The 72,089-nt window shown below is 37.2% G+C and overlaps 3 protein-coding genes across 4 annotated transcripts in view; 2 read left to right on the top strand and 1 right to left on the bottom strand.

The window, feature by feature from the left end:
- The window catches only part of slc6a9 (solute carrier family 6 member 9), a 73,038-nt gene extending 66,814 nt beyond the window's left edge, over positions 1-6,224 (top strand). For both annotated transcript variants that reach the window (XM_028592895.1, XM_028592894.1), the window contains exons 13-15: positions 1,050-1,150; positions 2,504-2,674; positions 5,757-6,224. In XM_028592895.1, the coding sequence (XP_028448696.1) occupies positions 1,050-1,150; positions 2,504-2,674; positions 5,757-5,999 (515 nt within the window). In that variant the 3' untranslated portion in view covers positions 6,000-6,224. The remainder of the gene's footprint in view (positions 1-1,049; positions 1,151-2,503; positions 2,675-5,756) is intronic.
- Positions 6,225-25,069: 18,845 nt separating this feature from the next.
- On the top strand, positions 25,070-37,640 carry lrrc24 (leucine rich repeat containing 24). Its single transcript, XM_028594340.1, has 5 exons — positions 25,070-25,125; positions 33,755-33,949; positions 34,829-35,107; positions 35,431-35,599; positions 36,397-37,640. Exons 2-5 carry the CDS (start codon positions 33,788-33,790, stop codon positions 37,638-37,640), a joined length of 1,854 nt encoding a protein of 617 aa, XP_028450141.1. The 5' UTR covers positions 25,070-25,125; positions 33,755-33,787.
- A 26,423-nt stretch (positions 37,641-64,063) lies between these two features.
- Positions 64,064-70,732, bottom strand: pigr (polymeric immunoglobulin receptor). The gene is given in 9 exon segments (XM_028593228.1): positions 64,064-67,164; positions 67,280-67,329; positions 67,486-67,574; positions 67,746-67,836; positions 69,066-69,292; positions 69,504-69,585; positions 69,711-69,801; positions 69,803-70,056; positions 70,611-70,732. Coding segments are annotated over 9 exon segments (1,008 nt in total). The 5' UTR covers positions 70,660-70,732; the 3' UTR covers positions 64,064-67,089.
- Between the last annotated feature and the right edge of the window lie 1,357 nt (positions 70,733-72,089).

Genomic DNA, 72,089 nt, shown 5'->3' with positions numbered 1-72,089 from the left:
AACACAAAATTACATCCCTGAGTCAAAAGCCAGTTCAAACAAGTGAGTCTTCAACTGTTTTTTATAAGCATCAACAGAGACCACAGATAGCTGCCTTTGGACGTTTTCATTATGAGCTGCTTTACCAGAAAAATCTTTTCTTCTCTTACTTACTTTCTGAGCTGCACATCAATACACCTACAGTGGCAGACTAAGATAGTTAGGGGCCCCCCTTTCACACATTTTGACGCTGCAGGAAACTGCAGACAAAAACACACATAACACATAGATAAAACAGCAATGTCTTTTTATTCAGGCACATATACAGGATTCATATTAAAATGATGTAGGGTGTTGTTGCTGAGTGTATATTAAAAGACAATATTAATGGGCTTTTTTTTTTAGCTTTGTTATTATACAAGCTCTGCGTCAGTTTCTCTTCAGTTCAGTCTGGAGTGAATTCAAATCAGAACAAGTTGGCGACAGACCCACAATCTAATATCCAATATAAAAAGAATGCCAGTGATGCACCAAAACGGCACAATGGAATTTTATAGCGAGGCTTCATAAAATAACACTTATGTTTGATTTCTGTAAATCCTGATGGCCATACAGATTGCATGCCCTATGTGGAAAGTAGTAAGAATCTTCCCCGTCACCTTAACCAACAGGCAGCCACACATCTGGGAGACACTTCTGAGCAGACACATGATTTCTTGCCTTCCAACTTTTAGATTAATCAATCTCTAAATTAAAAATGGCTTTGTGGCATGGTAATAACTGAGGGGTTCTCCCATAACATCATTGGATATGGGAGACTTAGTTTTGCACAAATCAATCTGTCTGAAGTGAATAACCTTTTTTTAAATCTAGCCAACCTGGGGCCCCCTGTATATGTTGGGCTCCTCAGCTGCATCCTAGGTCAAAAACTTAAGTAGAAATAAACATGGAAACAGTCGGTCACAAAAATCTCTTATCTGTTATTATTAAAATGCAAAATAACCGATCAGACTTTAAACTTTGATTCAGTAGTTTGGACTTTCCTGGATAACTGTTTGTGTTGATTGCAGGCTACAGGAACTACTTTAAAGACGTTGAGATGATGCTGGGCTTCCCTCCTCCTCTCTTCTTCAAAGTCTGCTGGAGATTCATCTCCCCCCTCATTATCTCTGTAAGTGACACACACACACACATGCAAACACACCTGCTGATCTGTGTCATAAGTGATTGAACCTGTAATCAAAATGTAACAATGGCACATAAATCTTCTTGCCTCCTGAAACATTAACGCGAAAAACGAAGATGTGGATGTAGAGATCTGAAAGCGTTCAGTGTAAGGTTCTAAAACTTTCCTGTGTTTCTTACACATTGTGAGGGGCCTGACCTACATTTCAGCTGCCATCAACACTAATCTGTTTGGCTACTGTTGGCTTTGTTTCCAATTCAAACCTCTAAAAGCAAATCTTTCTGACTGGAAAATGGACACATGCAGCTGCTATCAATGGTATTTCCCAAGCAGGCACATTAGTCCACTAAGCTGCTGGGCCAACCAAGAAATTCATTGTTGTGGATTACTGGTCAGATTTCAGGCACTTTTGTTCTCTCTTTCACTTCACTACGCAGATGAATGCCCTGCTCTATAGGGCCTTGGCTAAAACTGCGACTAAACTTACTGCTGTTGGCGACAGTCATGATTTATAATCGTAATTATCTGCAACGTTTAAATAAAAACAAAAGTGTGTTGTGCTGATGTCTATAGTGGTTTCACCTGTACTGCGTTAATGCAGGTTTCTTGTGGAAAACTGATCTGCTGTACATGAAGTTGTGTTTTTTATTTTGACCATAGCAACAGAAGCCATTTGTTTGGACTAATTGTAACCAGGATGTAACCATCTCAGCTTCTCAGAACCATCTGAGAAGCTATCATTGGAAACCGTTTGAAAAAACAAACAAAATACCTGGCAGGTGATTGAATGAACCGTCTGTCTATCGCGTCCACCATTGTTGTTTTAACCGAAAAGTCGCGGCCGTCGCACCTAAACCACACCCGTAGCTGCCAGCAGCTCCTCACCGGACACTGATTTGTTCTATAAGCTGGTAGTTCAGACACAAATGCATTACTCGAAGCCTGGCAAGATGGATTTTCATGTGATATGTGATCCCGCTATTCTTGCTTGATCTTGTGATATAGCGAGAATCAAGCTACTGTGCATGTAAACCAGGATGGGGAAACCTTAATGATTTAACACTAATTATTGTGCTATATCTTAATTTTTTTTTCCATGAATATTGTTAAATTGATAAAATAGAATGCAACATCATGTTCATTTTTTGTCTTAATGACTATATATTTCCATAGTATATTGGATGTGAATAACGCATATTGAAGAACAACATTTCAACATATATTTCTAGTTCCCTCTTTGTGTTTTTAAATAAAGTTTAATTTTCACTATCTTTTTTTAACACCTGCTCTTAATCATAAAGGCCTTACTCATTCACCCTCTCTCTTCTGTCCGTGTAGTTCATCCTGATCTTCACAGTGATCCAGTACAAGCCCATCAAATACAATAACTACGTGTATCCCGGCTGGTCTCTGGCTATCGGCTTCTCCATGGCTCTGTCCTCAGTGGTTTGCATACCCATCTATGCCCTCTACAAGATCTCAAGGTCCCCAGGAGCCACCTTCAGAGAGGTACAAAGTATTTTTATTTATTTTAGTTTATAGTCCGTGAGTATAGTCTGTCTGGGTTTCTGCTTTCCTGATGTCAGTGGGGAGCTCCTTGTGGAGCCAGGGCAGCAAACAGCCGTGGCTTTGTTGAGTGGTAGCTGGGCCCCCTTCGTAGTGAGGAAGTAGCAAGGCGATTAGCAGTAGCAGAGTGTAGTGCACGCTGGGCTGCTGCATTCAGGATGAGCTGCAGAGGTCGGATGGCACATGCAGGCACACCAGCCAGGAGCCAGACGACAAGAGTTTGGACCAGAACCTGCGCCTCCTCCTGGGTGAGGAATGGATGTACTGTATCCTCCTGATGTTGTGGAGAATAAACCTACAGGAGCAACTAACATCTCTACAACACAGAGATGTGCGAAAAACAGCTGGTCATCCAGTACCACACCCAGGTTCCTTGCAGTCCGAGTCAGGGACACCGCAGAGTTCTCAATAGTGATGGACAGGTCACGGATGGGAGCGGCCTTCCCCGGAAGGAAGAGCAGCTCAGTCTTGTCAGTGTTGAGCTATGGCTACATGTCAGCAAACTATGTAATCAAAACATTGATTGTTAATTTACTTATTTAACTCATCTTTACATTTTTGTGATTATATGTATATTTCCTATATTGAAGAAGTCCTGTTTCTTGCATTACTTGGTAACATGTAGTCTAGCTAAACACCATCCACTGATAGTAGGAAAGGATTTCACAAGTATGACTGATTGTAGCTAGAAAACAGGAGTTTGAAATTCTTGACCAATAATTTTTCATCGCACACATAAGGAGAGAGTTCCCCAATAATTTGCCCATGAATTGAGAACACACATGAATAGAATGCATTCCATCAAAAATTTAAAGGGGTGATAGAATGATTATATAGGGTATTTTACACTGTTCCTTAAGGTCTCCTAATGGGGTATGTAACATTGGTTGGGCTGAAAATTGCCCGAATGTATTTTATTAGGCCCTTAACTACCCTGTGAATATGGCTCTATTTGGAACAAGAGCTTTTCTTCCAAATATGGTATGCTCATGAATATTCAGAATGAGCTACGCGCTGATTGGTTTGAGCAAACTACATGGAAACACATGGGAGACTCGACAGCAGGTCTCACTGCAAAGTTATACATTGTTTGTCGGGCTATTCCTAGAGATGGCCCGATACCACTTTTTTGCTTCCCGATACCAATTCCGATACCTGAACTTTCGTATCGGCCGATACCGAGTACCGATCCGATACCAGTGTGTCATATATTTCATTATGTTTTAACTCCTGTATAGTACTATCCCTGTATGGATGTGATATGATTTCTATCTTTGTTGTCGGTCTGGCTCAGGTTAAACTCTTTGTGAAACATGAACAAACACAAACAATGAATGTCGTAGAACTTTCTTTTATTCTCCAGTTTGACAGTCAGTTATAACGGAAAAAGAACATAAATAAACTACTTTAATGTAGATTTTCTTTAGGGCTTTATTACATGGTATCGGATCGGTGCATAAACTCCAGTACTTCCCGATACCGATATCAGCGTTTAAGGCAGTATCGGAGCCGATACCGATACTGGTATCGGTATCGGAACATCTCTAGCTATTACGTTATTAAATTCACTTCTGAGACTTTTTTAAGCGAGAAATCAACTATATAAAGCTCAAATATGGGACGTTTTACGAAAATTGATGGCTTATTGCAAATTTGGTAAGACTGTGTGTCGGAGTTCAGCTGCCGGTGCTGCCTGTGTTGCTGCCTCACTGCACGGCCTGCCTTTCTTCCACAGACCCCGGCCTGCAGCTCCCCTCTTCCTGCTAGCTAAATGGCCCGTGTGTGAGAGTGATAGCGCGGTCAGCTTGTTACACCAGCAATCTCTTACCACAGTTCCAGTTACTCTAAGCTGGCTGTCAGCTGCCGGCATAACTAGAGTAGCCATATTTACAGTTTGAATTTCATCAGATAGTTCATCAGATGAAGCTAACAGATAGTTAGCTTCATTTTCAGCGTAATTTGTTTATATTTGTTTGAATTTCGTCACGCCACTTATACAACATCTCCCTAAATGTCTTATAAAGCTAACAACGGTGTCCGATTTCAAGTTAATGAATTTTTGTGAATTTCAGAGGAATTCTAAGAGGAGCTAGCTCTCATTGATAGAGCTACATCCAGCCGCAGGCTCTATCAATGAGACTCGCGGACAAGCGGCGTTTATTTCCCCAATCGTTTGTTTAAATAACTCAACACATTATAATTACACACATTAAAAGATTAACTGGAACCTGTGGTAACAGATTGCTGGCGTAACAAGCTCGCTGACCGTGCTCACACACACACACACACACACACACACACACACACACACACACACACCGGGCATTTAGCTAGCAGGAAGAGGGGAGCTGCAGGCCCTGGAGCTCTGTCAGAGCACCGGCGTTTAGTAGTCCATTATCCAAAAACCGGTGACTTTGCACGGGTACGGAGTGCTGTGGGCTGCCAGTCGTGACGGAGCTCCAAGTACCTCACAGCAGGTCGGGGTGTGTGAAGGAAAGCTGAAAATTGGGTGCATACTGAAAATGTTGGAAGTGTCTGAAGTGTAAGAGCCAAAAGCAAGTTTGTTAAACTAATATGAAGAATGTATTTCAAGTCAAAAAAGTTTTGTTTGAAGCCCTGTGGGCAGTTGAATTCTATATACAGTGTGTATATATATATATATATATATATATATATATATATATATATATATATATATATATATAAAGGCTGAATGTAGTTGAACAGTTGACAAGTAAGAGCTGAAAGCAGTCAAAGTGTCAGTTGATGTTGAGAGGCGGAAATCAGTTGAATGTCAGTCAATGAATGCAGCTTTAACTATTGACATTTTTCATCAAGTGTTTTTGGAGCTGCTATTTGTAGTTACATTTACATCATGAATGCGTGAACTGGTAATTTTAACATTGTTCTTCCAGCATAGTCCTGAGTTGATTTGATTCAGACCCGCTCATAAATCGCCCCTAAAGTTTCCCGTCATATTGAGGCTGCTCTAAATGGCGTGTCCCACTTTCTCTTTCCATCTCAGCGGTTGAAGTTCGCTTGCATGGCAGATCCAAAGTGGGGCCCCGCCCTGCAGGAGCACCGGACAGGCCGCTACGCCCCCATGGCCTCCGAAGACACTGTGGAGGCTCGTCCCCTCAAGGAGAAGGAGGAGCTAAAGGACGAGGAGAAGGACGAGGAGAAGGAGAGGAAGGATGAGATTAGCCTCACCATCCAGGGAAGCAACGGCTCCACCAACACACACAACAACCCCAACCCCAGCGCATAGACGGCACCCCGCTCTTTCAGCCCCACCATCTTTTTCTTCTCTTCCTCCCTTCTCCTCCATCCTCACCCCACTTTCCCACAGTCCTCTGTGGGGGAGATCCCATTTGCTGGAGACCTTTACATATTGTAAGGGCTTATTATATCTATCCTAACCTCTTCTATCTATCTGTGTGTTGTCTCTCGATAAAACGAAGAAGAAAAAAACGAAAGGAAGAAAAAATTGGGTCATCATCCAAAAGGGGTGTGTGTGTGTGTGTGTGTGTGTGTGTGTGTGTGTGTGTGTGTGTGTGTGTGTGTGTGTGTGTGTGTGTGTGTGTGTGTGTGTGTGTGTGTGTGTGTGTTGTTAATTTGTTACAGATAATTTAATAATGCAGTTTGTTTATCCTTTCATTTTTTGTAAAACTTGTATATGTCATCTTCATATGCAGTTAGAGATACAGTAGATTTTGAAGCTGCATGTGTTTGTTTTCTGCATGCAGCAACATTGAGAGACACACACACACTGTTCTCCTTTATTCTGTTAGCTGGGGCGGTTTTGGATTGGTGACTTTCTAGCAGCAGTGATTTGACATCTGGAGACTTGTGATGCGATACACAGTGGTGCTGTAATAAAGAGGAGCAGGGTGAACTGTGCCTGAGCTGGCCATTTACAGTTTGATGATGCTGGAAGAGGCGGATACACTCATTCACACCCATACACTCACATTATTGTACATTTTACAGCACACAGTGACCTCAACTATAGTTGATCTCAGCTTAAGACTAAGCCTGTTGTTATTTTATGCTGCTTCTTTAAAAGAAAGTTCTACAGAGCACACATATTTAACACCTGAGATGGCGACTGACACTTAGGGCTGATTTTCGGTGGAAAATTTCTCCATTTGTAATTTTTTTTTTTTCACTAAAGCTGCTTAAACTTTGAAAACTCAGCAGAGAAATATCAGTGAACTTAAACCGTTCTATGCTCTCTGCCTCACACATACTTTTGTATTCCCACACACACGGACACACACACGGACACACACAGACACACACACACACACACACACGCAAAAGCATTTGCTTCCGGTTCTTTAACTGAAGAGATCCATTTCTCAGGGTCCAAGCGAAATTAAACTCTGTGGTTTCCTTGCCTGTGGAAACCTTGTCTTGACTAAAGGTGGCCTGTTAAGATTAAAGGGACCGAAACCACCTAACTTTCCCCGCTGTCAACACCTACACATACCTGTACACACAAAACAAGTGGATGCAACTCTGTATATTGAAGTGCCATCTCTCCTTAAGTCTTCCAGGCATTCTTTTTTGAGTGAAATGCATCTTGGGATGTAGTCTATGAAGGAGGATCTGGGCTAGAGGACGTAGCTAGTGAGAGGATCGTATTGTGTCGTAGTCTGTGTCTCCCGTGGGTCGTAGCAATCTGCCCCATTAATTAAGGCATGTTACCAAAATCATTACCTGAGTTACCTGAGTCCTGCACATGTTTTTGGTAACATAAATACTGTATATCTCAGAAAGACTGGTATGGTGTCAGTCTCTTACAGTCAGTGGGACCTTTAATGTATTTACAGGCATTTATTTTAAAAGCTCTGAGCCAAGCTGTGCTGTGACTGGTGGAGAGGCAGAATGCAAAAGAGATGCAGCTTGTTTCCAGAAGAATACAGAATACACAGAATACAAATCTTAAATGAATTATGTAGATTTAAATGTAGCTGTATAGTATCGTTCTTTCTGTAGAATTCTCCTTTTTACCTCTCATTATTGTAAAGTAACTTAGTAAATAAATATAAAGACAGCATATGTTTATTTTGTACAAAAAAATAAAAACTACTGAATCATAATTAACCATGTTTACCATTCCTCATATGTGACTTGATTTGTTGTTGTTGTTGTTGTTTGTTAGAGCGTGTGGGATAGGACAGAGAGGGGTCTCTTTAGCATGCAGGGTTGGGTTTCCCAAAAGTGTCTGATTGGAAAGCATCCAGGACTATTTGTAATAGTGTGGTCACAGAGGTTTATGGAGGTCTTAATACAGAACAAATATACAATTTTATTTTTTGTTTTTTGTCATCTAGACAGCTGTGTGAAGATCACTTTGTTGGGCACATGTTCAGGAGGAAGCGAGATGCTTTTAGCCTCACAGGCAGGAAGGATTTTTTTGGGATTGCATCTGGTCTGGCTGTAATGTTTCTTCACGTGGTAGTTTTTCTACGTTTTGTGAGCTGTCAAATCATCAATTATATCAAAAACGTTTGGAGAACTAGAAGGCTATGATACCCCAATGAGCATGGAACATATTCCGATAATATACAAAATTGTATACAGCATATGTGGAGAACCTTAAAGGAATAGTTTAATATTTTGTGAAATACTCTTATGCGCTACAAGATTAGCTGAGAAGATTGATACCGCTTGCACGTGTGTACGATAAATGTGAAGCTGGAGACGGCACCTGGTTAGCTTAGCTTAGCATAAAAAGAGGAGACGGGGGAAACGGCTAGCCTGACATTTCTAAGTTAACAAAATCTGCCTTCAGCATTTCTGACGCTCAAAAATTAACGTGTTTTTATCTGTCTTTGATACCCTATCTGACAATTTTCTGAAGTGTTGAAAGCACAACTGCACATTCTTTTCACCACTGATGCCCCAAAATGCATGTCCTTAGAAGAGGAGAGTGATTTTTAACAGTGCAGTTGCTCCACTAAGACGGGGTGATGCTGACACTCAGGTTAGTAAAGGCACAACAGAGGTGTAACTGTGAATTAAATACAAAAAGCCCAATAGACACTACAAAATGTTAAATGTCAAAACAAGCAACAATGATAGAGGTCACTGCTGAGCACAGAAGCTTAAATATAGTGAACATAATCATGATAAGCACAGTGAGTGTTCTAAATCAAGCACACATTTCTACCCAGGTTTCTAACAGGCTTTTTATTTTTATTTAATTAAATTTTTTTTTACAGTAAAGAAACATACTAGCTATTGATGTAGATGGAGAATTGTAGCTTTGGTTGGTAGGTAGCGGTCTGTTTTTACCTTCTGGTTTAGGTTTATTCCTAAATCATTTTTATAGCATCATTCCTAATACCAATGTATTATGTAAAAGTGTTTACTTTTAATTAAATTACTGCAAAACCAGGTGCTCAAGAAGCAATACATTTTCTCCATTTACTAATCTAAATAAATTGCGTTGCTTCTTTTGAGTAGAAACTCTGATCCAAGGAGCGTTACACTTTCTAAATGAGGTTTTGTTTGCTGAAAAGGGTGAATATGAAGTTGTTATTCTCTGTATTGGAACAGCTTGTAACACAGACCATTTCCTGTTTGTGGTTGCCTGTCTTGTGCGTTCATGCTGTAGTAAGTGAAGTTTAGCCACCATGTTACCATGCTATCTCTCTATATATCCCAACCCTCGCCATCTCCCCACAACTCTTCCTCCCATTGTACAGTATTGTAAAAAAAAAAATATAATCGGACTGTGTGTATGTGTGCATTGATCTTTGCTTTTATTTCAAGGGTGGGTAAGTGTGTTTTTGCGGGTCAGGGGAGGGCGGGTATTGTTTCATTTTGTTTTTGATTTGTCATTTTTCTTGTAGTGTAATGTAGACGACGTCAGGTGTATTGTGTACTGTGTGTGTAGTGGATTAGCTCTTACTGCTGAGCCTGCATGTAGAGCAGGCGTAGTGTCAGTATTGATGTCAATGTACCTCTAACCTATCAGAACTAGCAAAGTCTTATTCTGCTTATAATATAGTCTATCTTTTAAGAGAGAAAAAACATTTTGTACTAAAAGAAGAGAAAGAAAAATACTTATAGTATTATCAGATTTTACTCATTTACCCTATGATAAATGACACTACTTTTTTTGGTTTGTTTTTTAAGTTGTATTCATTGAACAATTAAGATAATGCCAGTTAGGTTTAAAAAGCATTTCCAAACAAAAAGCTTTGGATCGAAACTTGAACTACAAAAGAATGGTTGTTGTTTTTTTTCTTCCGGTGAGCTCTGGTGTAGATGGCGGCTGCAGTTACATGACAGAATGACAGATGTATGACAGTAACACATGAACCTAAAGCTATATTTTACACAGTACAGTGCCAACAGTCGTACATCGCTGTTTACCTTTAATATTCTGTGGCCCTTAACACAAACAGTTTGGCTTTTTTGTCTAGTTGTTACAAAATGTTTTTTTAAAAACACCAAAAGTACACCGCCACCAAGATTCAATTAGCATCAGGACCCATTAACTCACATTTTCATTCTTGTGCTGCTCTGATGCATTATATTGGAACATAACATTGTTTCATGTGGACAATTTAGACAGTTATATCCCATATATGTATCCGGCAAGGGTCCAGTTACCATTACGTTTTGATTCATTTCTCTTGTTGGTAAACCTGCAATTACGTGGCTACCAAAAGACTAAGACCAATTTAGTCTTCCAGAAAATCTTAAAAAAACAAAATTGAGAATAGTTAATAATTGGCCCATGTCTTCATATACTAATATGCTGTTGCCTACTACCACCGAAGTGGCTGTAGAGAAAGTCACTTATGTTGAAGAACTTGAACTACGTGAAGTTTCAGACCATTTTTGTACACAAAATTCACCGCACAACTGCTCTACTGTACTAAAAAACAAAACTGTGATTTTACCTTGTTTCTGTGGTTCTCTGTAAATTGCAGAACATTACCTCTTGCATTTCTTACTACTGCTCACGTAAGCATAATCTTATGTTTCAGCACTTTAAAGACATCTTTTTTTTGTAAAAGCAACAGGTAAAAAAAACTTATAATTAGAATAATGATTCACACTTTCATTTTGAAAAAAGAAAACATATTTGGTAAATAATGTCTTATTTTCAGTGGTCTGGCTGAAAGAAACTGTCCAAGTGTCAGTGGACATAAAGTACGCTGTGTTGTTGCTATGCCAATGTAAATTGTTTTCATGGGAGGAGTGGAGAGGAAAAGCACAAGTGAGAAAAGAGAACACAGTTCTTCTGGTATCCTCAATCATATCTATCTGTCTATCTATCTAACCATGTCTGTTCTTCTTGTTCTTCAACCTTTAGGGCCAAAATCCATTGCAATGTCTTAGTCCTGTCAGCTGTATATCGTAAACTGTTGAATTACAAAATGGTAAATAAAATCTATTTTAAAGATCAGTGCGCTGCAGTGTTCACGTGTTTTTCGTGATGTTCTTTATGCTTTCATACCACTCACAATGCATAACATGTTATATAATACATTTGATAATATATTACATTTACACAGTTGGAATGTCACAACTATGATTTTTATATACATATATATATATATACACACACACACACACACACACACAGTATCTCACAAAAGTGAGTACACTCCTCACATCTTAGTAAACATTTCATTATATCTTTTAATGGGACAACACTGAAGAAATTACACTTTGCTACAATGTAAAGTATTAAGTGTACAGCTTGTATAACAGTGTACATGTGCTGTCCCCTCAAAATAACTCAACACACAGCCATTAATGTCTAAACCGCTAGCAACAAAAGTGAGTACACCCCTATGTTAAATTCCCATAGAGTCGGGCAGATTTTTATTTTTAAAGGCCAGTTATTTCATGGATCCAGGATACTATGCATCCTGATGAAGTTCCCTTAGCCTTTGGAATTAAAATAGCCCCACATCATCACATACCCTTCACCATACCTAGAGATTGGCATGGGGTACTTTCCATAAAATCATCTCTCAATGCAAATCAAACCAGCTATTAGGCTAACCAACATAAAACCATGCCAATCTCTAGGTTCCCATTAATCCCATTAAAAGATATAATGAAATATTTACTAAAATGTGAGGGGTGTATTCACTTTTGTGAGATACTGTATATATATATATATATAGCTCTTTACTACTCATGCTATTGTTACACCAAGTTTTAGCCTGTCAGAGAATTTGGTTTTATCAGATAAGTAAGAAGTAACTAAACATGCAACACTTCCCCAGTAGACATGTTGTTGTTGTTTCCTGCTTGTGGTCCTGTTCATCCTGCTCTCAGTCAGGTCGACACTCGAAGTCCTGACTAAGTATTATAAAAGCTTTAAATATGACATGGCTGACACCTACGCGCTTCAGTTAAATGCCTCCATCAGGGTGTTGAAGTGAAATACAGACACTCATGTTAAATGGCACAAGGCATGCCACAAATGAGTTACAGGTGTGTCGATGGAAGCTAAGAGGAAGGCAGGGCTACAGGCATCACACAGGGGTGGAGGTAATAAATTACATTCCTACTCTCATTGCTGGGTTTTTTTGTACTTGTACTTTTTGTATATATTTTTTAATAATCTGCAATTTTACTTTTAGGCTACTTGAGTACTTTTTATTACCTGCCTAGAAATGTAATTGTTTGTGTGTGTGTGTGTGTGTGTGTGTGTGTGTGTGTGTGTGTGTGTGTGTGTGTGTGTGTGTGTGTGTGAGTGTGTGTGTGCGTGCATGCGTGTCGTGCGTGTGTGTTGTGTGCGTGACCCACTGGAGTCATCCTGACAGGTTTGGAACCACTACTCTAAACAATATGACAGACAACTAAAAAGGTGTACATTTTTAATGTACATTATTAACTTATCTCAACATGGTGCAGCACATCATTGGCACTTGTCTGCCCTACAGTATATACTGTATGTAAGTCAATGCTGAACTAGACAACACAAGGCAGCTACCATGTCATGTTATGACTTTCCCACTAGATGGGGCTGGAGAGGCAATTACCTGAAATGAAAAATCCATGAGCCGGTTTCTTGTGCAGGTTTATGTTAGTCCTATCTTTCAGGTTTAGACTGATACAAATAGGCTTTCAATATTTATAAGCTGCTTTCAATGATAATCAGTAATTTGTGCTAATAATCAATGTGCATGTTTTCACATGCACATTTTTGTTTAAACAATTAAGTGAAACAAAATATCTGGAAAAAAAAAAATCATCCATTGCATCAGCACTGGATAATGGATTTTAAACCAATACTCCAGGTTCAAATCCAATACTATACCTACAAGGTTATTACTACTACAGTCTATAAGGTATAGGTAATATAATATAAAGTGTTTTTTGTGCAACAACCTTTATTTGACCATTCAGAAAGCAGCTAAACAAATACCATGTTTTTCCCCCCAACTTAAGCTGTAAAGCTAATATAAATACATATATCTGCCACAACATAATGAAGAGATTTTGTTTGTGGAGAAGGTGAATGTTTATTGCAACTTAGAATACAACAGTATGGGGGAAACATGATGATTTAGTTATCGCTATGAGGTCTAAGTCATTGTTTTCCAATCTTTGGGTTGCCTGGTTTCCTTGTGTAATAATGCTTGTATAACCTCAACCCTGTGATGCACAATCAAGCTATAGACATAATTGTTTTCAGGTCAACCTGAGCTATCAGGATATGTATGCTGCAGGGATGTCACATCAACGTGTAAATTATTATATGACTATAAATACAAAAGAAAACCTAAGCGGAAATTGAATCTTACAGAAATGTGTAACGCGTTTATCCAAAAAGTTAGTTGTGCCATCTCCATTTCCTGTCTGCTATGAGACATCAGGAAGCCAAATCCCACTCATTTACACATTCAGGGCTGCCTGAGTGACCTGAAGCTCTGCTCTGAGAATGTATTTATTTATAACATTTATGCTGTATATCATTATTTTGGATCATTTGTTCTGTGTTTAGTATCTGTAGCAGCGAATTAACACAGTCAGGAAAAGTGGCAGCATCTCCAACATTGTGGATGAAAACACCAAAGAAGAAGACGATAGTCAGGAAGAAAGCCTCTGATTAGTCAACACACTCACCTGACAAAATTCTGGGATTCAAGATGGCTGGGGTAAACAGTAACAGTGGATTTATCGCTCCTAAATAATGTTGCAAAGTTTTTGAGAAGACGTTGCAGTTCAAGGCTGAATTACAGAGCTTCTGGCAATGCAGAGATATCAAACATTTTGTAACTTGATTTATGGATTCATACTTATGGATTTATTGTAACAAAGACACTGTAACTCCATGCTGGATTCAAAAGTTTAGGGAAGGCCAATAATCGCATGGAAGACCTTGAAATGGCGCATTTCTCTGCTTCTAAACAAAAAAAGTAAGTCTCTGCACTGTATTGAACTGGAGATATTGAATATGACATAAGAGGTTATTTAGAGTTATGAGAGCCTTTTGTCTACACTGAATAAAAAATTACAATTTACAAGTGTAGCAGCTGTGACTTAGTTGTCAAAGTATAACAACCTATCTGAATGCATCATTCAGTGCATTTACTTCTGGGCTGATTATCACACACGTGAATGTGCACAGTAAGTTTTGGGTGGTGCTGGATCAAAGGTCCGGGTGTCACCAAAAACATTAGCATTTACCCAACCATTAATCTTCACAAAAGATTTCATGCAAATCTGGCTTGATTTAGATTTCAAGATACCTTGTCATAAACCAAGGTGAAGGTCAAGAAGAAATGCCCACCTGATGGGGGGTAAGAGGGGGTCAGGGGCGTCACCAACATCTTAAGGAATCTTTGATTGTGGCAGATGAATATTGATGCTAAATTCCATGGCAAAAAAATTGACAGTATGCGCCTTTTATGTATTATCAAGTGGAATCAGAAGAGGGCAGCATGACTGTGGATATAAGGACCACCAGACTCTTTTACAGCCAGAGCTACTCCAGCCAAGCCATTTTATTACTGGGCCTTAACATCCATCATGGGTGCCACCAGGTTACAGAATTAAGCTACATAATGAACACAGATAAATGTCAATGGCTTGTTAAGTGGTTACACAACAAACACAACACTTCTTATTATCGTGGTTAGCTTGCTGTTTTTCCAGTTACGTAAAGTCTGCAATCAGTTACACAATCACATCAGCTAGAACAGGTTTTGGGGAATAGGAAACAACAAGACATGAATAGTCACCCCTCATGGTATAGCAGTTGAATTATAAGTACTGATGCAAACAGTAACAGACTGAGGGCAGTTGTGGAGGTTGTAACTGTTGATTCTAATCCTTGTTTGCAGTCCATGTTGTCCTCAGAGCAACACTGCGGTGGAATGGTATAGCCATTTTGTCAGGGGTGGCTTAAGGACATTTCCTAGACTGGACTCACCTTTTATTACAGAAAGCAATTTTCCTGCCTGGGGTGGGGGTGGGGGGCGTTGTTGCATTTAGTTTGAAAGGTGACTCCAGTTGTAGGAACCCAACATTTCTAGTTTCCAGAGCTAAACAGTCAGCACTCAAGGTCACAGCGAGCAAGCTGTTGCTTCTGTCGACTATAATAATATTATTTGTATATTTTTGTTGCAAAATAGCATTTATGACTTTGATACTGTGTTTTACAGCAGGGTTTGGAGGTTTACCAGTGTTTACCAGAGGGGTGTGTGTGTGTGTGTGTGTGTGTGTGTGTGTGTGTGGGGGGGGGGGGGGGGTGTAAGGGAGTACTACAACATTTTAGTAATGCACTTTAAAGTTTGAGAACTTGAAAGAGTCAGATATACTGTCAAAAAGACTGAGCTAGTGCTGAAACGGTTGGTTGATTAACAGATCATTAATCTGTAACACTTTTGATTAATGGTTTAAGTCATTTATCTAACAAAAGTGCCTTACACTCTCTGGTTCCAGCTTTAATGTAAGGATTTGCTACTTTTCTTGGTTTCATTACATTTATAACTTTGTTTTATATCCAGTAGCGGTTTTTGGCACGGGCAAAGCGGGCAGCCACCCGGGGCGGCATTTTTTCATGACACATGGGGGGGCGGCACGAGCACTTAAAAAAAAAAATCCTCGAAGCGGTTTTCTACTGTATTATCTATCATTTCACCATGCGGGGAATTGGCAAATTGGCGCCCCTGCTTGCTGAGAAGGTAGCCTACTGTGCACACTGCACAGAGAAGCTGTGAGAAGGGGAAAGGGGAGGGGGAGCGGGGAACAGTTCACCTCTGGGTCGAACCATAGAAGGTTAAATAGATCCTGTTGCTCTGGACGGAGACCAGTGAAGGATATTAGAAGCACCTTTCCAGTGAGGGCTGAGCGTTACTGCGCAGCCTTCAACTGAGCTCGAAGACGTAAATGTGACGTGAGCAACCTGTCTGAAAGTTGGAAGTCTTCTGGTAGCTGTGACAAGAGAAATCTCAATCATTCCCAATCTTTCAGAGACTGAGAGCGTAGGTATATGTTAGTAGATAACATAGGCACAGGCTAATTGTTGCCAACTAAAATGCTAGTTAACATTAGTAATTAAACCTAAACAGCTCATGTAAGTTGAAACTGCCTGCAAGCTTCTCCTGTACTATACGGTAATTGCTCTATTATGTGACAGTAAGTCGCGTGGTTATGACACAATTGTTAGCCTATTTTTACAAAAATGTCTGCTACGGAGCCATTACAAGGTAATTTAGACACTTCAGATGTAAAGTTATTCGCTGTCAAAGTGTCTAAAGTTGATCAAGTCATACCTGAGGTCAACCATGTCCCAGGAACGGCTCACTGGCCTTTTCTGTCAGTATCAATCATTCAATAGGGGAGCAGATTTCATACGATAACATCATTGATGATTTTGCAACTCGAAGGGGGTCTCGTCCTGGGTGTAATTCAATATAGAACCGCCACTGTTTATATCATCGTACATTTATTTTTGCTTCATTCAATGGTGCAGTGTGGATCTTTCAGCAGTCATTACCATTCATCACCAACACAGACACACCATTCTTTCCATTCCACAGACAAAATGTGAACTTTGTTCCAACATAATGCAGAATTTGCTTTGTTGGCTTAGCTAAATGTTCGGCCGCGAGCCTGTCAGTAACCCAGCAATTGCTTTGCCACTGTGCATTTCTCTTCAGATTACCAAAGGATAGTAGAAGATGTCAGCTGTTAAATTGAAGGCAAATGGTTTCTGGAGCGATCTAACAACACTGACTTTCTTTAATTAACACAGCGCTGCCTTTGCCAAGGTTTTCACAACATGACTATCTCTGCAATAACAATTAGCAAGCTAATTCCTTTTTTCCTGAAGGGTGACTCTGCATTTCTTCTATAAAATCAAGAACAGTGTGTGTTTGTTTTTACAGCTGGTAAACAGTTATACTAATGCTTACTGAAAATACAGTGGGGAAATAGGTTCTCTTGGCACGTTACTTACTTTTCATTTCCACAGGTGCAAAGTCGGTTACCATGCCGCCTTGTTGATGCCAGAACGGGGTGAAAATTAAACCTTTACATTTTCTGTCTTTTAAACCAAAATTATGTATTTCTTTCATGTAAAGAAAGAGAAAATGTACTTTTATCCAACATAAATCAATTTGAGTTTGGAGGAAAAACTGAATATTAGACTAAATTGCTTAATTTGCCAGACTTATCAATTCAAATTTAGTTTTAGAAATTATCTTGAAGACAAGAGCTTACTCTCAGATAAAAATGTACATGTCACAAAGCGACTTACAATTGCTATATATGTCAGAGGTTGCACGCCTCTGGAGCAACTAGGGGTTAAGTGTCTTGCTCAGGGACACATAGATTGATGTATCGTAGTGGGAATTGAACCCAGGTCTCTCACATCAAAGGAATGTGTCATATCCACTGCGCCATCACCACCGCTGCCAAAATGTATCCCTCACTCTACATTTGAGAAATGAATGTCTCTGTATAAGTTGACTACTGTTAAGGTAAATTTCATTACACAGGAGATGTGAACCAGTGGGGATAAAAGAGTTGATCAGACTTCCCCAGTCAGCAACTCTCTTTACCCTTCACATTGCCTGGGTGTAGTGCTGTCATGCCCACATTGACTGATTTGGATCAGTGGGTCCTGAGAATTTGTCTTGACTGCAGAAGGTTGGGGAAACAGACCGTTCATCACCTTAATGGAAGAGTATTGATTATGGTGCAGAAGCACGATACCCTTCTGCAATAGTAATGGAGTTTCAGAGAAGTCACAGATGAAAAGGAATCAGGGGATATCCAGGTAGAGGGAGACACCATTGCCTTGATTGTTGTTATTACCTTGTTATCTGTTGGGATGTGCCTGTGCCTGCACCTTTTTGACTCTTTAATGTGTCCAAATAGAGAAAATCAAAGCACACAATATTAAAGGATCCGTTCACCACATCACAAAAAAAAATGATACCCATCTCTGAGCTATCATCCCAATACAATCTAAATAGATGGAATTGTGTTTAAAAACACAACACTGGACAAATAATGACCTTATAAAATTCATATAGCTAAGAGCAGCATTATAATTCATTTGGAGTCAGGTGCGTGGTCACCTGTAAATCCAAAAACTCCCCTTTTATGTTTTGGTCACCAACTCATGAAGAAGTATCCCTCTTTGGCTGCAAAATGTTTTATTATGTTCACCAACTAGTCGCTAACTTTTTGGTTGATGAGAACCAAGTTGCAGGCTAGAAAACCAAAACAATGAGCTTAAAGATGCTAAAATGCTCCTTAAAGCTGTGTAGAGCTACAAAGATGAGTTGATAGCTCACCAACACAGGATCGTTACAATTATGTCCATATTGGAAAAATTCTAAATATGTCCAATGCCTACATTGAGAGCCAATGCGGGACGTATTGTGCCCTGTAAAAAGCCAGATGGTAAGGGTGTGGAGGTTGGGTTGTGGATGTGCATTTAGTAAGACCAGCTTTCATGCATTAGAGTGAAGTTTGTGTCCCATTACAAACCTACATTTCTTGTATTGCCTGTAACCATGATTGCAACCTAAACCAAGTGTGTTTTAGTTGCCCAACTTAAAACCTACTCTCCCCTTAACTAAGCTTTTTTAGTAGCCAAGCCCAAACTATAACATAACCTCAAGAAAGGAACCCTAACCATACCTTAACCATAGTTCATTTGTTTAATAATGGTACCTGTGATCTTTTACTAACCTTAGAGCGGCTACAAGCCAAATCTTTATAGTAGGCTAATAATATATCAAATGGCAGTGTGAAAGGGGTTGCTTGTGTGATGAACCTACAGATGATTATCGCCTGAATCTACAGCTCCCCTCAGCTTTGAAGTTTTATAGCGCGTTTCAGCTCATTGTTTAAGAGTGCTTATAATACAGATAAATAAATGACATTAATGTTGTTGAAGGTGTAAACATGGCTTGGTTGCTAAGAGCTGATATTGCAGAAAGCAAGAATTTTATAAACATTGGCATTGGCTATAATATAAAACAAAACAAATTGTGGGCATTCAACGTAATTCGAGTTTTGGTAGAATCGTCCAATATTGATGTTCTTGTCTGTTGATTAGATTGTAGTTCATCACATGCACTGTATGTACAGTCTTTGGTCCGTCACTATGAGCAACCCCTTTCACATTACACATAGTCATGTCATCCATTAATATAACAAAATTGATTTGTGCAGCTTTAAAGAAAGGCAACATCTCTCTCCAGTGTTGCCTAGATATTCCATGGAACACACTGTCAATGGTTTCATGCTATTTCTTTGGTAGAAAGTAGTTCCAGTGAAAGGTTGAGGTTGAATTTTTTTTAAATAATTTTTCAATCCTGTGAGCACCACAGATCAAATTCCATTAATCTTATCTCATCATTGTATTGGGTTGGGAGCAGAAATTTTAGAGACAAAACTAAAAAACTTAGTACAAAAAGTAAGGAAATTTGTGTTTGGTACATTATTATTGGTAATGATGCTTCTTGGCAATAAATCTCATACCTGTTTAGTTCCCTTTCAAATGGTGCCCCATTTGTTAGGAACATGCATTTGTGGGATGAGCAGCAGCGCTGAGTATGTGGGTTTTGCCCATGAAAAATTTGCCAAATGCTGGTTGAAGAATGGGATGCTATCCCACAGCAGTGTGTGACCAGCATGAGGAGGAGGTGCCAGGCTGTTGTGGCTGTGTATGGTTCTTCCACACGCTACTGAGGCTCCTGTTTGGGAAATGAATAAATTGTTAAATTGCCAATATGTCTTGTTTCGTCAAACTTCAATCATCCAATCCACCAAACACCAAACGACTCAATGGCAGAATAAGCTGTTTGGCATTGGCAGAGAAGATTTGGCAAATTTTTCATGGGCGCAACCCACATATGCATGTTCCTTACAAATGGGGCACCATTTGAAAGGGAACTAAACAGGCTTTGCAACAGTATAAGATTTATTGCCAAAAAGCATTGTTACCACAGAGAAATAATCTACCAAACACAAATGTCCTTACTTTTTGTGCTACGTTAAATACCATTATAGGAAATCAGAAAACATGTATTTTTGTTATTTGAATTAACCTAGCCTTTTGATCTACGAGTGTTTTCGCAATACCCACCGTTGTTTATTTGATGAGAATGCCCTTGGAATTATCTGATGGGAACATGGCTTTTCTCCACAGATCAGTGTAATCCCTTTATTCTGTGATCTCACATGTCAAAATCACTGACAGCTGTCAAGGTGTGAGGGCCAAGGCAAGGGATGATGGACAACAGACTCATCCACTGTGTGTGTGTGTGTGTGTGTGTGTGTGTGTGTGTGTGCGTGTGCGTGTGCATGTGTGTGTGTGTGCACGTGTGCATGTGTGCGTGCGTGTGTGTGTGCGCGGGTGTGCAAGTGAGCGTATGGCCTAATAACATAAATCTCTCTAAGCCTTCATCCGGCTGTATCTGACAATCTCCCTCAGTGATTAGTGGAACAAATGTCTGCCTGTCGCATTACAGCTGTTGTTTTGGCGGCCATTTGTAAAGCTTACATGTCCTGCATGCTTTTCATTGGGAGATCATCTTATTACACGGTGTGTGTGTGTGTGTGTGTGTGTGTGTTTTAACTTTAAATCACTGTTATCTCCCCAGCATCTGGCTGTGCATGTTATTGATTCTTACCCATGTAGACCAAATCACAAACAAAAAAGGCGACACCTGGGTTTTTCTTTTTTCACATTTATATGGAAATTGTGTTCATTCATATTGCTCAATAAAGTATGTAAATAGGAATTATACTGCCCTGTTGGTGGTTTAGTCCATATCGCTCAATCTCCATCTGTCTGTGAATTAAGTCGTCAAAGTTTATCTTTGCCTGTCATTTTGGAAATGGCTCAAACCAGTCAATTTTAGTTTACAAAGAGATGGAGGATTCATTCACAATTATATTTCTTACAATGACAATGAGGTATATGTCTCTCTATTCAAGTTTCTTTTACATTCTGGGATTCCAGGAAAAAAATATTTTTTTCTACTACCTGGACAATAAAAAAACCACACAGCAACAAAGAGACACATCATTTCAATGTTAGAGGTGGTACAATTCTCTATACTGTAGCACGGCTGCATCCAACGTGTTCACTTTTTGATACAGAGCTGTTTTCATTTACAAGGCAAGTTGAGAAAGAGAACATTCCTAATTACTTTATCCCTGTGGGAGTAGCTGCAAAGGCATTTTATACACACACACACACACACACACACACACACACACACACACACACACACACACACACACACACACACACACACACACACACACACACACAGATGCAGCCCAGAGAAACTCAGTCTTCTAAGGTTGGCCCCAGAGCAGCACTAATGGAACGGTGACTTGTTCAAGTGCACAGTGTGGTGAGTGGGTGTAGGGTACTGATATTCCTGCAGATCTGGGGATTCAAACTGGCAACCATGACAATATAAGCCCAACAGTCTCTGGCTGTTTAATAGGGTTTTTTTGTTTTTTATGGCTGGAAAACACAACTTGTTAGCAAAGTTTATGGACCAATTTATGTGCAAATAAACAGTAGATGGGGCTTTGCATGCATACAAATAGCCTGTGTGATGTATTCAACATTGGTTGCTTTTCCTGTCAGCTAAAAAGGGAGAGTTAACAGCAGGATGAGAGGAAAGATGGTGAAAGGAGCCCTCTGCCCTAACAGACATTTGAGTGTGATGTTAATTTTCCTGATGTGGGTCGAAAAAAGGCTCATGCTGACCTAGAGGGGGTAGGAGGAGATCATTAAAATCCGAGCTCAAACACACGTATACACACACTGCTCGCTCAGCATCACAAAGACATGTAATTAGACACAAACTAATGTACCTGCTCAGATATCGGAACCTTTGCAGTTACGCTCATGCACATGCGCGCAGGCCTTAATTAAGTGATGCTAAATGTGGGTCAGCACGGTTTTAACCACTGTGGTGTGTGATTAGTGTGTGATCAAGTCATCATCAGAGGGACATGCACGGAGTGCACGTGCACGTAACTTCTTTGATTCTCAACCACTTGTACCCGAGGGAGTACTTCAGCAGTCGCCAGGGGGTAGACTCAACTTATTAAAATAGAAATTACTTTTAGATAAGAAGGAAATATCCACATGTTGAGTCATGTGTTACACCTGAACACAGGGCAAGGAACCGTATTTGGTAACTTCATCTAACATTCATTTAAACTAGCGTCCTCGTGCCTCTCCGTGAGGTCGTATAAACACATTGATTTATCACAGCCAATCAGCAAAGATCAAGCGACTTCAAAGACATTCACCCCATGGCACCTGACCAATCAGGAGTTGTCCGGCGCCTTTCTAACTTCAGTGACGTTCATGGTTTTGGAAAGTAAAGAAACACGATATTGCATACGCCTACAATTGTTATGCTTATCTTCTCTAGGGGAGAATGGGGGCGGTTGCAACACTTTTTACATTTCCTTCAGTTTCTCAGCAACCGTTTGTATTAGAAAAAATTATATATTAAACCCATATATGTCACCTACTTACCCATACTGCTGCAACATGTGTACATATGATAATTTGTACTTAAATGCACCCTGAAAAATGTTGCAACTGGCCCCACATTTTTCCGAGGTACTTTCTGAGTACAGAGGGGCGTTGCAACAGTCATTTAGATGTAATAAAACTCATACTTTGGCATAATTATTCAAATATTTTTTTAGTTTATTTGAGACTAGTTATCAAACCACTGAATTGCCTTTTATATCAATTTTATCTAATTGTCATTATTGTTGTCATGAGGGACAGTTGCAACTGTCCCACCCCCTGGCAGCCATCTTAAAACTAGCGATGCTAGCTTAACACATTAGCTTAAACACATTGTACCTAAGTCTGTTAAGAGCTAAGAAACTGCACATTCAAACTATATAACGATAAAGATCAATACTTAAACAGTTTAGACAGTATGACAAAAAATCTGGTCTTCAAAAAAAGTTACTTTTTCACCTTGAATTTCAGTTCTCCCATAAGGAACGATGGCATGTGGCTGTTAACTTCCAGAAAGATGGAGGGGGCCTACTGAGCATGTGCATTAGGAGTTTCATGACTCTAGCTCATTCCTGATTGGAGAAATCAGCAATGTTGCAACTGCCACACGTTGCAACTGTCCCCACTCTCCCCCTACTATACGATATGGGCCATGATTGCACAAATCCCTCTTTGGAAAGGCCCTGGTGTTAGCTAACATGTCGGGGGAAAAAACACAAAACCTGACTAGCAATGTGGAGATATTGGAGATTACGTGAATTATTTATTTATTTATTTATTTATTTATTATACAAAGACACTGTAATTCCATGATGGATTAAAACGCTTCTGGATGGCCTACATGGAGGACCTCATTGAAACGGAGCACGTCTCTTCTAAACGAAATAGTAAGTATCTGCACTGGATTGACCTGGAGATATTAAATATGACATAATACCTGTGAGCTCAGATAGGTGAAAGCGTTGACAGCTAGCTAAAAGACAAACATGTTAGGCATACACCGTTAAAAACGGTGTCTGTTAATGTAGCTGCCTACCTAACTCTTTTAACTGTTAATCCTCTTTTTAATGCTGGCTATTTTGTTAGAATTAACGTAGCCTATAAATAGCCTAGTTGAAGTAACTATATGTATGGGATAAATAGTTAAAATGGTTAGCTCAAAGTATTCAGTTAAAATAGTCGTCTAAAAGTCATGTATGGATAAATGGTTGAAATGTCCAGCTTCTACAGTAGCCTACCACTCTTGAGGGCAAACTTGAACAAACCACCGTAAAAATATTACAGTTGTATTTAACAAAGCATTTCAATGTTACACATGCTGAACAGTCAGCAACGGGGGCCCTAAAAGTGCTGTAAAATAGATTGTAACCTCTGCTCATATTCATCCTCTCTGCCACAGCCAGTTATGAACTGTAGCCTCCTGCTCTGACTGAGCAGTATGGTTTTGCTGGATATTGAAGGGCCACGGTTCAGCTTGAATTCACTTGCCCTTGGTTGGACAGAAATGGCACTTTTTCAACTCGGTCCCTTCGCACTTTTCCACACTTCTGTTCTGCCTGCCATTGCCACTGTAGTGGCAGAGCGTGGAGGATCACATATTCACGCCCGTAACCTTTCATAATAAAAGACAAGGCCGCTGTCCGTGGTGCTGAAATCCCTCCGCTTCTCCTCAAATGTGTTGTCACACATTTAAAGTGTCGCTGTTTATCATGGTTTATTTAGCGGCGGAAATTGCACTTAAAGTTAAGTGCAACCGTCGGTGCCAGGACCAGCTTTGAAAGTAAATGAACGAGAATAAAAACACCCCCACTACCTCCTCTCTCTCTTTCTCTCTAATGCACAGAGAGAGAGAGAGAGAGAGAGAGAGAGAGAGAGAGAGAGAGAGAGAGAGAGAGAGAGAGAGAGAGAGAGAGAAAGGAGGGGGGGAGCGAGTCAAGTCAAGCAGGGATAATTAAAGGAGTCGGTCACTATTGGAACATAGCATCCGCGTTGAGGGAAAAGGCAAGGAAAAGGGGAAACGAATCAAAGCCGCATAACAATATCAGAGGGGGAGATAAGAGTTTAAATCGACCTCGATCAGCGCTGACGTCCAGCGTTGGCAGATGCGAGCAGTTTGCTCCGGCTCTCGGCATTCAATTACAATGGACGAGCTCAGCCTGTGCGGACTCTAAATCGCTGCCCAGTCAGGACCGAGTGAAAAAAAGCGAGCGGAGGGAGGCAAACAATGCTCTGGCTCATTTATTTGCAGTGATTTGAAGTGGGGTTCATCTTTTCTTTCTTTTTTTTATTGAATTTGTTTTAATTCCAAGTCGCTCGAGCAAGTGTGGAGACTGCTGCCAAGATCAAGTCCACGCACGCAGGGAAAACGGTAGGTTGCAGTTGTGTGCTGAGGGATATAGGCTGCGTTTATAGTTATACAGAGGTTCTCAAATGTTGTTTGTCAGGGACCCCGGTTATGTTTAATTTAGGTTCAGGGACTCACATTTGATGTGAATGTAATCCCAAAAACCACATGAAGGAATATTGTTTTTGTTATGTATTTTTAAGTAGATCGGTCTGCCGTGTACTTTGGGAGATTATAGTATGAGAGTGGAACAAAATATGTGTTTTGTATGAACGATTATGTCATGTTGAAAGAAGTTAAAGTGAAATGAAATATTATTTGACACTGAGGGAGCCCTGAAGGCACTCAAATCACAAATTGAGTCATCATTGCCCCAGTAGCACATTCCCTTATGTTAATATTAATAGTTAATACACTGCCAGTATTGGTCCAAAATTGAGTCTACCCTTATTAACATGAATGGAGGGGACGAAATATTAGAAACACCCATCAAGTATAATGTAAAACAATAGAACAACAGCACTACTACTAGTACTACAAATTATTGGTCACTGCTGCAGACTAGCACATCTCCTTAATGGTATTATGCGATGCAGATAGTGAATAGTCTAGTACAATCTCATGCAATCCAGTACAACAGCCCTGCTATAACGTTTAGCTTAGCGTAGCTCATAATGTTCCATTGACATTATCGGAAATGTGTACATTCAATTATATGTTTATTACTGAGGTCATAGTCAAAGATGGTGTTGTACTGGTTTTTAATTTTGTCATTTTCGTCATTTACATACATGAGAGTATAATAACAACATCAATGCAAAAACATAATTGGGCTAATACCTTAATGAAAGTGGGATTTGAGGCAGAGCAGTTGCATTGGACAGCATTTGACTCTACAGGTGTACCTAATAAAGTGGACACTGAGTGCATTAGTATATAATTCAACAGCATCACAAACTGTATTATCAAGTTGAATCTCTAAAACAACAAAAACTCAACATTATAACTATCTGGACTGTTAGATTCATTGCATTGCTATTGTTTAATACTGCATTAGTTTTGGCGAGGGGTATCTAATAAACTGGCAACTGATATCTACTTTATATTCTGTAACACAAACTAACCACCCATGCTGTTCTGTTGTTGTTCATTGGTCTTGCTGATTCTCTCATAAACACAGAATTTAAAATCTGATTAACAAATGTGTCACAGCAGGGATCCGTTACTTATAGTTTGTCCCATCATGCCGCAGTACAACAGCACTAAAACAGCTGTCTTAATCCCAGAATACAATTTAGAGACTAACTATAGCAATTTCACTGCAGAGCCACTATGTATTCAAATCGCATGGAAATATTAAAGTGATATTGTTGTAATGGGAAAGAAATGAAGCATAATAAGATCACTGCTGATCACAGCACACACCCTGTAGGAATATGGCATGGATATTACAGTGACACCAAGAGAGACACCAGGAGCGCAGTGTGATAACATCACTACAAGCTTATTGTTACATACAATCTGTCCCAGGAAGACGGTTATGTTTTCCTAATTCTGACTTCTGAGTGTTTCTTCCTTGATGTCAGATTTTTAATGCATGTCCCCCTGGTTAATTGCTATTCCACGCATGAAGCAGCGTGGAGCCAAACAGGGAGGCCTCTAAATAGGACCTCGTTTGTTTAACTCCGAGGGTGGGGCATCTCTCTTGTGTGGACAGATTCGTACAGACAAGTTGACTTATTACGCCTCTAGAGATCTTTTATTTTTCATTGGCTACTGTCTGCCAGACAATGATGACTGAAATCTCTCTTGGCTGTAATTGCATAGCACCCCCAATCATGGCCTGAGTTAAAAACGATACGGGCGAATGGCAAAGATCAGCCGAAATAAGAAGTGCAAGAGAAAAAAGCTGATTACTTTTACATTTTCATTATTTCCCATCTATATGCCAGACTTCACAGATAACACAATATAGGCATGCCAGAGTGTTATTTGACAAACATCTGACATCCATCACTTGCAGTCAGCAGATGCTGTCACTTCCATGGCAACAAAGAAACTAATTTATGAGGATTCAATGACTGCTTCTGCAGACGCTACTGCACACCCAATATTACTAAAACGCAATATAGTGGGATGATAAGCAATCGTTATTGTAGCATTGCAAAGCATTCATTTCCTTTTTGGATGCACACACAGTCCCACACACACTGTTGAGTAATACCTTCACTTTCAACTGAACTGCCACAAAAAGGAGTAATATTTATAATTCAGATTCACCCATCTGGAACATTGGGGGAAGCACAATGATTCAACATCTTAATAGAAAACAAAATCAAATACAAATTCATTCACGTGAAGATGGAAGGGATGGTTCTGCTTCTCAATAGAGAAGGATGTGACTCCACTCCATCCATCTTCCAACCTGTCTGATCTCATCCATCCATCACAATGTGAAACAAAACTACTGAGCAACATTTAAATGTGATTGGTGGGTGTCTGTGCGTGTCCACTTTTTCTTCCCTCATTACCACACATTCCCACTCCTCCAGTCAGAGACATAAAAATGGGTGAACGGTAGTGGGGATGAAAACAGATTGATAAAAATTGAGGAAAAGAAATGTAAAAAGCAAACCATTCATTCTGTGCTGGCATAATCTACTGCTTCATAAATTCTGCAGCCTGTCAGATGAAGCTGCTGTGAGTGAAATTGCCCTGATCGATACCATCAACCAACCTTGACAATTAGAATGGACAGTGTGCATGTGTGAGAGACAGATAGAGATTACAGAAAACTGGCATTTAAAAAGGAGCAACACAAGAAATCATGAGAAAACACAGGAGGAAGTGTCAGACAGGTGAGGTTGATACGGAGAGTCATTGAAATGGGAAAAGCAAAAAAAAGTGATAGTTATATTTCAAAAGGCGACACCATGTATGAACTTGCTGCCAGTGTGTTTACTAAATGCCTGAATACAATGAGTGACATAGACACACATACAGAAACAGACCATGGTTGATTGGTTTTCTCAAAGATTTCCAAATGTATTACTTTAATAGTTTGACATTTTGTGATAATATGTTTATTCGCCTTGCCAGTGATCCTGCTCACTTATCTTTTTTTTTTTTTTTTTTAAAGAATATTTTTGGGCTTTTCCGCCTTTAATGGATAGGACAGCTAGGTAAGAAAGGGGAGAGAGAGAGAGGGGGAAGAAATGCAGGAAATCGTCACAGGTCGGACTCAAACCCTGGACCTTCTGCGTCGAGGCATAAGCCTCTCAGTATATGTGCGCCTGCTCTACCCACTAAGTCAACCCGGCCACCCGCTCTCATATCTTAAAGGTTAATATGAAGCTAGAGCCAGCAGTTGGTTAGCTTAGCTTAGTTTAGCTTAGCATAGGATAAAGACTGGAAACAGGGGCAAACAGCTAGCCTGGCTCTGTCCAAAGGTAATACAATCCTCCTAAGATTCCACTCTGGTTGGCTGGCAACCTCTAGGAGACAACAAGTATATATATATATATATATATATATATATATATATATATATATATATATATATATATATATATATATATATATATATATATAATATTTATAAAATATTCCTTACAAGACTCCAGGAAGTCACTGCACAGAATCCGAAATACAAACCCCTGTAAAACACACTTTTACACACTTTTTTTGTACAGATTAAACAAACAAGACAAATGGGTTGATTAATTAGCTTTAGAGTTGCTACTAGGTTGGAGTCAGGCCAGCTGTTTCCCCATTTCCAACCTTTATGCTAAGCTAACTGGAAACTGGTTGTAGCTGTATTAATAATGTAGTTAGAAAATCTTATTAACTTGTTAATGAACGCATTTAGTCCTGATCTTCTGCAGCCCGTTTCCAAAGGATAAACAAAAATAAATGGAGTCCAATCAGTCAAAAGCGATTTTTCATAACATGGCAACCCAAAACCTTTCCTTAATAATGGCTCATAACTGTAAGTAAATTGTACCTTATTTTGTGTTATTAGTTTTATCTGTATAAATACATTCCTGTGCAAATCAATATGATTTTTGTGCATAATACTTAATAGTTGTTTTGAAGTCATACCTTTTTTACACAGCTTTTGCAACATTGCCTCCGTTTAGTCATGCAGATAAAGAACTGGAGGATTTTAGAGGAAAGAAAGCCCAGAATACCAAAAAAGGTCATGTGGCTGGAAGAGGGTTACAATCTCTATTTAGGCTTTGAGCAATGATGATGTGAAGTTACAATCACCCTTCCAGTGAAAGCATAAAAGTAAATCTTGTGTGGAAAATGGATATTGATTATGCAGTCGTACAGTTGCCATTGTGCTTTTAGTTCTCAATTATCAGTCACAAATCAGACTGCAAGAATTCCAACACAAAAAAGCGTTGAACCTTAATAGACAATATGTGTTCATTATTAATCATTCTACTCATGGTTGGAGTAACCCTGCTGCCTTTCACTGTGTATGAAGTAGAAAGTGTGACTGGTAGCTTTAGCCTGTAAAGCATCATATTGCCCCAGACAAAATCTGAGTTTCTGGGTTGCTTTGAACCTTTGTGCAGTTTATATCAATAGCCTTTGAGCTTTTCAGCTGGCCAGCTTACATTACCAACAAGTCTCTGCATTGCAGACTGACCTGTCACGGCAGTTTATCATGTGAACTCTTAAAAAGCAAAGATTTTTCAAGTTTGTTTAAGTACAGAGAGATGGAGTGAGGTTTTTAGACCAAATGCTCCGCTGTGAGAAGTGGCAGAGTGCTGCCACTTCTCAAGAGGGTGTTTCTTCTTGAGGTAGCCTGACAGTGAGCCGCACGCATGCATGCACGCATGCATGCACGCACGCACGCACGCACGCACGCACGCACGCACGCACGCACGCACGCACACACACACACACACACACAAACACACACACATTGCATCTAAGCAATAAGAAACATGCGATTATTTACTTTGTTTCTCTTCAACACAGACATTCGCAAATGCAATCCCAAATCCCTACCCATGACATCTGCTTTCATAATGAAAATCAATGGCTGCGGAGACCAGCTGGACAGAGCAGTAGTGGCAAAATAAAGAAATCAATGCAGGCTTATTAACAGAGCAGAGCTTCCTTTACCGCTGACACAAAAATGTGTGTGTGTTTGTGTGTTTGTGTGTGTGTGTGTGTGTGTGTGTGTGTGTGTGTGTGTGTGGCTGCCAGTTCGTATCTGACTATGTGTGAATTGATGATGGTGGCTGCTGGTTGTAGGCAGGATGTGCAAGTGCATGATCATGTGTGTGTCTGCCAGTCAGAGTGTCCCTGAATGTTGGTGGCTAGTGTACAAGTGCTACTTTGTAGGCGTGCTTTGCATGTTTATAAGCGTGTGTGTGTGTGTGTGTGTGTGTGTGTGTGTGTGTGTGTTTGTGTGCAGGGTTGAGACTATCGCTCAAAGTCAGTGTGTTACTCTTGGGTTAGTGCCACAGTGTTCTCCCCGTGCCTTGGCCTCAGTCTATTTGTAGACAAAAGGATGCTCTGAGACAAATGATTTAGCACCTGTCAGTCAGCGCAGAAGGACGAGAGATGAGAAAAGAAAGAGGTCAGAGATGGGGGGAAAGGGAAAATGATGGAGGATTTCAGAAAAACCAAGAAGGAAGGAGAGATGAAAAGAGGGTGAAGGGGAAAGGAGAGGAAAAAGTTCATGCAGGAGAAAGAGAGTTGGATGAAAGGAGAATTTACGATTTAGCTTGGGGTCATCACATAGCTCAAGGTCCTGTGAGCAATTTTCCCTTTCCGGGAAATGACAGCTTCTATTTCTGTGGAGTTGTTTGCCTAACACCAGCTTACAGGAACTGTGTCTGGCCTTCGGGCCCGCGAGCAGACCTCATCACAAGGGTAACCATAACAACGGATGAGGCCGACCTGCACCATTGGCAGCACAGGGATGTGAACTTTACTTCTGCCTCTAGCCCTCTGACTGTCTGCTGCACCTCCGAAAATAAGAGAAGATCATAACAGCGCTATGCGGTGAATCTTCTGTGCTGTTAACATTTGGCCGGCCAGACTAGGATTGTTCGACAGAGGATAATCTGTTTGGGATGTGAAAACAAAGCGCAATGTCAAGAAGAACACAATTGTAATTTCAGAAATGCCCAAACAGACAAACTCCTAGTTGCTCTGGAGTCCAGTGCAAAATAATGTTTGCAGAGAGCAGTGAGTGGATGCATGTTCGGAGGTTGATGCTGATAGCGAATGCTGAACAGGCTTGTGTTGACTGCTGTCTGGCCTGGCAGGTCTTTCCAGCTGCTCTCATTTAACACTTAGATCTATGTACACAACATTATGTTCAAATCATCCTATGTACACATCTTTAAACGGTCAACAGAGATTTATTGCTGACCTTGTTTTTTTTTACGGCAAACAAAGCAGCCCCCTTTATGAAAACGTTGACAGTGCTGAGAGCGGCTTAGCTAACAAGCATCTGATTGTGCAGATTACACATGTTCCGCACAGGATTACTGAGACTGAAATGAACAAATTGACCTCTTACCACTGAAATCCCACATCAGCATGACAAAAGATGAGAGTCAGGGCAAACTCAATCTGAATTGGGGGACTTATACTGTAAGACAAGTTGCAGTATTATTTAAAGAAACCTCTCCCCGAATGTTTTATTTTTGTTGTTGCCTTCTTTCTGTTTACAGACCCTGATAACTCCGTAGGGGATCCTCGTCTCTACATTTCATCAGCCTTGTCCTAACACCTAATGCGTGGCATGATTGCCGCTCAGTAACACTGCAGTGAGCAGAGAAATACATAAGCTATTTTTTCTACCTGGCAGGGTGCCATTTGGATTGATGTTGGGCTCATATTGTAACAACAAATACACGGCTGTGCATCCTGCTCTGTGTGTATTCTTAGCCGAGGGCAGGCGAGTGTCTTCCTCTTCTGACACTTTTCAAGCAAGTCAAAGCTTTTTTTTTTAAAGTCATCTCACTGTGAGAAGTAAAAGAACCTCAATGACAGACCAAGGCCTTATTCAAAATTCAATTTTTGTGCTCTCTCTCCCCAACAATGGAAGTATATAATTTCTCTCCACGCTTGTTTGGGGAGCTCTGGAGAGGAAATGGCATGCTTTTGTTAATAAGTGTCTCTCTGTTTTTGCTGAAAGAAGACGATTGAACAGCTTATGTGGGTCACATTGTATTAAGCTTGCTGGCTATCCGCGTAAATGCGCTCTAAATCAAACATGCAATATTAAAATCCAGTTCATTCATTTGCTTAATAATGCAGAGTGGCTACACTGAGAATTACTTCTCATTCACTGAAACAGTGATCCTAGTGCTTTTGCACTTAGGCAGTAAATTACTGGTCTGGATTATAATAGTACAAATGAGACACGCTTGATATCAATCTGACAGAACATTTCAAACACCCTGCAAACTGAATATTTAACAGTCACAGTGGATTTCAGGCACAGCACCCTTTCATCACTTATCTGTAATGAGAGCTGTGTGCACTCTAATTCTAACAATTAATAAACTAGATGATCTGCAAATCATTCCGAGTGAAATGTAAATGCTATCAATTATCTGTCTGGGTGATTCTGCAATCTTAAGTAAACTAGAAATTTCAAAATCAGACAGACTTAATGGGATACGGAAAGACGGGCCGGGGTGCACATGAATGTTTTATAACAATGTGAGACTTTAGATTGGATCAATGAGATGTCTGATTCTCTACTGGATGAAGATTCTCTCGAACGAGGCAGGCGCCTCAGCTAGCACAATAAATCTACTCACTGTCACTGGAGCAGAATGACAGGCTCAGTGTGACATTTCAACATGTACTTTATCTCCAACCCTGCAGTATCTTCATGCGATCTGCCGCAGATGAGCTATTATGAACACTGCTGGGCTACATGATATTGGATGTCCAACGCGAAACTGTGGCGCGGAACAATAAATCCCTTCTGGGCTGTATAGAAATAAAAAAAAAATAAGAAAGTGTACAGATCAGTTGCTCAGTGATGGGTTTATATCAAAGGAAGATATTGCTGCAAGGTGCAGCAAGCAGCCAGGGCTGATTTTTTGATCAGATGATTACAGCTTGTTGCCACTTTAAGTTTGCTCTGAGAAAGTAAATGTGGTTTCTGAGATTATAGGGGTCAAAATGGAGCCTCTGTCTCTTTAATGCACATTTTTGTGTGTGTGTGTGTGTGTGTGTGTGTGTGTGTGTGTGTGTGTGTGTCTTTTTAAGACAAAGAGAGAGAGAGACAGAAATAGAGGGAGTGTGAGTGTGTTTGTGCATGCATTAAAAAGACAAGAGAGAGGTCCTTGAGGCAACCTGCACATCTTTTATCACATCTTTAATTAATTGAAGCCCATAATAGAAGCTGCTGCAATTCCACTGAATAGACACAGTTGAAAGGAAAACAGGAGGGGATAAGGAGGTACTTTAATGTTCCCATGCTTTTTTCTTTAATCAATCTTCCCTTGCCATTTCACAGTCATCTGCATATTCAACATTATCTGCAGCTACTGTCAATCTTTGCTTTGTGGATGAAATACGTTACCGTGAAGAAAAAAAGATTTGTTGTTGTAACTGAGTTTAGTGATTTGTTCTCGTCTCTTCCTCTGCCTTCTCTCTCCAGGTTTTGTCTCTGAAGGTCTAACGTAAAACCGCCATGGTCCTCTTTTGGTTCTCCAGTGTCGTCCTAATCATCGTGGCCCTCATCCCTCGACCGTCTGCGGGATGCCCCGCTGGCTGTCGCTGCTACAGCCTCACAGTGGAGTGCGGATCTCTTGGGACCAAAGAAATCCCACAGGATGTCCCCTCTGTCACCGAGGTCAGTTGGCAAACTGACAATAAGTTAGGGCATTAGCTGCCAGTGCATTGCAGCTCCCCCCCCTCTCCCGCATCAGTGGTTTTGCATCAGTTGACTCCCTCTCTGATCCATTCTTATTACCCCGAAATGATTGTGCTTAATCAATTCGCTGTGACCCTCTTTGATGTAAGCCTGAGGGAGGGGTTACGCTGTTGGCTGTGTAATTATTCATTCTGCTCGGAAAGTGACTCTTGCACCAAGATGCTTAACATTACACCGTCTTTTCCTCTTGGGTTCAGGCCCCCCAACATTATTGTAGCTCATGAATATTAATGAAAAGCATGTCCCGCGTAAATTGATTCATTAACCTCAATCAGCAGGTCTATCTCGTCGATCGCACTTCACCTCGTGGCCCGTGTTTGCTTCTTTGAAAACATCACCAATGAATGCACATTGGAAATCAAGACAGCCATGCATTGTGGGCTAAGCACACACTCTAGTGTAGCTCCAATCACTCAAACATTCTTTGTTTGCTGACAAGGTCTGTGTTCTGCAGCATTTGGCAAAATAACTCAACCACGAAGAATGCTGCACAACCCACATTATCAGAGTCATTATTATCACAATCCGGAACTAGCTCATTCCACATTGTTTGTGTTGCCTACATTAACATATATCCAAAGCGCTGCACAGCCCCATGCAGATAGATCTAATGGAGGCCCTGCTAATGTAATTTCTCCTCATGGTTAATACATGTTTCTACTCAGTGAGCATAGCAACAGGCCATGCTCACTCTCTTGTACATAACAGAACACCAATTCAAACATCACTTCCCCTCCTCTGTGTCTCTAATGTAATCAGTTTGTGATCACTCTACTAATTTGATTTACCGTGTCTCAGACCATATTCCTGCAGGACAACGCTATAGTGCAGATTCGTCTTCAGGACCTGACTCGCCTTGGCAGCCTCCATTACCTCTACCTTCAGAATAATAGCATCTCAGCTCTGGAGCCCGGGGCATTTCTCAGCCAGGGGCAGCTGCTGGAGCTGGCCCTCAATGGCAACCTCATCCACCTGGTCACCCCAGACATGTTTCGGGGATTGGAGCACCTCCGGATCCTGTACCTCGCCGGGAACCAGATCACTAGAGTGCAGGACTACACTTTCAGGGGACTGCAGGTTGGAGAGCTGAGATAAAGGGATGGATGGATGGAAGGATGAAAGGATGCAATGTTTAATGCTCATTTTGTTTTAAGCATTCCAAAAACATTAACCCTAAAATAAAAAATGCTTCAGTTTTGCCAGCAAAGCCAAAGCTATTCCAGTATGGGATGCCTTTTAAATAGAATGACGTCTGCAACTGTAAATCCAATTCATGACAACATGACTGACTAATTCCTTACAGTAATACCGTACAGACTGAGTCGGGTCGAATTTCTTTTCATTTCTTTTCCTCCTCCTTTAACATTTTCCTTCCTCTGATGTCTTTTTGCCGTCTGCAGCGTCTGCAGGAACTCCACCTGCAGGAAAACAGCATAGAGCTGCTAGCGGAGCAAGCTCTGTCTGGCTTGTCATCTCTGGCCCTGCTAGACCTCAGCAGAAATCACCTCCGTACCCTGGGAGCCTCGTCCCTCAAACCGCTCGTGAGCCTGCAGGTGCTCCGTGTCACAGGTAGGCAGAGCGGATACAAAATACCACATTGCGTCGACTGTTACATGATATAATCCTCCAAGATTAAATTTGTCTTCAAAATGTCTTGAAAAATGCTTTCATACCACAATATTGAAGAAGTGACACTGCTCGAGAATGGACTGCTATAGCCACGACCTGCAGGCTTATGTCAATGAACATTAAGTGCACTTCAACATGTTTTGCATATCAAAGGGTTCCATCCAACTGTAAAACTAAACCTAAATGAGAAAAAAAAACCTCAAAGACACAATTTTAAATAATAAATCAAAGGAACATTGTCTACAAAAGGGACCTCCTATCCAGGGCAATTAGTCCTGCAATGGGCACCAGAGGAGCTCAAACTAAATTCAAATTATTACAAGCAAAATAAATGTATTTACCAAACAATATCACCTCAAGGTCAATTTAGCACCTCTTCTGGAGTTTTCAACCCTATCACATGATCTTCAGTAGTTGGAGTTTGTTCAGCTCTCATGGAATTGTAGATCTTCAAATTTCCAATTCTTCTGAGCACTCTAGGAATATGTCATCCATGTTGGCTAAAACGTTGGGGTTCAAAGTTAATACTTCACCTTGGGAACCAATTGCAATCAGCCGATGAAGTTTGCTCAGTTTTCATGGAATTGTAGATTTGTTCTGTTCTGGTTCTTTAAGGGATTCTCTGCCATATTGGCTTAAAAGTTGGGCTTTTGAAGTTTGTTCTTGTTCTTGGAAACAACAGTTGACAAAACCATACACTTTGGTCTACCTTGTGCTCTTCCATTCCTAACCTCCAGAGAACCCATGGCGTTGTGATTGTGCTCTGGGCTGGCTGAGAACCTGGATCAGTGAAGACGGACAGCGTCTGTTGAGCTCTGCCGAACAGCGTCGGCTGATGTGCTCTGAACCGCCTCGCCTCTCCCACCTCAGCCTGGTGGAGGTGGCTCCCAACAGCCTGGTCTGCATCCCCCCTGTGGTGCAGCTCGAGTCCAGCCACCTGACTGTGCGACTGGGGGAGAGCCTCAGAGTCTCCTGCCAGGCTTCGGGATACCCTCAGCCTCAGGTGACCTGGAAGAAAGCCTTGCATGGCAAGGCCCAGTTATCACCTCGAGGCTTGGTTCAAGAGCTGGGACCCAATGGTGAGCTCTTCAGGCCTGGAGCTGGAGGAATGGTGACAGCCTTGCCCAGCAGTGGAGGGATCAAGATTGGGGGTGTTGGAGGAATCCAGGGACTTGTGCGTGGGACTGAGGAGGGCGGCGAGAGGGACAGCTTTGATCCAGACATGGGCAGCGGCATGCTGTTCCTCAGCAATGTGACTGTAGCGCATGCTGGGCGCTACGAGTGTGAAGCCTGGAACCCTGGTGGTGTTGCCAGAGTTACCTTTCATCTGGCTGTCAACGTGTCTTCTTCATATTCATCCCAGTTCTGGCCTCGTTTGAACACGCACTCCTTTGTTTCCTCTTCATCTAACTCCTTCTATCAGCCAGAGGTTCTGGATGTTAGCCAGGAGCTGCTCTACGAACAGGACAGCATGGACTTCTATGCTCTTGGCCCTGCTACACAGACCGCCATTGCTGTTGGCATCTCCTTGCTGGCACTCACTGTCATTCTCCTCTTGATTATGATCTACACTCGTCACCAACAGTACCGCAAAGAAGAAGGCGGCTCCTACTGTACCAGCAAGGAAGAGAGCATCCTCTATGTGAACGACTACTCAGACGGACCCACCACATTTGCGCAGCTGGAGGAGTACCGCGATGACCACGGACACGAGATGTACGTACTCAACAGAACCCAGCCTGTCCTGGGCTCCACTTCATCCAGGTGTCCCATGATGAGTGGGTTTGTCCAGCAGAAGGGTATGAAGGAGGCCCTCCTGGACCACGAAATGGTGCAGACACTGACCAGATCAGGGGGAATGGGGCTTCGCAGAAACCCAGCAGATGGAGGCGAGGGACCCTTAACAACAGACCCAGAGGAGCTCTTCCTCAGTCAGAGTCTCCTCTTCGGATCTCAGGTTGCCTACGAGATCCACTGCTAAGGGGTTTGAATTGTGTGCTAAATCAAACACAATATGTTGATGGACTTAATTAAAGACATGGAAAGGAAATCACTTTGGTGCAATGATTTGAAGCATCATATTATTTTGTGGGACTCCAAAATAGGGGAAAGTTAGTTGTGGCTGGGGGAAACCTGGATCACAATCAGCCTCTCAGAGATCCTCATCTAATTGATTGTATGACATTAAGCTGGATCAGAGGGGTGAACTTTAATATATAGGGAAAGTAACAACTGAAACATACCTGTCTTCTCCAAATCAACCCTTTAGAGATAATTAGTGGTTAACTTTATCTGAAATAGTTTGTTTGAAAGTTCATCTCAATCCTCACAAAAGAGGCTTAGACTGTGCTGTCAACTAACAAACATTTAACCAGTGAGTCATATTTTGTACTCTTCTTTAGGTTTTGTTTTGTGTTTTGTCAGTGTTTTGTGTAAATATAATGAAGTTCATTTTCACTGTGAAGTGCAGATGTCTTGTGGACCTTGTTGCAGACCCCATTAGAAGTAGACCTAAACCGTTCCTCTTACTGAAACTACATTGTTATTACCCATATGTGTGTGGGCGTGGGTGGGTGGTTTTGTTTAAAGAGGTTCATTTCAAATGCAGCAAAGTCTGTTTGTTTTTTTACATTTCTACCATAGCATTGTATTTCTGATGGAATTAACATTTCTATTGTCTGAAATGGAATCTTTGGTGGAATTAATTACATTAACATCCAACCCGTTCTCATTCCGAACTCGTAAAATAAGTACGTTTGGGCAGTGTCTGATGCGACGAAAAAGGCACCCTTCGGCGTATTTGTGTAACGTACAGGGGAGAGCCGCAGATGGGTAAAACACCGGACTTTCACTAAGGAGACTCGGGTTCGCGCCCAGCATGTGGCGTTGTGTTTCCCGGCTTTTGAGGCGTCCTTTCCCCGTTGTTTTTACCTCCGCGATTCCGTTTCACCCGCGGCCGTTTCCCGGCTTCACTTGCGGCCGTTTCCCGGCTTTTGAGGCGTCCTTTCCCCTTGCAATAGTGGCGACCAAGCACGTTTACATGAGACGCTAAAGGAGACTTTTAACATCAATAAGAACGAAAAAGGCTCCTGACCGAACGTCCTTATTTTACGAGTTGGGTGTGAGAATGTGTAACATCCGTCTGTAACAACCACTCCAATGTGAATATTGTACATTTTGTCTTCTACATAATAAAATGTATTTTAAAAAATTCAGTGCTTCTTTTCTTACAAGGAAAACCCTTCAACCCATGACGTGGTGGGTGAAAGATGTTTTTATAGAGACTGTGGCTTACAGTAACTGTGTAGAGGTCAGTCTGTGAGAGGTCCATGGTTCATAAAGTTTTAATTATTTTCCTCTGAGGCCCAGCACTGTAGTTTCAGGTGTGCTTTCAGAGCTACTCCTGGACTAAAGTAGGAGAAGGCTTTTGGAAATGTGTTTTTAACGCCAGATCTGTCCTTCACACCAAGACCTTGAGCCTTATTGATTCTCATTCAGAAACATGTCAATATTCTTTTTAAATTACTGCTATTTCAGTTGGTATAGTTGTATTCTGTATTAAATGCCACGGTTATTTCACAAGAAACCCAAGAAGAAACACAACTGAAGGCAATCAAAGGTAAGTGATCCTTCTCCTCTCCACTTTACAAAACCTCTCTCTCTCTTCCAGTGAATGTTTGTGTGTGTGTGTGTGTGTGTGTGTGTGTGTGTGCGTGCGCGCAAGCGCGCGTGCGTGCGTGCGTGCGTGCGTGCGTGTTTGTGTGAGTGTGTCACTTTGTCTGTCCGTCCATCGGTCTCTGTCTCCGTGTGCCTTATCAAAGTCAAGACAGCTAAAATCGCCATGAACCTAGCGTTTTATTTTGAAATTTGGTTTATGTTGTAAAGTATCTAGCTGCACTGTGGTCTTCCTGTATATGATTACCTACCTGGCTTGACACATTCGCTCGCAAGAAATAGAGGAGATGCTGAAACCATTTATTGGCCAGGCATCCATGCTTACACAAGGTAACATAACCCCATTTGTACAGGTCCTATCCCCTGACCAATCGGCTATCCTAACCTTAACCACTCGAGGTCAAATGCCTAACCCCAACCAATCGAACTGCTTCGTAGGGCGGGTTTTGGCGTGGCCATAGTGGGATTCGTAATTTTGCGGCTGATCCTGATCGCAGCGTGGCAGGACAGATTGAATAACATTGGCGCCAAAATGAAAATATCTCCGCTTCGTGGCTTTTCACACCGCTTCAGTTCAGGTGTGTATCTGGCACTAGAGCACTTTATTATATTTTACCCCCCTCAGTCCACCAGTGCTATAGATGCTCTGCTGAGAAATAATGGGTGAATAGATAAACTGACAAAAAGCGTATTAAAAATAAGTATTTTTGAGAGCCAAGCTAGCTGTGTACCCCTGCTTTAAGTCTTTATGCTAAGCAAAGCTAATCACCTTCTGGCTTCAGCTTTTTACTTAACACAGAGACATGATCAGACAGCATCAATCTCTTCTCATCTCTGGGAAAGAAAGTGAAAAAGCATGTTACCCAAATGGTTGAGCTATTGCTTTGAATATCAGAATAGAATACAATACTTGTCAACAAAGGTAGAAAATTGTCTTTGTCCATCTGGCATTTCATTCAAACATACACACACACAACCCATGGCAGCAACACTGACGGTACAAATACTCATGAAATTGTCTGTGAAATAAATTACTTCTTACATATGTTTTTTAGCCAAAGGCATCCTGTAGCGCCTACCAGAGTTTAGCTTGATGGGCCGATCAGTCTTCAGATGACACTCTATGAACAGATTCAACAAGAGCAGGCTCACAGCAGACAGCTGAGCTAATATCAGGGACAAAAGTAGAACATTTTCCAAACGCTGAATAAACAAACACACAAAAACCAGACCTGACCGAAGCATATCATAACAGCTCCTTATCACAGCTGAAGATGTATTATGCAGCCTATCTCAAACGTTGAAATGTGAAATGCTGTTGTTTTAGTTGTCGTAGGAAGCAAATGGATTTCCTTTGTGTCTATGGGTTTAAAGTCTCAGGCTGTGTCATTTCATGTCCAACAAAGCCTTGCTTACAATGGTTGTCATGGACACAATGGCAAATTCTCAAAATCTCCAATGTGTTTGGCATTTTGAGGTGTGTCTGTTGTTTTGTACAACCCCCTCTATCACTGAACACACGCTGAGTGTGCTAAACTGTTGTTTAATTTTTATACAGCGTGCACCTCGTATAATCATTGCACATTATTTTCAAAGATCTCCCCCAGTGTACCTGCAGGCTGTGCTGTTGATTAGAGACCTCCATAATTGATTTAACAACCAGACAATTATGCAGAAAAAAAGTGTGGAAAATAGTAGTGTGGAAATCAAGGTTTAATGCACTGCTACTGCTAAGAACACCCCACTAATATGGCTTTCATTTTCCAAAATGCACATATGTAAGGGGATTATTTCAACATTTTGTCATGGTGAAAGAGTTCTATGGCTAAAGATGTAATCGTTTTAGAGCTCTCCAAATCTGAGCATTTTTTATATGCTTGTGTGGGAGTTTACAGTTTTGGTTTTTGGTATTCAATTCATACAGCTGTCCAATGTTACAATACTTTTTTTTTTTATCAAAAAAGATATAACACATTCTCTGAAAGTTCAGTACAATCATAATACACATTCACAAAATATAGAAAATGGATGCATGCCAATCGTTATTGCTGGGATTCTGTACCAATCATATTTAGCTTTCCCTTTTCATAGCAAAGGTTGCCTGTGAGCCCATCAATCAACACTTTGAGTGAGGATGGTTCTCACACTAATGCAGTTCTTTCTTTTTTTTCACCAATCCAACTTCTTTCATGTATCTGTTCTCATCTCTCTTGGAACTTGGTTCAACATAAGGGAATGGATTTTAAAATGAGGTCAAATATGAGATATGTGGGGCTGAAGTATTGATGTATTTCTACCTTGCCTTGACAGTGGCTATTCCCAGAAGGATTTGTATAAATTTCTGTCACCAGGATGTTGTCTTGCATTTTTGTTTTGGATTAATGCAGCTTTGATGCTATGTAAAATGATGTTGAAATGATGTTAGGCACTGTGAGGTCAGTACATATATATACTGTATATATATTTAACAGTTTCATAGATTTAATATCTGTGTGCACATGCAAAGAACATGTAGCAAAAAAAATCAAACAGCAAGCAACCTTCTTGTGCATTGATTTAAATAGTTAATAATATGTATACTGTTTAATTATAATTTTCAATAGTATAGTTTTGCCTGAATGGTGATCTTCATTGAGAGCATGGGTGAAAAGCATGTGATTTCTCGCTAAGGAATACATGATTGATAGCCGAAAAAATCAATTCAGGTCAAAACTATATTTTTTAAAACTAAAAACAGACCTGTCAAACAGACAACAGATATGAAAATCTAACAGAAAGCCTACAGGGCTGGCAGAGTCCTGTGGAGAGAAAAAACATCAATGAATCAAGCTGCACTTGAGTGTCTTGCTTGACATCTGCAGAGCAGTTTCTTCAGTTGTGCTTTCTCATTTCAAATGGACCCGAGTCCTGCACCAACACCAACATCATACTAATTGGTTACCTGTGAAGAACAGTGTTTGCATTAAAATTGATAGCATATTATGTCATACAAAATACTAAAAAGTAATAGTACTGTATGTAATAAAAAGTCATAGTATAGTATGTTTTGAGTAGTATACATTTCATTGAAATGTTGGAATGGCAGTAGCTCACTCTGTAGGGAGTCAGGTTAGGAACCAGAGGGTAGCTGATTCAAGTCCCAGTACGGACCAGAATCCGGAGTGTGGACTGGTAGCTGGAGAGGTGCCAATTCACCTTCTGGGCAAGTCATAATGTAGTATGTCAAAAAGTCATAGTATAGGTATTTTGCAAAAGGTCATGTCGAAAAAAGTCATAGTATATTATGTCGAACAAAAGTAATAAAATAGTCATAGTATAGTATGTCAAAAAAAGTGATAAAATACTTATAGCATAGTATGTCGTAAAAAGTAATAAAAAGTCATAGTATAGTATGTCGAAAAAAGTAATAAAAAGTCATAGTATAGTATGTCGAAAAAAAGTAATAAAATAGTCATAGTATAGTATGTCAAAAAAAGTAATAAAAAAGTCATAGTATAGTATGTCGAAAAAAGTAATAAAATACTCATAGTATAGTATGTCCAAAAAAAGTCAGAAACAAAGTATAGTATGTCAAAAAAAGTCAGAAAAGATTTATAGTATAGTATGTTGAAAAAAGTAATAAAATAGTCATATTATAGTATGTCAAATAAAGTCATTAAAAGTCATAGTATAGAATGTTGAAAAAAGTCATAGTATAGTATGTCAAAAAAAGTCAGAAAAGATTTATAGTATAGTATGTTGAAAAAAGTAATAAAATAGTCATATTATAGTATGTCAAATAAAGTCATTAAAAGTCATAGTATAGAATGTTGAAAAAAGTAATAAAATACTCATAGCATAGTATGTCGTAAAAAGTAATAAAAAGTCATAGAAGTGGCCGGGTTAGCTCAGTTGGTAGCGCAGGTGCAGATATATAGATATAGTGTATGCCTTGACACAGAAGGTCCACGGTTCGAGTCCAACCTGTGACGATTTCATGCATGTCGTCCCCCTCACTCTTCCCCTTTCATATCTAGCTGCCCTATCCAGTAAAGGCAGAAATGCCCAAAAAAATTTCGTAGTGTAGTATGTCGAATAAAATAAAAACAAATCATAGTATAGCATGTTGAAAAAAAGTCATAGTATAGGTATGTCGATAAAAGTCATAGCATAGTACTTAGAACAAAGTAATAAAAAAGCCACCGAAAAGTGTCATGAAAACGCATAGTGTAGCATGTTGAAGAAAGTGATAGTATAGTTTGACGAAAAAAGTGATAAAAAAAAGTCATAGTATAGTATGTCGAAAAAAGTTATAGTATAGTATGTCAAAAAAAAGTAATAAAATAGTCATAGTATAGTATGTAAAAAAAGTAATAAAAAAGTCATAGGATAGTATGTCAAAAAAAAGTCATAGTATAGTATGTCAAAAAAAAATAATAAAATAGTCATAGTATAGTATGTCAAAAAAGTAATAAAAAAGTCATAGGATAGTATGTCAAAAAAAGTCATAGTATATTAGGTCGAAAAAAATGATAAAATACTCATAGCATAGTATGTCGTAAAAAGTAATAAAAAGTCATAGTATAGTATGTCGAAAAAAAGTAATAAAATAGTCATAGTATAGTATGTCAAAAAAAGTAATAAAAAAGTAATAAAATACTCATAGTATAGTATGTCAAAAAAAGTCAGAAACAAAGTATAGTATGTCAAAAAAAGTCAGAAAAGATTTATAGTATAGTATGTTGAAAAAAGTAATAAAATAGTCATATTATAGTATGTCAAATAAAGTCATTAAAAGTCATAGTATAGAATGTTGAAAAAAGTCATAGTATAGTATGTCGAAAAAAGTAATAAAATACTCATAGTATAGTTTGTCAAAAAAAGTCAGAAACAAAGTATAGTATGTCAAAAAAAAGTCAGAAAAGATTTATAGTATAGTATGTTGAAAAAAGTGATAAAATAGTCATATTATAGTATGTCAAATAAAGTCATTAAAAGTCATAGTATAGAATGTTGAAAAAAGTCATAGTATAGTATGTCGAAAAAAGTGATAAAATACTCATAGCATAGTATGTCGTAGAAAGTAATAAAAAGTCATATTAGTGGCCGGGTTAGCTCAGTTGGTAGCACAGGTGCAGATATATAGATATAGTGTATGCCTTGACACAGAAGGTCCAGGGTTCGAGTCCAACCTGTGACGATTTCCTGCATGTCGTCCCCCTCACTCTTCCCCTTTCATATCTAGCTGCCCTATCCAGTAAAGGCAGAAATGCCCAAAAACATTTCGTAGTGTAGTATGTAGTAAAAAAATAAAAAAAAAACAAATGTGAAAAAAATAGTATAGCATGTGAAAAAAAAGTCATAGCATAGTACTTAGAACAAAGTAATAAAAAAGACACCGAAAAGTGTCATGAAAACGCATAGTGTAGCATGTTGAAGAAAGCGATAGTATAGTTTGACGAAAAAAGTGATAAAAAAAAGTCATAGTATAGTATGTCAAAAAAAGTTATAGTATAGTATGTAAAAAAAGTAATAAAAAAGTCATAGGATAGTATGTCAAAAAAAAGTCATACTATAGTATGTCAAAAAAAGTAATAAAATAGTCATAGTATAGTATGTCAAAAAAGTAATAAAAAAGACATAGGATAGTATGTCAAAAAAAAGTCATAGTATAGTATGTCAAAAAAAGTAATAAAAAGTCATAGTATAGTATGTCGAAAAAAGTCATAGTATAGTATGTCAAAAAAAAGTAATAAAATAGTCATAGTATAGTATGTCAAAAAAAGTAATAAAAAAGTCATAGTATAGTATGTCAAAAAAAGTAATAAAATACTCATAGTATAGTAAAAAAAAAAAAAAAGTCAGAAACAAAGTATATATGTAAAAAAAAAAAAGTCATAAAAAGATTTATAGTATAGTATGTGAAAAAAGTAATAAAATAGTCATATTATATAGTATAAAGTCAAAAATGTCATTAAAATGAAAAAAGTATAGATAGTATGTAAAAAATCAAAAAGTCAAAATAGTATAGTATGTCAAAAAAAAGTCAGAAACAAAGTATAGTATGTCAAAAAAAGTCAGAAAAGATTTATAGTATAGTATGTTGAAAAAAGTAATAAAATAGTCATATTATAGTATGTCAAATAAAGTCATTAAAAGTCATAGTATAGAATGTTAAAAAGTAAAAAGTAAAAATAGTATAGTATGTGAAAAAAAAAAGTAATAAAATACTCATAGTATAGTATGTCAAAAAAAAAGTCAGAAACAAAGTATAGTATGTCAAAAAAAAGTCAGAAAAAGATTTATAGTATAGTATGTTGAAAAAAAAGTAATAAAATAGTCATATTATAGTATGTCAAAATAAAGTCATTAAAAGTCATAGTATAGAATGTTGAAAAAAGTCATAGTATAGTATGTCGAAAAAAGTGATAAAATACTCATAGCATAGTATGTCGTAAAAAGTAATAAAAAGTCATATTAGTGGCCGGGTTAGCTCAGTTGGTAGCACAGGTGCAGCTATATAGATATAGTGTATGCCTTGACACAGAAGGTCCAGGGTTCGAGTCCAACCTGTGACGATTTCCTGCATGTCGTCCCCCTCACTCTTCCCCTTTCATATCTAGCTGCCCTATCCAGTAAAGGCAGAAATGCCCAAAAAAATTTCGTAGTGTAGTATATCGAATAAAATAAAAACAAATCATAGTATAGCATGTTGAAAAAAAGTCATAGCATAGTACTTAGAACAAAGTAATAAAAAAGACACCGAAAAGTGTCATGAAAACGCATAGTGTAGCATGTTGAAGAAAGCGATAGTATAGTTTGACGAAAAAAGTGATAAAAAAAGTCATAGTATAGTATGTCAAAAAAAAGTTATAGTATAGTATGTCAAAAAAAGTAATAAAATAGTCATAGTATAGTATGTCAAAAAAAGTAATAAAATAGTCATAGTATAGTATGTAAAAAAAGTAATAAAAAAGTCATAGGATAGTATGTCAAAAAAAAGTCATAGTATAGTATGTCAAAAAAAGTAATAAAATAGTCATAGTATAGTATGTCAAAAAAGTAATAAAAAAGACATAGGATAGTATGTCAAAAAAATGTCATAGTATAGTATGTCAAAAAAAGTAATAAAAAGTCATAGTATAAAAAGTATGTCAAAAAAAGTCATAGTATAGTATTTAAAAAAAAAGTAATAAAATAGTCATAGTATAGTATGTCAAATAAAGTAATAAAAAGTCATAGTATAGTATGTCAAAAAAAGTAATAAAATACTCATAGTATAGTATGTAAAAAGCATAAAAAGTAGAAAAAAGTCATAGTATAGTATGTCAAAAAAAGTCAGAAAAGATTTATAGTATAGTATGTTGAAAAAAGTAATAAAATAGTCATATTATAGTATGTCAAATAAAGTCATTAAAAGTAATAGTATAGAATGTTGAAAAAAGTCATAGTATAGTATGTCAAAAAAAGTCAGAAACAAAGTATAGTATGTCAAAAAAGTCAGAAAAGATTTATAGTATAGTATGTTGAAAAAAGTAATAAAATAGTCATATTATAGTATGTCAAAAAAAAGTCATTAAAAAGTCATAGTATAGAATGAAAAAAAAAAAAAGTCATAGTATAGTATGTTGAAAAAAGTAATAAAATACTCATAGTATAGTATGTCAAAAAAAGTCAGAAAAGATTTATAGTATAGTATGTTGAAAAAAGTAATAAAATAGTCATATTATAGTATGTCAAATAAAGTCATTAAAAGTCATAGTATAGAATGTTGAAAAAAGTCATAGTATAGTATGTCGAAAAAAAGTGATAAAATACTCATAGCATAGTATGTCAAAAAAAAGTAATAAAAAGTCATAGTAGTGGCCGGGTTAGCTCAGTTGGTAGCAAAAGGTGCAGATATATAGATATAGTGTATGCCTTGACACAGAAGGTCCACGGTTCGAGTCCAACCTGTGAAAATTTCCTGCATGTAAAAAAAAAAACTCTTCCCCTTTCATATCTAGAAAAATCCAAAAGGCAGAAATGCCCAAAAAAATCAAAAAATAGTAGTATGTCGAAAAAAAAAAAACAAATCATAGTATTTATGTTGAAAAAAAAAAGTCATAGCATAGTAAAAAAAAAGTAATAAAAAGACACCGAAAAAAGTGTGAAAAAGCATAGTGTAGCATGTTGAAAAAGCGTCATTTTGAAAAAAGTGATAAAAAAAGTCATAGTATAGTATATGTCAAAAAAGTTATAGTATAGTAAAAAAAAAAAAAGTAATAAAATAGTCATAGTATAGTATGTAAAAAAAGTAATAAAAAAGTCATAGGATAGTATGTCAAAAAAAGTAATAAAAAGTCATAGTATAGTATGTCGAAAAAAGTCATAGTATAGTATGTCGAGAAAAATAAAAAAAAAGTATGTAAAATAGTCATAGTATAGTATGTCAAAAATGTAAAAAAAGTAATAAAAAAGTCAAAAGTCATAGTATAGTATGTCAAAAAAAAAATAAAAAAAATAGTATATAAAAAAAAGTAATAAAAAGTCATAGTATAGTATGTCCAAAAAGTCAGAAAAAAGTATGTATAGTATGTCAAAAAAGTCAGAAAAATTTATAGTATAGTATGTTGAAAAAAGTAATAAAATAGTCATATTATAGTATGTCAAATAAAGTCATTAAAAGTAATAGTATAGAATGTTGAAAAAAGTCATAGTATAGTATGTCAAAAAAAGTCAGAAACAAAGTATAGTATGTCAAAAAAAGTCAGAAAAGATTTATAGTATAGTATGTTGAAAAAAGTAATAAAATAGTCATATTATAGTATGTCAAATAAAGTCATTAAAAGTCATAGTATAGAATGTTGAAAAAAGTCATAGTATAGTATGTCGAAAAAAGTAATAAAATACTCATAGTATAGTATGTCAAAAAAAGTCAGAAACAAAGTATAGTATGTCAAAAAAAGTCAGAAAAGATTTATAGTATAGTATGTTGAAAGAAGTAATAAAATAGTCATATTATAGTATGTCAAATAAAGTCATTAAAAGTCATAGTATAGAATGTTGAAAAAAGTCATAGTATAGTATGTCGAAAAAAGTGATAAAATACTCATAGCATAGTATGTCGTAAAAAGTAATAAAAAGTCATAGTAGTGGCCGGGTTAGCTCAGTTGGTAGCGCAGGTGCAGATATATAGATATAGTGTATGCCTTGACATATAAGGTCCAGGGTTCGAGTCCAACCTGTGACGATTTCCTGCATGTCGTCCCCCTCACTCTTCCCCTTTCATATCTAGCTGCCCTATCCAGTAAAGGCAGAAATGCCCAAAAACATTTCGTAGTGTAGTATATCGAATAAAATAAAAACAAATCATAGTATAGCATGTTGAAAAAAAGTCATAGTATAGGTATGTCGATAAAAGTCATAGCATAGTACTTAGAACAAAGTAATAAAAAAGCCACTGAAAAGTGTCATGAAAACGCATAGTGTAGCATGTTGAAGAAAGTGATAGTATAGTTTGACGAAAAAATTGATAAAAAAAAGTCATAGTATAGTATGTCGAAAAAAGTTATAGTATAGTATGTCAAAAAAAAGTAATAAAATAGTCATAGTATAGTATGTAAAAAAGTAATAAAAAAGTCATAGGATAGTATGTCAAAAAAATGTCATAGTATAGTATGTCAAAAAAGTCATAGTATATTATGTCGAAAAAAAGTAATAAAATAGTCATAGTATAGTATGTCAAAAAAAGTAATAAAATACTCATAGCATAGTATGTCGTAAAAAGTAATAAAATACTCATAGCATAGTATGTCGTAAAAAGTAAAAAAAGTCATAGTATAGTATGTCAAAAAAGTCATAGTATATTATGTCGAAAAAAAGTAATAAAATAGTCATAGTATAGTATGTCAAAAAAAGTAATAAAATACTCATAGCATAGTATGTCGTAAAAAGTAATAAAAAGTCATAGTATAGTATGTCGAAAAAAGTCATAGTATAGTATGTCAAAAAAAGTAATAAAAAAGTCATAGTATAGTATGTCGAAAAAAGTAATAAAATACTCATAGTATAGTATGTCAAAAAAAGTCAGAAACAAAGTATAGTATGTCAAAAAAAGTCAGAAAAGATTTATAGTATAGTATGTTGAAAAAAGTAATAAAATAGTCATATTATAGTATGTCAAATAAAGTCATTAAAAGTAATAGTATAGAATGTTGAAAAAAGTCATAGTATAGTATGTCAAAAAAAGTCAGAAACAAAGTATAGTATGTCAAAAAAAGTCAGAAAAGATTTATAGTATAGTATGTTGAAAAAAGTAATAAAATAGTCATATTATAGTATGTCAAATAAAGTCATTAAAAGTCATAGTATAGAATGTTGAAAAAAGTCATAGTATAGTATGTTGAAAAAAGTAATAAAACAGTCATGTATAGTATGTCGAAAAAAGTCATAGTATGTCGAAAAAAAGTCATAGTATAGTATGTCGAAAAAAGTCAGAAAAAATCAAAGAATAGTATGTCGTAAAAAGAAATAAAAAGTTATAGTATTTTATGTTGAAAAAAGTCGGGAAAAAAAGTGATTAAAAAAGTCATAGGATAGTATGTCAAAAAAAAGTCATAGTATAGTATGTCAAAAAAAAGTAATAAAATAGTCATAGTATAGTATGTCAAAAAAAGTAATAAAAAAGTCATAGTATAGTATGTCGAAAAAAGTAATAAAATACTCATAGTATAGTATGTCAAAAAAAGTCAGAAACAAAGTATAGTATGTCAAAAAAAGTCAGAAAAGATTTATAGTATAGTATGTTGAAAAAAGTAATAAAATAGTATAGTATGTCTAAAAAGTCATATTATAGTATGTCAAATAAAGTCATAAAAAGTAATAGTATAGAATGTGAAAAAAGTCATAGTATAGTATGTCAAAAAAAGTAATGAAACAAAGTATAGTATGTCAAAAAAAGTCAGAAAAGATTTATAGTATAGTATGTTGAAAAAATAATAAAATAGTCATATTATAGTATGTCAAATAAAGTCATTAAAAGTCATAGTATAGAATGTTGAAAAAAAGTCATAGTATAGTATGTTGAAAAAAAATAAAAAAAATAGTAGTATGTCAAGAAATGTCGAAAAAAAGTCATAGTATGTCAAAAAAAAAAGAAAAGATTTATAGTATAGTATGTCGAAAAAAGTCAGAAAAAATCAAAGAATAGTATGTCGTAAAAAGAAATAAAAAGTTATAGTATTTTATGTTGAAAAAAGTCGGGAAAAAAAGTGATTAAAAAAGTCAAAGTATAGGTATGTCGAAAAATGTCATAGTATAGTATTTTGAAAAAAGTGATTAAAAAAGCCATAGTATAGTATGTCAAAAAAAGAAATAAAATAGTCATATTACAGTATGTAGAAAAAAGTCATAATATAGTATGTCAAATAAAGTCATTAAAAGTCATAGTATAGAATGTTGAAAAAAGTCCTAGTATAGTATGTCGAAAATAGTAATAAAACACTCATAGTATAGTATGTCAAAAAAAGTCAGAAACAAAGTATAGCATGTCAAAAAAAGTCAGAAAAGATTTATAGTATATGTCGTAAAAAGTAATAAAACGTCATAGTATAGTATGTCGAAAAAAGTCATAGTATAGTATGTCGAAAAAAAATAATAAAATAGTCATAGTATAGTATGTCAAAAAAAGTAATAAAAAAGTCATAGTATAGTATGTTGAAAAAAGTAATAAAATACTCATAGTATAGTATGTCAAAAAAAGTCAGAAAAGATTTATAGTATATGTTGAAAAAAGTAATAAAATAGTCATATTATAGTATGTCGAATAAAGTCATTAAAAGTCATAGTATAGTATGTTAAAAAATGTCATTGTATAGTATGTTGAAAAAAGTAATAAAACAGTCATAGTATAGTATGTCAAAAAAAGTCAAAAGTCAAAAACAAAGTATAGTATAAAAAAAAAAAAAGTCTAAAAAAGATTTATAGTCAAATAGTAAAATGTTGAAAAAAGTAATAAAATAGTCATATTATAGTATGTCAAATAAAGTCATTAAAAGTCATAGTATAGAATGTTGAAAAAAGTCATAGTATAGTATGTCGAAAAAAGTGATAAAATACTCATAGCATAGTATGTCGTAAAAAGTAATAAAAAGTCATAGTAGTGGCCGGATTAGCTCAATTGGTAGCGCAGGTGCAGATATATAGATATAGTGTATGCCTTGACACAGAAGGTCCAGGGTTCGAGTCCAACCTGTGACGATTTCCTGCATGTCGTCCCCCTCACTCTTCCCCTTTCATATCTAGCTGCCCTATCCAGTAAAGGCAGAAATGCCCAAAAAAATTTCGTAGTGTAGTATGTCAAATAAAATAAAAACAAATCATAGTATAGCATGTTGAAAAAAAGTCATAGTATACAGTAGGTATGTCGATAAAAGTCATAGCATAGTACTTAGAACAAAGTAATAAAAAAGCCACCGAAAAGTGTCATGAAAACGCATAGTGTAGCATGTTGAAGAAAGTGATAGTATAGTTTGACGAAAAAAGTGATAAAAAAAAGTCATAGTATAGTATGTTGAAAAAAGTTATAGTATAGTATGTCAAAAAAAAAGTAATAAAATAGTCATAGTATAGTATGTCAAAAAAGTGATAAAATACTCATAGCATAGTATGTTGTAAAAAGTAATAAAAAGTCATAGTATAGTATGTCAAAAAAAAAAGAAAAAAGTAATAAAATAGTCAAAAAAAAAAAGAAAAATTTATAGTATAGTATGTTGAAAAAGTAATAAAAAGTCATATTAAAGTATGTGTCGAAAAGTCATAGTAGTGTCATGTTAAAAAAAGTGATAGTATAGTTTGTCAAAAAAAGTGATAAAAAAAATAGTATAGTATGTTGTATAGTATAGTATGAAAAAAGTAATAAAAAAGTCATAGTATAGTATAAAAAAAAAAAAGTCATAGGATGGTATGTCAAAAAAAGTCATAGTATAGTAATTTCAAAAAAAGTAATAAAATAGTCATAGTATAGTATGTCAAAAAAAGTAATAAAAAAGTCATAGGATAGTATGTCAAAAAAATGTCATAATAGTATGTCAAAAAATAGTATATTATGTCGAAAAAAAGTAATAAAATAGTCATAGTATAGTATGTCTAAAAAAGTGATAAAATACTCATAGCATAGTATGTCGTGTCATATTATAGTATGTCAAATAAAGTCATAGTATAGAATGTTGAAAAAAGTCATAGTATAGTATGTCGAAAAAAGTGATAAAATACTCATAGCATAGTATGTCGTAAAAAGTAATAAAAAGTCATATTAGTGGCCGGGTTAGCTCAGTTGGTAGCACAGGTGCAGATATATAGATATAGTGTATGCCTTGACACAGAAGGTCCAGGGTTCGAGTCCAACCTGTGACGATTTCCTGCATGTCGTCCCCCTCACTCTTCCCCTTTCATATCTAGCTGCCCTATCCAGTAAAGGCAGAAATGCCCAAAAAAATTTCGTAGTGTAGTATGTCGAATAAAATAAAAACAAATCATAGTATAGCATGTTGAAAAAAAAAAAAGTATAGGTAGTCAAAAAAGTCATAGCATAGTACTTAGAACAAAGTAATAAAAAAGACACCGAAAAGTGTCATGAAAACGCATAGTGTAGCATGTTGAAGAAAGTGATAGTATAGTTTGACGAAAAAAGTGATAAAAAAAAGTCATAGTATAGTAAAAAAAGTCATAGTATAGTATGTCAAAAAAAGTTATAGTATAGTATGTCAAAAAAAGTAATAAAATAGTCATAGTATAGTATGTAAAAAAAGTAATAAAAAAGTCATAGGATAGTATGTCAAAAAAAAGTCATAGTATAGTATGTCAAAAAAAGTAATAAAAAAAATAGTCATAGTATAGTATGTCAAAAAAGTAATAAAAAAGACATAGGATAGTATGTCAAAAAAAAGTCATAGTATAGTATGTCAAAAAAAGTAATAAAAAGTCATAGTATAGTATGTAAAAATAAAAAAAGTCAAAAAAATAATATAGTATGTCAAAAAAAAAAAAAGTCATAGTATAATCAAAAAGTAATAAAATAGTCATAGTATAGTATGTCAAAAAAAGTAATAAAAAAGTCATAGTATAGTATGTCGAAAAAAGTAATAAAATACTCATAGTATAGTATGTCAAAAAAAAAAAGTAATAAAAAAGTAGTATAGTATGTCAAAAAAGTCAGAAAAGATTTATAGTATAGTATGTTGAAAAAAGTAATAAAATAGTCATATTATAGTATGTCAAATAAAGTCATTAAAAGTAATAGTATAGAATGTTGAAAAAAGTCATAGTATAGTATGTCAAAAAAAGTCAGAAACAAAGTATAGTATGTCAAAAAAAGTCAGAAAAGATTTATAGTATAGTATGTAAAAAAAGTAATAAAATAGTCATATTATAGTATGTCAAATAAAGTCATTAAAAGTCATAGTATAGAATGTTGAAAAAAAAAGTCATAGTATAGTATGTTAAAAAAAAGTAAAAAAAATCAAAGTATAGTAAGTATAGTATAAAATGTCAGAAAAAAGTCAGAAACAAAGTATAGTATGTCAAAAAAAGTCAGAAAAGATTTATAGTATAGTATGTTGAAAGAAGTAATAAAATAGTCATATTATAGTATGTCAAATAAAGTCATTAAAAGTCATAGTATAGAATGTTGAAAAAAGTCATAGTATAGTATGTCGAAAAAAGTGATAAAATACTCATAGCATAGTATGTCGTAAAAAGTAATAAAAAGTCATAGTAGTGGCCGGGTTAGCTCAGTTGGTAGCGCAGGTGCAGATATATAGATATAGTGTATGCCTTGACACAGAAGGTCCAGGGTTCGAGTCCAACCTGTGACGATTTCCTGCATGTCGTCCCCCTCACTCTTCCCCTTTCATATCTAGCTGCCCTATCCAGTAAAGGCAGAAAAAAAAAAAAAAATTTCGTAGTGTAGTATGTCGAATAAAATAAAAACAAATCTAGTATAGCATGTTGAAAAAAAGTCATAGCATAGTACTTAGAACAAAGTAATAAAAAAGACACCGAAAAGTGTCATGAAAACGCATAGTGTAGCATGTTGAAGAAAGCGATAGTATAGTTTGACGAAAAAAGTGATAAAAAAAAGTCATAGTATAGTATGTCAAAAAAAGTTATAGTATAGTATGTCAAAAAAAGTAATAAAATAGTCATAGTATAGTATGTAAAAAAGATCTTAGGATGGTATGTCAAAAAAAAGTCATAGTATAGAATGTCAAAAAAAAGTAATAAAATAGTCATAGTATAGTATGTCAAAAAAGTAATAAAAAAGTCATAGGATAGTATGTCAAAAAAATGTCATAGTATAGTATGTCAAAAAAAGTCATAGTATATTATGTCGAAAAAAAGTAATAAAATAGTCATAGTATAGTATGTCTAAAAAAGTGATAAAATACTCATAGCATAGTATGTCGTAAAAAGTAATAAAAAGTCATAGTATAGTATGTCGAAAAAAGTCATAGTATAGTATGTCGAAAAAAAGTAATAAAATAGTCATAGTATAGTATGTCAAAAATAAGTAATAAAATAGTCATAGTATAGTATGTAAAAAAAGTAATAAAAAAGTCATAGGATAGTATGTCAAAAAAAAGTCATAGTATAGTATGTCAAAAAAAAGTAATAAAATAGTCATAGTATAGTATGTCAAAAAAGTAATAAAAAAGTCATAGGATAGTATGTCAAAAAAATGTCATAGTATAGTGTGTCAAAAAAAAAAAAAAGTCATAGTATAGTATGTCGAAAAAAAAAATAAGTAATAAAATAGTCATAGTATAGTATGTCAAATAAAGTAATAAAAAAGTCATAGTATAGTATGTCAAAAAAAGTAATAAAATACTCATAGTATAGTATGTCAAAAAAATGTCAAAAAAAGTCAGAAACAAAGTATAGTATGTCAAAAAAAGTCAGAAAAGATTTATAGTATAGTATGTTGAAAAAAGTAATAAAATAGTCATATTATAGTATGTCAAATAAAGTCATTAAAAGTCATAGTATAGAATGTTGAAAAAAGTCATAGTATAGTATGTCGAAAAAAGTGATAAAATACTCATAGCATAGTATGTCGTAAAAAGTAATAAAAAGTCATAGTAGTGGCCGGGTTAGCTCAGTTGGTAGCGCAGGTGCAGATATATAGATATAGTGTATGCCTTGACACATAAGGTCAAATCATAGTATAGCATGTTGAAAAAAAGTCATAGTATAGGTATGTCGATAAAAGTCATAGCATAGTACTTAGAACAAAGTAATAAAAAAGACACCGAGAAGTGTCATGAAAACGCATAGTGTAGCATGTTGAAGAAAGTGATAGTATAGTTTGACGAAAAAAGTGATAAAAAAAAGTCATAGTATAGTATGTCGAAAAAAGTTATAGCATAGTATGTCAAAAAAAAGTAATAAAATAGTCATAGTATAGTATGTAAAAAAAGTAATAAAAAAGTCATAGGATAGTATGTCAAAAAAAGTCATAGTATAGTATGTTAAAAAAGTAATAAAAAAGTCATAGGATAGTATGTCAAAAAAATGTCATAGTATAGTATGTCAAAAAAAGTCATAGTATATTATGTCGAAAAAAAGTAATAAAATAGTCATAGTATAGTATGTCAAAAAAAGTGATAAAAAAGTCATAGTATAGTATGTCAAAAAAAGTAATAAAATAGTCATATTACAGTATGTAGAAAAAAGTCATAATATAGTGTCAGAAAAAGTAAAGTTTGTCAGAAAATGTCATAAAAAGTCATAGTATAGTATGTCATAAAAAGTCCTAGTATAGAATGTTATAAAACATCATAACAAATTCATAGTATAGTATGTTGTAAAAGTTATAGTATAGTGTCATAAAATGCCTTAAAAAAGTCATAAAAAGACATTGTATAGTTTGTCATAAATAGTATACCTGTATGTTATATTATAAAACTGGTCAGATATTACCTAAAATGTATGCACAAGCTGACCAGCAATAACAGAATTCAATGTACACTCGCAATGGTGCAGGGTAAGTTAAAATGGAGTCCGAGCACCTTCTAGTTGCTGAAAAGCATGAGGTCAATAGGCTCATATAACTAATATTATTAAATGACATCAAATTCTAAAGAACATATTTGGAACATGATGGGTGGTGTTGATAAAAATGGCTTGAGTTTATCTGACAAGGCTATGTAGGTTTGTCAGACTTGGGAATCACTGTAATACAGTGTATGTACTAAAGTATGGCATTTGGTGGTGTAGAGTAAAACCAGATACATATCAATTATTTCCTATCCCACTTCAGACAGTAAATAAAGTGTAGGTAAAACCTTTAGTTGTCTTTGTGACACTGATGTAACTGATTTTCCAGCACCAGGGTGTGTCCTTCATCCCTATCCGTCACGGTGTCTGCTTCCTTCCCATCATCCCTCAGCGGGCGACTGTCACATTGTGAAATGTGAACGGCCGTGCGGGATTGCAGACCTTGAAAGCACTTCTAAGTATCGAGCCACTAAATACTGAACAGTTATGTTGCCTTCCTCTGCCCAACTCATAACCATAATCCATATATATATATATACTGTATATATATCAAGGGAGGTTAACAAGAAAGTCAATTGCTTTGTCATTTCGAGGCGGGTACATTTAGTCATGTACCAAGTATAACTGTACTGCTATTGTTAGATAGAAAATCTGAAGAAACGTTAGGAAGAAGAACAGCCTTTTTGTTGTATCTCACACATTTTAAAATGTATCTAATTCTAATGGGATTTGAAAAGGTTTGATAAGCGAATTGTCTCATTCTGCAGAGCACCATGTAATCCTTCAATCGAAGCATTAGCATTAAAATAACAAACAGCGTGTCAACAGAACAAGAACAACAAATCCCTTGAATATAAATGACAAATGTCATCATTCCTCTATATATTTAACCCTTTAACACCCACTCACCGGTTGGTGGTTGCCCTAAACAAATGGACTATTTTTGATTGTTAGACCCTTGCAATGGATTTTGGACATACCGATTTCAAGGATTTATTACATTGTTGGACTGCTAGACTGCTTTAAAGATACTGAGACTCTAATTTTAAAGCTGCACCATATCCACATATTTCATATTAACAATGGATTAAATGACTTTGTGTAATGTTAAAGGGGTTGCTAATGGTGACAACCCCACAGGGAATGATCCTTTCAGCTCATTGTTTTGGGTTAATAACCACTAACTTTACAGTTTCGGTTTAGTCCGTTGTTTCTAGCCGCAAAAAGAAGCTGATTTCATCAAATAAGTGCTGAAAACACACTTTATAATACCTGCCCAGCACCTCATGGTAGCGGACAGAGCATTTGGCTGCTAAAGAGCCTGGTATTTCCCTCAGGAGGTGGTGGAGACAAAAAACAAGGTAAAAGGAGATTAGTGGATTTTGAATTTACATGTTAGATGTCCAGTAAAATGACTCCAAATGAATTCTACTATTAGTCCATGTCTGCTGGATGTGTAAATAGGAAACAATATTTTATAATTCAATGATATATAATCATACAAAATGTTTCTGTGTGCTAGACTGTAGCTCTGTAATGAGAAAGTGAAACAAGACCCATCCGTCCAACCCCAACAAAGACTTTGAAAGTGTATTTGGGATACATTAAAAACCAACATAATCCCTTTGCTTAATTCAGAATTCAGTTTTGTTGTGGAAACACAATTTTTGTAGGAAACATTGTGATGAGGCGCAGGGAATTAGAGGACCCAAATGCAGAGAAACGGCAGACAGAGAAGGTTGAGCTCAAGGGTTCATTAAACACAAAAACACGGAGCAAACCGAAGGAGATCCAAAAAGCAAAAACTCACAGGAACAAAAGATCACTAAAAATACAGGCAAAATACAGAAAACTCTAAATACAGGCACATGGTTGAAAACCACTGACAGGAACAAACTGACCAGGCAAGACACAAACACAAACAACGATCTGACCAGAGGAAACACAGAGGCTAAATAAACTAGGTAACGAGCAAACACGGGACAGGTGACGCCAGGGCTGGGGAACAGGTGGAGCACATCAGACAATCACAAAGGCGGGAAAACATAGGAAGCAAAACTAGACACGACAAGACAGAAAAGAGACTATCAAAATAAAACAGGACACAGAAACATACACTACTCAGAATACACAAAACAGGATACATCTACACAACAGGCAACAGAAATATCCATAACCACAACAAACATGGTGCATTGTCCCAAAAAAACAGAAGGGCCCTGCTGAGCTGGAGCTGTACTAATGATAAAAATGACTCTGTGTTATTTTATTTGACTGTAACATAAAACTTACGGGCGTCATCAGGCTCTATATGACCAAACTCCTTAATACCAATTTATACACACAGAGCAGGTCAAAATTGAGTTGTTGCATACATTGTACAGGGCCAATTGTTCTACAGAAGCATGAAATAGATATTGATCCCGTTGTGTGCCTCTATTTTCTTCAGCATCTTCTCTCTAGCAAGGGTTGTAGATCATAGGCATATACCATAGCCAAGGGTAATTATCTCACAAGACTTCACTTATATTTTCTCAGATTTTATGACAACTGCACTTCATGGTAAAAGTACAAGTACACTTTCACATGTTAAATGATAAATAACCTATTTTTATGTTTTGAAGACTTATAAGTCTTCTTCAAATTTTCTGAATAATTAACTCTTTTCATTATTTTATATTTTTTGCATGGCATACTGTATATTCATATATTGTAGGAGCACTTTGTAGATGCAGCATCCCGAAGCAATCTTTTCTCTGGAGCAGAAAGGTTTTTATATGCAAATAACCAATATCTGATATCGCAATATCAGGGATTCATACTGTATATATTTGATAGGATTCTGAAATCCGACATTATCATTGAGTGCAATGTTAGGAGTCACGTCAGACTTGTCAAAGTCAAAGGCTGAGAGAAATACCAGTGATCTCTCAACATTTTTAAGGTCAATAAACGTTTTACACAAAATGGATTTATGTTGTTCAAGGGCACTGCTCTGTCAGGCAAATATATATGAATATATCTCTAAATAACTCTAAATATGGAAGACTGTTGTGTACCAGTGTTTTTCACTTTTGAAAGCAATTCAGCAGTTGTCTTCCTCCATTGCAAGATGCGGCAGCTCATTTGAAAAGTTGAGCAGTTCCATTTTATGCATTGTTAAAATGAAAAATAGGCCCAAACATTTCAGAAAATATTATTTGACTTGCTGATAAGCGACAAATTATAGACTATAGATTGTGAATGTTTCAGTCTTTTTCTTCTTTTTCGGTGAAAGTAGAGATAGTCAATGTCAAATGCAGGACAGGCTTCTGCCTACGCTCGGTGCCCTTTGTTATCGCTATACTTTTTCTGCAGAGGATGAGAATACAATGCTTCTTGACCTACTTGGACTACTTTGCCGGAATGCCGCTTCATGCTGGCAATGACATTTAAAATCACAATCCTCATTGTTGAAGGAGCTGCTGAACCCTTATGCAGCCCCATCAGCAAATGGTCAAAACAGTCGTTTCCTCTCGCATTTTCCATGACTGTTTCAATAGGAAGCAGCAATTCTGCTTACATTAAATCCAGCTTATCCTCAATTAAATGTCACGAAAATATTATATTATATTCATACTCATAATTATACTCATACTCATACAATTTTTTACTTTTAATTCATTTGAATTCAAAGCATCAATAAAGCTATACACAATAACCCCAGGATCCACAGCGTTTCCCCTGAAAAAAAACAAAAAACATTTGGAAATACAGACAATTGTTGCAAAGCAGAAGAAAACACTTACTTTAGAAAATGAATCTATCTAAATAATCATGTAGGGATAAAACTAGACGTTATGTAATTAGACATGTAGAACCTACGGCAACTCCAGCCATCCATTGATGAGGTTGCACTCCACCATTTCAATCAGGAGAGACTTTGTTGCAAATATGCAAAGTTTATTTGTGCATATGCATAATATTAAATGTAAAGAGTCTTTGAAGATTAGACTCCATTGTTATAAAAAATATTTTTTTAAAGGGGTAGAAAAGCCAAGACATATCCCCCCGATGGAGTCTGGACACTGGTGGTGGTGGTGAAGTAGCCCGAAGACCGGACCAAAAGAGTCAACGGGAGTGGTCTGCCGGAGGAAGGCACCCAGGGTGCTGTGGGTGATGATGACTGGAGGTGGAAGGGGAGGAGCAGGGTTGCACTCTTTGCCTGAAATGAGAACTGAAAGCAGCAGAGAGAAGACCATAGACAGTATATAATGGACCAACAGATCCCGTTGCTCTGGACGGAGACCAGTGAAGGATATTAAAAGCGCTTTACCGGTGAGTGCTGAGCGTTACTGCGCAACCTCCAACTGAGAGAGACGACGTAAATGTGACGTGAGCAACCTGTCTGAAAGTTGGAAGTCTTCTGGTAGCTGTGACAAGAGAAATCTCAATCATTCCCAATCTCACAGAGACAGAGAGCGTAGGTATGTGTAAGGAGATAACATAGGCACAGGCTAATTATGGCTAACTAAAATGCTAGTTAACATTAGTAATTAAACTTAAACAGCTAATGTAAGTCAAAACTGCCTGCGAGCTTCTCCTGTACTGTATGGTAATACCTCTACTATGCGAGAGTAAGTCACTTGGTTATGACACAATAGTTAGCCTATTTTTACAAAAACGTCTGCTACAGAGCCATAACGTGAGGTATGAGGTAATGGAGCCTTTTATACATTGTTGTGTTTCTTAAGAAATAAACAATGGACAAATAGATTCTTTAAACGCTTCAGATGTAAAGTTATGCCCTGTCAAAGTGATTTCAAAATGAATGGCAGTCAATGGGATGCTAACATCAGGTGATCGTTTGGTAGCATAGCATAGGACCGACGGGTTTTTGACAAACGCTTACCTCCTTGGAGAAGACAGAGTTAAAGCAGGGATGTAATGCTGTGATTGGCTCGTGAACTTCATAGCCGATTCTGGTTGGTTTAACTGAAAAGTGAACGCCTCTAAAAAGCTGTTCAGTTTAAGGAAGAGAGAGAGAGAGAGAGAGAGAGAGAGGTGGATGAAGTTTAAAAGCCTTCCTGAAAGAATTTACGCTGAGCTTCATTTGTTTTATTCTGTAGCATATTCTGTAGCATATTTAAGATTTTCTTTTTCAGAAAGGAAATATTTAGCTTATAGTGTTTTTAGTGTACCTGTGCAGTATAGTGTTTTTGTCCTTTATAAAGCAGCTCATCTCTGTCTAAATGGTGAAACAGAATGAAAGGCTTTACATTTTTTTGCAGGGTGGTAGGTGAAGACTCATGAATATGCCTGCTCTGGTTGGGTTGGTTAGGTTTAGGCAAGAGGAGTGGGATTGGTTATGGTTAGGGTAAGAATGTCAGGGCGATAATATTCCAAAAAGGGGAAATACATGAGTAGTATGGATAACTGTGTGTAAATATATGCCAAGGTACTGTAAATGCACAGGGGTGCAAATAGCATACATTGATATTTGTACCAGACGGGGTATTAATAGAACACATTGCTGTGTGCACCGGCGGGGTACGAATAGCATTCATTTCTAATTGCACCAGGGTACGAATAGCATACACTGCTAATTGTACCAGGGGTGCAAATAGCCTCACCCTTTATTTATTCATTCATTTTGTTAGCTGTTGTTTACAATCCTACTGAGGTAACTTTTCTAATGTTCAAAGTGAAAATAAATGAAATGATAATTGTTTAGGAGTGCAGGAAATATTTCTACACTGGGTTTGATGTGAGGTCTGGTTTTGGAGATGTACCTTTAACAGTAATGTACACAGAGTAGGCTACACAGTATACAGGGGACCAGCCTGTGCTCTTCATTGTCTTGTCATGCTCTCTTAGTCAGTAAGAGGCACTCTGGTAAGTTTTGTTTTTAATTTACTGTTGTTATAGAAACACTAAAGAAAATGATGCCTCTTTCGACATACAGTGGTGGACCTGTGATAGCCAAGACACAGCATAAAATGTTGAAATTATGCTTTACAACCAATGATTATTATGAATTAGAATTTTAGTCGAAAGAAAACAATATAACAACTGTGAACAATACCTACTAAGGTTTTACCTTAGTTTTATGGACAGCCAGCATCGCCCCTTGAAACAGCAGTAAACCCTCTACCCGTAGACTAAAAGGTAGCTTATAGTCTACGTATAAGAAGTTTTTTTTGTCCTAGGTGAATATGAATTTAATTTAATTTGATAGGGATATTGCAATTTAACATAGTTTCAATACAGAGCAACCGTGGTGCTGCTCAGAGAGTTTATAACTGTTGCTAATTTTCAACTTGTCCTTAGTTGGGCTTTTTTACATGTACAGTCTAATTTGAATACAGCTTTCAGTATCATAAAACCACAATACAATCCCTCCGTCTACTTGGGTCTGGGTGATCAAGAATAGTGCAGTATTTAATGAAGACTATGCATGCTTGTGCAAAGCTTTCCCTTCATATCGATTGTCACAGAGCATAGAAGAGCCACTTATGCTTCATGCTGGCCGTCCATGTTTCCCACTGATGCCTTATTATATGCAGCAGCCATGCACAAGGAGAGTGCAAATGTATTGATTGATTGACTGATTGATTGATTGTTGATGCCCTCAAATGGCAAAAGTCAAGGAACTGTTAGAAATGTAATTCCTAATGTTAAGATGTTTAAATCCTGTATTATACTGTGTAGAGCTCTGTAGTGACAAACAACAACCTCTGGCTTTTCGTCACTTTTTTCCTACAGAATGTCTGTGGTGTTTGGTCAGGAAAAAGAACCATTTTATGTGCTTGAATAGACTCTCTCTCTCTCTCTCTCTCTCTCTCTCTCTCTCTCTCTCTCTCTCTCTCTCTCTCTCTCTCTCTCTCTCTCACACACACACACACACACACACACACAACAGCAATATATATAACGAAAAGAACATATTTCGTACAGGGTTGACCTCCATCTAGTGGCAGAACTGATTCCACTTGAAACACATTAAGATTAATGACTGAATCCCTGTAACATTGACACAGTGGTGAAACTCGACTGGACTAAAGTGGGCTAAAGAGAGTAGATAGAATAGAACACAATAAATAAAATATAACCAAATAGAATAGAGTGAAACTTAAAAGAATAGAACATAGAACACATAATGGAATACGCTACAACATAATTGACTAGAATGAAATAGAATAGAATATAACATAATAGAGCAGAGCAGAATAGAATAGCATAAAACAGAACTGAATAGAATACAACATAATTGAACAAAGCAGAATAGAATAAAATGCAATGGAACATAATTACTTAATATAATTTTTAAGTTATTATTATGCCAATCCACAATGTAGGCATTTGCCAGGTATTTTAGTTGAAACGTTTCTTACGCAAACCCACTCTTTATACACACAACCATGGTACGGCACCCTTGGAGCAGTTTGGGATTCGGTACCTTGCTACAGGGCTACTCAGCAGTGCCCAAGGCAAACTGGCAGCTCTCCAGCTGCCAGTCCACACTCCACACTCCACTTCAAAAATATCACCACAATGGTGCACCCTCACTCAAACTGGTAACTTATACTTTCTAAAGAACCTTTTTTTAATTTCACCTTTATTTAGCATTCTACATAATAAAACTGATTAAAAACATAGGCCTCCGCTTATTACTGAAACTATTTCAATTCAATAAAAAATGAGAGAAAGAATAAAAAGAGAATAAAAAATCTCCCAGTGAATGACAGGTATTTAATTAGGAGGAGTAAAAGCCATGACATTTCAAATGCAATCATTTCCAAGTGGATAATGTAAATAGCAATTACAGCCATAACTTATTACATACAAAGAAACGTTTCATTATACTGGGATGATATGAAAGAAAAATCCTTATTTACATGGCTAATGATGTAGTTGTATCTTGTTGCTCTAATTTTAATTTAAGTCCCATTGAAGTGGACACCTCTTTTGAAAAAGAGACCTGCAAGATGGCAGCATTAGGTTGTAGACAAAACCAACCAAAATCAGGTAACAGATACTATACTATACAATACTAAAAACATGTAAAGGTATTCAAATAGTCTTGTGTTCTGTCAGATAACATGAAGCTTTTCTTTTCCATTTCTATCCAAACCTTACGGAACAGGAAGTAGATGGCTTGTGATCTGAGATAATGTTTGATTTGTAAAATAGGTAAAGAGATGATGGGAGTTTGCCCAGAATGGCGTTATGAATAAATGTATACAGATGACTCAGTCGACTTAATCAACAGCAAGCAACTGAATGCAGAATTTACTGTGGTCGCAACAGAGGGTTAAAACGATTCGGCTACTTGTGATTCGAACCAAGCATCAAATAAAAGCTGGTGAAATTCACATTTCCTGCAGCAGCAGCACTGGCCATAAGCGATGAAAGCTCTTGAAAAGCATGATATGAGTCCACGAGGTGGAAATGGGTGCAAGCAATCTAAGCATACATGACACCAGAAAGGTGTAATTTTACTTTTCCATTTTTTTTTTTTGTATCACAGACAACAAAATGGCTTTTTCTCATATGAAGGGAAGGCAAACTTATTACTAAGAGTTCCAAGCTCTAGTTGGTTCCACGGCGGTTTTGCCATCTCATTAGCTTGTTCAATTTACAATTCTAACACATCCTTTGAGGTTCAGTATGAGAGCAGACAGTTCAAGCATAAAATATAGAGCTGTTCTCTTGCAGAGCTAATTTGTGAACTCCCTATAATGGTTTCTGTCTTCATTTGCTCACTTCTTTCTTAAAATAAGTAAGTCTTGTAACAATGTAAATAGTGTCTGAATTCTGTCAAACAGACCATATATCCAAGCCTAAATGTGTTAATTTGCCATTTCATTCTCATTTTATGCTACAACACAGCAGTCTAGTTAAAAATAATAGTAACCAAAACTGAAAATTTACTGTCAGTCCCATTGGGTTTCTGTGCGGACAAGATTTACCATCTTAGCACTTATAACTCATTCACATTGGACTTTTTTCTGTGCAACAGTTAGAAGCAAAAAAACAGCAGTCTGGAACAGAGAAGATCTTGGTGCAGCATGTATGCATGGACACAGACATATCAAAAATGTAAAGGAACATTACTTTCGCTCAGCGTTATTGAGTAGGCCTTACGTCACACAGAATCTGTTATATATTCACGTCACCAGGGAGGAGGCAAAACAATGTACTATTCATTATGGGAGTCAGGAACACACACACACACACACACACACACACACACACACACACACACACACACACACACACACACACACACACACACACACACACACACACACACCCAAAGCCTCTTCACATATAGTATGCCAAGTGTAAAGGACTCTGAGGCCTTTCAAAATACCAAACAATGACAATGCACAAACCAGTCCTTCATGTATAATACGTTTCTACCACTATACTGTAGACATGTCGACTTCTGAACAGGGCTGTAGCTAGGATTTTAGATATACTGAGGTCATGAGTTCAAAAAGACCAAAAAGAAGTCTCTAAAATGTCCTAAAATGTTGTACATCTTAAGCTTTTTTATTGAATGAGCTGATAATTCATATATTCTGCAAGTTTTATAAAATGGAGCAGTTGTTTCAAGGAAATTCCTTGTCATGTAATGTGATTAAGACCTAGAAAAAACGTTAAGGGTGGGCCAGAGGGGAGGTGGATGAATCAAACAACTTTCCCCCAGTAGACTGGTGTACGTGTCCTGTTTGAAAAGAAATGTAAATGGCGAGTCATTTTAAATGTACTTAACAAACAGAACTATGTCACTTTTTACGTAACCAGAAGTCAAGTAACTTAACAAATGTAGTGATTTTAACACAAACCACAATCTTTTTCTAAACTTAACTAAGTAGTTTAGCTGACTAAACCTAACCAAACTGTGACTGTTTCACTACGTTAACGACCTGTTTAGGCTTAGGTATGAGGACGGAATCATCCATTCACATAGCAACAGTTGCTACTGGCTTGGTCACAACCCTATTGATATCACTTTTTAATGCTCTGTAAATTAAAACAACACTAACGTTACTTGGTTAGGTTTAGGCAACAAAACTACATTAAATAAGAAAGTTAACTTACATAGCTTACGTAATTTAAAAAAAGTCAAAGTTGAATTTTTGGTTTAAAACCGGACATAAACACCAGTCTCCCGGGTAAAAATCCTGTGTTTGTGCGATCCATAAACCCCCCAAAAACGTCCTCCTATTCGCTATTTATACTACTCCCTACCATTGTCGCTCATCATACTACGTCCTCGTACAGCGCTGCAGTCGAGCAGTTGCTCTGAGCATCTAATATTGATGCGGATGGGTGATCCAGCTTAGATGATGGCGCCCTACTGAGCCAACTAGGAGGTAGTGGAGAAATAATCAATCAAATATGTAGTTATTGATTTTTTGTATTTATGAAAATAAAAATCTAATTCAAGCATACTGGATTCAGCAAAAAGTACATGTTTAACTGCAGAATGTAAACCCCACCAATTTGCTAAAATCCCAGAATTTCAACAAAAATACAATACACTACGATGATTACATAATATCACACATAACATAAGCTCTCCAGCCTATAGCAGTTGCATTATGTAAAGCAGCGAGCAGAAAACATGTGTGGTGCTGGTATGTTATATACAAAAGACACTGGAAATAAAGCATGTGCTGTGTGCAGTGAACTGACACAAAATTAAATTTGGTTACAAAGAGTAAAAATAAACCCTGCACTGATAAAGCTCAGTACATATGTACATCCTGGGAGTCCCTGTTAAGGAAAACGACAGCAGAGTTTTGCAGGTCACCTGAGTACTCCTGTCGGAGACAGAAAGAAAAATGAGTACAATAATCGCTAAAGCATATCCTTGATAATGGTGTTTATCTTTAAACAGAGTGTAATATTATGACAGATATTATAATGGGGGCTTACATTGTGCCTTGCTTGTATCTCCTTAACTTGTCTCAGCACAGGATCCTGCTCTAGAAATGGATATTGAGAATATTGAAGCCATAAATGATAATGCAAAATATCTCAGATATATTCAAAGCATATGCAATATTCCATAGACCTATAGAGGAGGTTAGTGGCAGGCTTTTGTCAGATTTAATATTCAAAGAAATGAGAAGTTGCCTTACTGTGCTGTTTCCACAATTTTCTCGCCAATATGAGCAAGCCCACAAGGAGCATTATAGAAGCACACACCACCAAAGACTCCAAGATGTGGCTAAAACACAGACACAAGCACACAGCCGTCTGAGCAGATAGTCCAGCTTCAAGAGCAGCTCAAGCATATAATCCAACTGTTCTTACATAGTCACATGATGGCCATGATGATGACAGATTTGTCATAAATAGCAGTTGAAAGCACACGCATAAAGTATTGCTTTACTCTTACCTGTGACTGTTCCAGGACTCCTTAGTGATGGGTTTGGGTGGAGGCAGGTATGCAACAGATTGACTTGTTGTAGGTGTGGATGTCACAGATACTGCTTATGAAGATAAAGACATTATAGCTGAAAAATGTTGTTTTATTATAAGCAGAAGAGTGTTTGTAGCAGCGCCCGCAGAGTTCATGACATCAATATTCTTGATGGCTGACCCGTGGTAATCGATACCGTACAGCTGGAGACCTAGGAGCCCCTGCCATCTGTCACAAACACATATTGATCTTCAAAGCTGCTCTTGGCTACTTCTCATTTCAGCAGCTGCAGCGTGTTGTGTGGAAAAGGGCACCCAGTTGCAGAATTGTGCCTCTTTTCATACCTACAATGCCTGTTTTAAATAGTTCTCAATAACATTTGGGAGTTCCAATTGGCAAGTCAGATCGCTATCTAAACAACTCCCATAGTACACTGATTTGCTAAACTCAACAGAGTTTTAGTAGATGTTTCCCAGACTGAAATCTCACAGTGAAAACTGAGCTTGTGAGATTTAGGCTGGCTTTGCAGGGCTCATGGTTTAGGATGATTGAAAGAATAGTATTTTTAAAGCTGGACTAATCAATATTTTTATATAAACGGTTAGTCAAATGAGTATGCCTAATGTGAAAGTGTTTTTTAATTACATTATTTTAGGGTCTTTCAGCTCATTGTTTTGGTTTCAAAGCCATACAACTTTCCTGTTTTGATTCACTCTTAATAATTATTATTATTATAATTTATTTGATATAGCACCTTTTACAGACAGTCACAAAGTGCTTCACACAATAGACATTTGTTAAAATACAGTAGGATCCAAAACAGAAAATAAAAAAGCAAAAACAAATACAATACCAATGAAGATTAAAAGACTGTGGCTCTCATGAACCTCGTTTCCAGCCAAAGCTATTTTCGGATAATGAGGATATTTTTCTCAGTTTTCTCAGAGTTCTTTGAAATCAAAACAAAGCTAAAAGAAGATTGAATATTCTGGCCCCTTGGTGAATACAAATTCAACAGAAACACAAATTTTAATGTAATGCTATTTGCTCCGTGGAACTAAAACAAAAAATGTTGGCATTTCAACTTCATATATGTAACTGTTGTGTTTGCTTCTTCTGCTTCCCTCAAGTGCCAAAAAACAACAAAGAATAGCCTAGTGCAGCTGCTACAATGAATCAAAAGGAATGGATCACTGACTTGTCTCGATTCCAATTGAATCAGAAGGTTTTGATATGAAAGGATCATTTGTTATATACAATTTTCTTTTAATGTTTTTTTTTTTTTTGTAAACCTACCGGTAGTGGGTCGGGATGTGACCAGCACATGCACAGCTATCTGCTGCTGCCCTGCGGAACACCAGTACCAGCCGGTATCTCTCATCTTCAGCTTCTTTAAGGTTATAGTGAAAGTCCTAGTTCTGTCATCGCTGATGGCCACGGAAGTGTCTTCGTAGCTCCTGTCAGAACCTGTCAGCAGACAGGAGCTCCAGTCTCCGCTCCGACACCACTTCTTCTCGCTTTCTCTGTTGGCAAGCAGTCACAGGGGAGTCAGTGAAGGCTTACTGTCCATCAAAGTTTGGTTTGAATTGAAAATTTGGAAAAAGAATTACCATGTGTCGCAGTTTCGCTGATGCTTTAGAAATGTTGTTATAAAAGTGAGGATTCTACATGGTCTCATGGTAAATAAAACTGACACAACTGTAACATGATGAATGGGACAATAAAATAGGCTACCTGTATCTCTCACTGTATTGGCATTCAACTGTGATACTACTCCCTTCTTCCCCAATCAGGCGGCTGTTCACCACTGACATGCCTGCAGGAAAAGAATCAACTCATAAATACAGCCTTACATTTGTAATCCAAGCATTTCAAAACGCATGAAAATACAATTCTTTTCAATGGGGATCAATAATAGTTCAAAATCACTCAATTACTCACCATGAATGACCTTAATGTTAGTGTAGGCAACATCATCAGCGCTCCACGCGCCACCTATCTCCACGCCACACATGTACCACCCAGAGTCCCCCCTCCTTTAGGTTGCTCATGGTCACAGTGAACACCAGCTGGACCGGGTCGTCAAAGATGCTCACTTTCTCCTCAGCTGGATTGGCCGAACGGGGCTCATCTGTTCGAGCTAAACTGGTGCAGAACTCCCTCATCTTCCCCCGACACCAGTATTTTACATAGCCGGCATACTGAGGCCCATAATGACACGGGACGGTGAGAGGTTGACCCTCCATGACTGCATGCTCCCCCTCGGTGGTTACCCTGCAGAGGAAGGCTGATGGAAGAGATGATTCAGTGTTGAACTTTCTGTAAATGCTGCAGGCAAATCTGACTCACAGTGGACATTTCTAATCTGTGAATGAGGAACGGGGAAAGTGGCCTTGAGCAATACTTGTATCCCCTTTGGTTTCGGTTTCCTTTGTTACAAAACACTATTCCCACTTAAACTTCCTTCTTCATACCCCTGTTTCCAAAATTGGATTATCCCTCTATAGTAGAGTTATGTGGGGACAAATATAACAGGCTTTTGGAGACTTGACAAAATAAACATCAAACTAAATCTTGCAAAGGGGCAAACAATACAGAAACTTGGAGGATTAAAAAAACAAAAGCCTTCTCCGGGTCCCGTGGAAAAAAAATATTAAAAAACCTTTCTAGTCTGTCTTCAAGAAATAATATAACACGGAGAAGTAAAAAAATACTAAAGAGGAGTGAAGCATAACAACCACTTTACATAGTAGCACCAGCATTTGCCAAAAGCACATTTTTAAAGTGAGGGGGCTGCATCAAAAACAAGCATATGATCTCAATAATTTCAGGAATTATTACCTGGAAACCATGGTAAAAGGGTGAGGGTGATTAGAAAGAGTTGCAGCATGTTTCGCCGTCAGTTTGAGGTTTACCAAGTAAACTCTCTCCCTTGTGTAAACATGGACTCCAGGTTCCGCAATGCCAAGTTCCCCTCGGTCATGTGACCATAAGTTGGATCCAGATGTTCCAGCTGTTAACCATGTAGGTGCCAGTTAGATTTAAATAGTAATGAATTATATTAGGAAACGACTAACAAGCTGTGCTCATTTTGGCATTGGAATTTTCTATGACCATCTATAAATACGTCCGCTTTTTTCCATGACCTAAAAGCACTTGTTTTTTTTCTCAGCTCATAAAACATTGTGAAGGGTGGGGGGGGGCAAAATGTATGAAAAAGTGCACACACAAAAATGCAATACAAATTGTTGTATTTCTGTAAATTGACCCATTTGCTATGATCTTTTGTAGCCTATTCTTCGACATCCCAAAAGGATTTAAGTATTTACCTTCTCAGACAGTCTCTGTCTGGACAAAACCTCGCAAATTCCACAATATTAAAGAAATTAAGACTTAAGGGGCATAGTTCTACATTTTAGGAAATAGGCTAAGTTGGATGAAAAGATTGGTATGGTAAATTAAAGAAGAGTGGTATCAATCTTCTCATCTAACTCTGAACAAGAAAGCAACAGTGCTTATTTCCGAAAATTTTGAACTATTTTTTTAACTACGGTTTTGGCCTGTAAGTTTAAACATGTCATCTTCATTCTCATTTCCCCTGCTTTTAGTTAATTTCAATGTTACACATCTTTTTAATAACTTATTCTTCCAAGCAACCAAATGCAGAGTGCTTTCCCTCCATGGTTGCAGAGGATTCATTTGGCAGGCTACAATGAAATTATTTGATTTTGGTGCCTGAAAACTTTGGATTTAGTCCAGTCTTCATTTGTCGGATTAGGCTTCAACCCACAGCCCCCTCAGCCACTGAATTAATAAACAATTATTCAAAGCTTCTCAATATGCTCTGTGAAGGGTGTCAAAGATATCCCTAAAGTCTCTTGGTTTTTTCTTTGGCTGCAAAGCCTTCTATGGTCAGCCATTTCCTGGAAAAATGTAGGGAGAATTGAAACTGATATCAGATTTGCCAATAGAAACTTAACTTTCACGACAGTAATTATTTGTATCCAGGCTTCATGCCATATCAGGGCAACCACACATATCCCAATATCCTGATATTCTTTGCAGCTTTGTAAAAATATATAAATAAAAAAATATATATATTTAATTTTGGTGAATTGCTTCATCAAACTAAGCAAGATTAGCTACAGTAGATAGAACTGTCCGCCTCACAGAGCATGTAAATTAAAATGTCAGAGGGAAAAGGTCTTCTATTAGTCTCTCTTCCATCATTCTTTTTAGGAAAGCTGAAATGTCTTTGTTTTCACCGATAAATGGTGCCACATTATGCCTCCTTGGGTGGTAATATACATTACCTAGTGG

The sequence above is a fragment of the Perca flavescens genome, chromosome 12, assembly GCF_004354835.1.
Source record: "Perca flavescens isolate YP-PL-M2 chromosome 12, PFLA_1.0, whole genome shotgun sequence".
Lineage (NCBI taxonomy): Eukaryota > Metazoa > Chordata > Actinopteri > Perciformes > Percidae > Perca > Perca flavescens.
The sequence above is the reverse complement of the archived record's forward strand: the minus strand, read 5'-3'. Positions and strand labels throughout refer to the sequence as shown.

What these genes read in the sequence shown, in the direction of transcription:
- lrrc24 (XM_028594340.1), top strand. Translation starts at nt 33,788, where the DNA reads ATGGTCCTCTTTTGGTTCTCCAGTGTCGTCCTAATCATCGTGGCCCTC. An exon ending in ATGTCCCCTCTGTCACCGAG is followed by an intron (nt 33,950 to 34,828) that starts GTCAGTTGGCAA and finishes ACCGTGTCTCAG; the next exon opens with ACCATATTCCTGCAGGACAA. An exon ending in ACACTTTCAGGGGACTGCAG is followed by an intron (nt 35,108 to 35,430) that starts GTTGGAGAGCTG and finishes TGCCGTCTGCAG; the next exon opens with CGTCTGCAGGAACTCCACCT.